Source organism: Sesamum indicum, linkage group LG6 (genome assembly GCF_000512975.1).
Source record: "Sesamum indicum cultivar Zhongzhi No. 13 linkage group LG6, S_indicum_v1.0, whole genome shotgun sequence".
Classification (NCBI taxonomy): Eukaryota; Viridiplantae; Streptophyta; class Magnoliopsida; order Lamiales; family Pedaliaceae; genus Sesamum; species Sesamum indicum.
Window position 1 is genome coordinate 11235463 of NC_026150.1, and position 61046 is coordinate 11296508.

At 33.6% G+C, this 61046-nt stretch overlaps 5 protein-coding genes and 1 long non-coding RNA gene across 9 annotated transcripts in view; 1 reads left to right on the top strand and 5 right to left on the bottom strand.

The window, feature by feature from the left end:
- Positions 547-7034, bottom strand: LOC105164358 (palmitoyl-protein thioesterase 1-like). Its single transcript, XM_011082991.2, has 12 exons — positions 6670-7034; positions 6478-6562; positions 5287-5338; positions 5167-5187; positions 5034-5087; positions 4617-4667; positions 4029-4091; positions 2907-2972; positions 2782-2820; positions 2492-2614; positions 2274-2366; positions 547-1121 (listed from the first exon to the last, which is right to left on the bottom strand). Exons 1-12 carry the CDS (start codon positions 6746-6748, stop codon positions 795-797), a joined length of 1053 nt encoding a protein of 350 aa, XP_011081293.1. The 5' UTR covers positions 6749-7034; the 3' UTR covers positions 547-794.
- LOC105164359 (RING-H2 finger protein ATL22-like) lies at positions 8720-10742 on the bottom strand. Its single transcript, XM_011082992.2, has 2 exons — positions 9969-10742; positions 8720-9276 (listed from the first exon to the last, which is right to left on the bottom strand). The coding sequence occupies exons 1-2, from the start codon at positions 10609-10611 to the stop codon at positions 9155-9157; spliced, it is 765 nt and encodes a 254-aa protein (XP_011081294.1). The 5' UTR covers positions 10612-10742; the 3' UTR covers positions 8720-9154.
- LOC105164360 (deSI-like protein At4g17486) lies at positions 12502-22696 on the bottom strand. Of its 2 annotated transcripts, XM_020694762.1 has the most exons (6): positions 22383-22696; positions 21884-22004; positions 21030-21304; positions 13858-14145; positions 13437-13517; positions 12502-12929 (listed from the first exon to the last, which is right to left on the bottom strand). In XM_020694762.1, the coding sequence occupies exons 3-6, from the start codon at positions 21190-21192 to the stop codon at positions 12793-12795; spliced, it is 669 nt and encodes a 222-aa protein (XP_020550421.1). In that variant the 5' UTR covers positions 21193-21304; positions 21884-22004; positions 22383-22696; the 3' UTR covers positions 12502-12792. The 2 variants fall into 2 exon arrangements, with proteins under 2 accessions (XP_020550421.1, XP_011081298.1); XM_011082996.2 differs by lacking the exon at positions 21884-22004.
- Positions 30738-35818, bottom strand: LOC105164361 (nudix hydrolase 8-like). 3 transcript variants are annotated; one of them, XM_011083000.2, is made up of 10 exons: positions 35463-35818; positions 35216-35362; positions 34327-34589; positions 33870-33935; positions 33615-33752; positions 32874-32951; positions 32740-32790; positions 32591-32625; positions 31988-32096; positions 30738-31038 (listed from the first exon to the last, which is right to left on the bottom strand). In XM_011083000.2, exons 2-10 carry the CDS (start codon positions 35334-35336, stop codon positions 30832-30834), a joined length of 1068 nt encoding a protein of 355 aa, XP_011081302.1. In that variant the 5' UTR covers positions 35337-35362; positions 35463-35818; the 3' UTR covers positions 30738-30831. The 3 variants fall into 3 exon arrangements, with proteins under 3 accessions (XP_011081302.1, XP_020550797.1, XP_011081301.1); XM_020695138.1 differs by having other exon boundaries at positions 34327-34364; positions 34482-34589; positions 35216-35814; XM_011082999.2 differs by having other exon boundaries at positions 35216-35817.
- On the bottom strand, positions 44268-45336 carry LOC110012194. Its single transcript, XR_002287361.1, has 2 exons — positions 45264-45336; positions 44268-44683 (listed from the first exon to the last, which is right to left on the bottom strand). It is a non-coding gene; the product is annotated as an uncharacterized LOC110012194 (long non-coding RNA).
- The window catches only part of LOC105164362 (plasma membrane ATPase 1-like), a 12669-nt gene continuing 11238 nt past the window's right edge, over positions 59616-61046 (top strand). Inside the window, exons 1-5 of the mRNA XM_020694397.1 lie at positions 59616-59809; positions 60346-60465; positions 60574-60672; positions 60774-60911; positions 60984-61046. The exon at positions 60984-61046 is cut by the window's right edge and continues 42 nt beyond it. Coding sequence (XP_020550056.1) covers positions 59750-59809; positions 60346-60465; positions 60574-60672; positions 60774-60911; positions 60984-61046 — 480 coding nt within the window. The 5' untranslated portion in view covers positions 59616-59749. The remainder of the gene's footprint in view (positions 59810-60345; positions 60466-60573; positions 60673-60773; positions 60912-60983) is intronic.

Sequence of the window (61046 nt, forward strand, 5' to 3'; positions counted from 1 at the left end):
ACAGATTCAATGATTATTAAAATAAGAAATAAGATATATGAAGTAAAGGAACGGTCTATTTTGTACAAAAGTTAACACCATTGGTTATATTTAATAGAGAGGGGCGATTGAGCTGCATTAAGAAAACAGAGAGGGATTTTTTTGGTTTTTAGCAGACCTTTTAAAACACTTGAGGGTTTTATGCATTTAAGCCTTTAAATAGGGGAAAAATGCAAGCAACCCCCTTGTGATATCGCAAATGAGCAAATTACCCCATTATGAAAAAACAAATAGCGATATACCTCCCTGTATTATTTAAAATATAACAATTTACCTCCCTATGATTTTTAAAATGAGCAATTTACCTCCCTGTATAAGGAGGTAAATTGCTTCATTTTAAAAAGTATGGGGAGGTAAATTGCTATATTTTTTTTTTATAAGGGGATAATGTACTCATTTTCAATATCACAGGGAGATAAATTGCTATTCACCCCTTCTAATATTGATGGTTTACTTCTTGTGCTGAAGTAAGGAACCATTTCTCTCCAAGTATGCCGACTTGGAAAGTTGCACACGAACATTTTGTATATGCGTAAAGTAGGTGTTAACATCCAGAGATGTATAAATGTAGAATAGTAAGTACCTAATTTTCCACCCTCCGGGTGGATTGTATTACAGTGAATTCCTTACCTCCATTGGTGGTTTGAAGATAGGGCAAATAAACAAGCAGAATTTTCCTACTGTGTTGTGTGGTGGTATGCTGCTTATTCCCATTGGTAGAATTGGAGAGCTTCATAGGACTGAAGCGGAGACGACTAATGATTTTTTCTAAGACCGAGTAATTCTGAAAAGAAGCTCTTGACTGATGATGGCCACTGATAAGATGATGATCCGTCAAATTTTACTTCAACTGATCCCTCAGCATTCGGCTGACCAAACTTTAGCTCCTTCCACTTGCTGTCCGCACTGCGGGGATGAATGTTACCTTCTTTCGACGTGTCATCTTCCAAATAAGGAACAACATACTTCTTCATATCGTCTTTGGAGATTCCAAGGTGATTTCCAGGTACTGTAATGTATTTTACCCTTCCAGCATCATCTAACGTTTTCAACCCTATCCAATCCTCGGTATAAAGCTTAGTCTGGACATGAAAGGAGGAATGAGTACTGAAATTATGTGACTCAGAAGTGCAACAGAACACTTCAATGTGGACAAAGTAGAAATGTAACTATTGAGATAAAATGACACCAAAATTTGTGTCACTTGACTGTACTCATACAGGTATTACGTTTAACAGATAAAGGTAGAGTAATTACTCCGTGAACACTTGTTCAGGTACAGAACTTGAGCCATTCTAATTGATCAAGGTAGAGTAAGTCTTCTAACAACAGTTTTCAGGTAAAGTATTTGACCCTAAAATTGCAGTTGTTCCGAAGGTAACAAAGTGTAGAATATATGGATCATTCTGGGATTTTGGCATACAGATGGAACAACCATATCATAAAGGTTTTGGAGAATTGCCAGAGGTACTCCTGCACATAATACATAGTACTTCTGGCATGTTACCGAAGACATGTTGTTTATACAGTTACATGAGAGTCCAGAGATTCTGATATGAGGTATGATTTGGAAAGATAGAGCGGTTAACTGCATGCTATAAATCTATAGAGAGAAACTCTCTGAGCACGTTATTAAGTTTGAACATCAGTTTTATGTAGCTTGTAAACTCCTTTCAATAGTGAAATTCAAATATATGCCAAGTATCTAAAGAATATTAGACATAACCCTATTTGACATGGTAAAAATTCTTGGACATGCACTTCAATTATGAGCATAAACATATTAAGTCTCAGTAGGACTCACAATAGACCCCTGAGGTTTGTTGGTTAGCCACCTCTACCTTCTCTGCCTCAGGTTTGAGCATAAGGATGAAGATAAAGACAACCGGGTACTTTCTAGTGTGGTGGCAAATGTGTAATAACGAGTTGAGCATCTAAAATTGTCATTAAAGCAAAAAAACTATTGTTTCTCAATTGTGTACTTTGATAAAGCTGAGTTGAGGTGAATTTAGGTTGTACAATCACAAATTTTTGCAGTGTTTGCAGAAAATTGCACCTTGGCTTTGAAATTTTGAAGCTTCAACTTTGGTTTTCTAAAATAAGCAAACTATTGCCAAATTTCTTGAGATGACATATAATGGGGGGACATTTATGATATATGTGCATATATGTATATTGAGATAACACAACAAGCTCAAGTACGATTCTGAAAACTAAAAAAATAGAAACAGTACCCGTTGTGGTGGCACAACTGGAGTGAAGGCCCCATCTGGATAGTATCCAAACAAAGAGGTCTCCTTGGGTATTAGAACAGTATCATGTTCAAACTGCTCATGTAACACCAAGAGGGAGAATCAGATATAAGCCATGTTTCTAAGCAATTTGAAAATCATACAAGAAAAAAATAAACCAAAATAATTTTATAGCCTGAAATGTTAGAGGTTTTAGATACCATTATAAGGACGAGATTTTGTAAGCTAGTGAACCGTTCTTTGTAAGTGGCGTTTCTCTCACCGGGGAGTTCATTGTTGAGTTTGGGGAGAAACCTGCATTTGTTTAAGTAGCCAGCTATATTCTGAAAAAGAATAAATAAGTTAAAAAGTATGGCGTCTTTGAGTAACAATTTCGGAGTCCAGCAGAGGCTTTTCCAAAAAAATGAAAAAACTACTTTAGGTTCAGGATTACATCGACACTCAATTTTATGAATGTACTATTTGTACAAAAATACACACAAATACTTACGTTTGGCAACTTAAGATAGCCACTTGGAGCCAAGTGAGCCTGCATTTCACATATAAGCAATAAGCACAGAGAAATATCATACCTTTTGTTTGGTACTCTAAAAGAAAGAAAGTGAAGATACATACTTGGACATAGTCAGAGTAGATCTCTGATTTGATTAGATTGTCCGCTATAATGCAAAATATTCCAGTCTGGAAAAACAATGCAGTAACATTTGTTCATGTCAGAATCACAAAAGGCCCTAATGAAACATGCATGAGGTAGGATGGTGCAAGGCCCTACAATCTTGTCTGAGGCCACAGCTAATTGAGCTTTTGATCAATCAACTGCTTTTAAGGGCCGCTATTCCCTGCTAAAACTTCTCTACTGATTGCTAGATGCATCATATTTTAGACACTATAGACATTTTCTAGGGCAGAAATTTCGGTACAGTTTTTCTGTGTACCTTCATAAATCTGAAACTTAAATTAGGAGACACTTCCTCTTCTTTATGGAATTATCCTATTATATTTTATCACAATAAGCATATTCAGTAGAATCAATACAGAATCGTCATGGTAGGGACATGAAAAAATCACACTTTTACTTTTCTAAGGTCATAATAGAGAAAGAAATTTTGTTGCCACAATATTCATAATAAACTCTTGATAACATGAATTGCCCTATCCAACCTCAGTTTCCATCTTTAGCTTGATGATAGAGATGGATTCTGATATTGCAGAATGGAATAAGTGGATGAATTTACCCAATACTCTATGGACCGAGGACTTGTTGAATTTGCATTACTGTTGTATGTAAATAAAACATAATTGCAGATGCAATTGTAACTGCTTTCTGAATGGCTCTTTGCCTCCTGGAAATTTCCTCGGACGTGTATGCAGTTCTTGTCAAATTGAGCATTGTTTATAGCAACAGTCCCATTGGAAAAATTCAAATAAAATAATGTAGTGTTGCTGTCAATGATCAAAAGAGATTCATATAACTAATTCTAGATCCACTTTTAGGGACGACCATGAAGTTTTGAAGGTTCAGCAACCTGGGAGTTGTTTCACTTAAGTGGCTAGAAATGCAAGCCTTTTACAAATGTATATTCATAGAAGTGACTTCTTACTGAAAAATAAAGTTTGAGCTTTAACAAGCCTAGCAAGATATTAATCAAATTAGATGAGATATCATAATGGTTTTTCTTGATAAGGATGCATCTCAAAGCAGATACAAGGTGTCCTTACAACACAAGTAGCACTTACACCACATAGAGGCACTGAAGCAGTACCAGCATGAGGTCCTCCGAGAGAGATAAAGTTTCTGACCTGTCACACAGTCATATTCTAAATATCGTGAGTGCAGCAAAACACAGTGTGCACAATGCACACTTGTTGATAATAGTAAGATATGAATATGATTACAGCAGAAAGAAAGTGAAATCATTGGAGCTCAAGAAGGATCAAGAAAAAATACTTGTATTCAGCTAAAAATCCACAAGGATAAATTGACGTGAGAATTTTATTTTGTAAAGTTCCATCACTATCTCTCTGATGAGCCTGTTAGACATCTAAGCTTCTTGGAACATACAACTTTTCACATAAAGCAGAAACAAAGCTCAACATCATGATTTTATAAAAGATTTTGACAATGAGTTAAACAACAGATGTTCAAAAGAGTAATTAGGCTTGTATCATGGAATCTGGCCACATCTGCTTTTGACTTTCTCATACACATATTAAAACAAGATCCATCTAATAAAATTTGTTGTTCATATAAAAAGGATATCTTAAAATAGTCTGGAAAATAATACAGAAAGAAGACTGGCGAAATCCTTTGATACGAGTCCTTACCGGTGGTCCACCATCACAGAACTCCACAACACCTCGTCCTATTAAGTTACCCTGAATGAACAATCAAGATGATTATCAGAATGTTCCAGTCAACTTCCCAAGCATGTAAATCAGATGACATGATCCCCAAGCTCGACAAAATACCAAGATCAAGGAGACTGGTACTTGTGAAGAAATTTGTACTTCTAAGAAAACAGTCTAATACTCGTTCCTTTCTTTACAATGCTAAAACTTAGAAGGAAAAAAAACAGTTTCACCAAAAAATAAATAAATTAATGAAAACGAGAAGGTAGAGCAGAGAGAGAACTCCAGCAATTAGATGAGATGTTCAGTTCCAGTTTTCCATACATTTGCGACTGTACGTGCACTGTAAGATTCAATTTTTAATACAGGAGATTAACCATCTCAGAAAATCACCTGGGAGAGACCAACAATGTTGTAACCATCCTGAAGTTCCTTCATTTGCTTCACCTGAAGTTTAGTTTGAACTAATTAGTGGGTGAACCAATTGATCAACAAATGATAATACAAATATAACTTCATCACCCACCTTATTACATACAATTTCTGTCTGTAGGCCAAACGAAACAAATGACGTTAAAACCAGCTTTCACAAATAAATTAATGAACGATGAACAAAATATGAGATTATCATCTATTTTCTTCTTGCCTGTTCTTGTAGGGGCTTAAACCAGGAGTCCCATGATCCATCTCCAATTTCTCTAGAGGTTTGATAACAGAATAAAAGCATTATTACTATCATAACGCAGAAGTTCAAAGGTTTCTAATATACTAAAAAGAGAATGGAAAATTTGAAACCTGAAAATAGAATCTCTAATAAGATTAAGGCGAAACTATTTCCACTTTTGCCTATATTTTAAAACAGATGGTCTCATGTTTACTCATGTGCCCATATGTGGTTTGAGTTTCTAGGAGTTTATGTCTTACAATACCATGATGATATAAGCCAAGTAGATAGCCATGTTCATGTAAGACAATGTTACAGCCAGCAGACCCAGAAAAGTGGGTTAGGATTGAATGACCTCATTATAGATTTTTGATCCATCCCCCTCCTAATCATTTAGCAATATAAAGTTTCTCAGACCAATGAGACCAAGCATTTCAATCTTTTGTCAGGACCATTTGTTTCCAAAATTATAGTGTTTAACATCAAGGATTGAAATCCAATTAAACTCAAAGACTCCAACCAATCTCAGTATTTCGATGAGACCTCCCACTTCAGTGATTACTGGATTACCAGTCATAGATACATCTCAAATTTTACTACATCCATAGCAAAACATTGGAGGCTGTTGAGCAACATAATTTGTTAAAAAAGATCTAACTATTCCATAATAAAAGAAACTGAAAGAAGTGTAACTGATTGCACTGAAATTTACAAACGATTCATCCTCGCAATTTGAGGAGCGTCAAGGGAATATTTTTTTCTACATACAGTGATCAAGAAGCTGTAGCACATATATTTGCCTTCGTGGTACATTTGTAAGACTTACAGACATATAACAGCTGCAGATTAGAAAATCACAATAAAGCTTCAAAATACATCAAGGAAATGATTCATAAAGCCAATTCTTGATGATAAATCAGGTTGCTTACATAATGCCTGCTACAACTTCTTCCCAACCACATTACATTTCCTCTATGTTTCTTGGCATAACACACTCAACACAAGCATGAAACCCATATGTATCTCTTCAGCTCAACATCAAATACAGCACAGCAAGTTGCTTTATACGCCAACCCCAAAATGGATACACAACAAACCTCAAAATTCAGCGAGGTCTCCAATACCTAGAAAAAACAAACAGAATCACCAAAAGATCAACAACAAAAATCTTACATGCAATATCCTTCGGACTTGGACCAGTCGCTGAGTTCCTGTGTAAAGTGCTTCACTCCTCTGTTGGAACACTGATCTCCAATCCCTACCATAACGACCGAAACCCATATAAAATATTGCAGTCACCAAATGCCGAAAGAAAACAATAATCACAATAGTGGCACAAAAATCAGAGGAAAGACTATAAATTACCATGGAGAACGATGAAAGGAATAGAAACCGAAATTGGGATGAAAGAGAAGGCAATCAAACCGAAGATTAAGGAACGCATTTTCCTATGATGGCAATTATTTTCTTGAGGGGCTTGCCTTCTCTTTCCAGGAACTTTTGCAGGAAATCCGGGTAATCTCTTCAGCAGATTCAGTTTTTTGTACTATACTGTTGGAGTTGAAACAAGTAGTTTGTTGTTGTCGGTAAACAACCTTCACTGATCACCAATCAGCGCTCCCATCAATTTATTACCTCATTTACTTCTCTTTTCTTGCTTTTGCTGCCGAAATCATATCTTTTTATTGTTATGGAAAACCAGAGATTACTTTCTCCTCCCCTCTTTCATTTCTTTCACTTCTATATATGAATATAATATAATAGGATTGAATGCAATTTACCATCACGTCATATTAATATTCTTATAAAAATATAAATAATAACTTATTCTCGGTAATTTTTAAAATAAAGTAATTTATGCTCCTGTTTAAACAGGTAAATTATTTCATTTTAAAAAATACAAGACATAAATAATTGTCTTTTTAAAAATAGAGGTGAACAACTAGTAAACGGCTCGCGAGCTGGTGAACAACCATAATTGAGCTCGAGCTCGAATCGAGCTCAAAATCGAGCTGACTCGACTCATCTGCCATCCCTATTCATATGTATCAGTGTTTTGAACAGTTTATTAAAGTTTTTCATCTTTATTTCAATAGTACTTCTAAATTAATCTTTTTATGAAATTAATTAAAACGCAACTTGATAGTTTAAATTTTTAAAAAATACAAATAAAAATTTGAATAAGTCAAACTTGATTAATCCATGGAATATATAAAATTAGTTTGGAACCAAATTGTGAAATTATTAAATCAAAGTTGAACACAAATTCAAATGAAGAATTGTTTCATTTATATTAAGAACTAAACTTTTATGTTTGATTTTGATGTAAATGAAAGATTTGAATTTTTTTTTTCCAATTCTATTATAAAGAAAAAAAAAAGAAAGAAAGAAAGAAAGAAAATAACACAAAAAATAATGGGTAAGAGCTAGAGCCTGCCCCATCTTTTTTCCTATAATTTGGGTAACACTTGACATGTATTTTTAAAATAGCGTAATAACTGGTACGAAGACTATCATTGATTATGGATACGGTCTTGATTGGGGGTAATACACCCTCGAGCAAGGGTTTTTTAATGCATAAATTATAAAATATGTTTGGGAGAAATATAATTTGGTCCAATTTTTTACGGACAGTGGCAATTTTAGTCCAGGTCCAATTCAAAATTGTAAATCAGGATAGTATTTTTTTAAAAATGATAATTTATGGACTAAATACCCTAATTTTGTCGGGATCGGACACATACTGTGCACGTAACCACATAAATTTGGGAATTTCTCCAAAATTCAGGGAACTAGCTTACGTGGAAGTATTTTTTTCAATGGTGCTTACATGGCAAAGGTGACGTATTTTAAAATTCCACGTAAGCACCGGCTAAAAAAAATACTTCCGCATAAGCTAATTAGCTGAATTTTGGAGAAATCCCAGAATTTATATGGTCAAGTGCGCATCATGTGCACAATTTCAGCAAAATTAGAGCATTTTGTCCTTAAATTGCCATATTTTAAAAATTATTGTCCTGATTCACTATTTTGAATTGGACCTGAACTAAAATTGCCACCGTCCCTAAGGAGCTGGACCAACATTGCATTTTTCCCAATATGTTTAAATATAAATTAAAATTGTAAGTTTTTGTTGTGCCTTCTTGCCCACGTCAAACAGAACAAGAGCCACGTGCTGCATCTCAGGAGTCGGCGCATCTGTATAAAATAAAATAAAAACATTGACGTCATCCATCTAAACGTCATGCTTTCGAAGTACGGATAGCCTCAATGAACTCCATTTTACCACACGTAATTTGAATATTTGTAACATAAACAACTTCTAAAAACATTCTTTCCTTCAAGCTTCCAAATTCTCGTTTTCTGATTTAAATCGTGCACTTTAACCATTGATTTTTCATTCACTCCAAATTGATTTCGAAAAAATTAAATACTAACTTCTTTTCTTCCCCCAACATTTACATATATAGAGCTGCGATGATGCTTCTTTTACTTTGATGTCTGACGACCATACATACAACATCCGGGAAAAATGTATACAATACTTGTGATATTATAAATAAGCAAATTATTCTTTTGTGAAAATAAAATAATAATTTACCTCCCTATATTCTTCAAAATATAGCAATTTACCTCCCTATGCTTTTTAAAATAAAGCAATTTACCTTTTTAGACAGAAAGGTAAATTGTTTAATTTTAAAAAGCACCGGCGATAAATTATAATTTTTTTATATAAGAATAATTACTCATTTATAATATCATAGAAGGTTAAATTGCCTGGCCATATATAATGGGCGTCCAAAGCTTCATATCGGCCATTCTCTCCCCCAGCGATTTGTTGGTCTCCATTTCACCAGACGTTCCGTTTACCTTTCTCTTCATTTAATTTCTTATAATACTTTGAGAGAGTTGCATAAAACAGCACACCAGCCATGAAAGCAAACGCAATTATGCCTGATACCGTATATATATCTGCCACACATGACATTAATCAACAATATCAGATAAAATTTTATCTAAACACCACCTACTGTTACAGTAGAAAGACAACGCCTAGTGTGCAGTAAAACAGCGTCCCATTCGTTAGTTTTGCCATTTCAATTCTTTTGACAACTTCTTTTAGAAAATTGATAGAAAAAAACCTTGTACCATGCCAACTTCTTTAGAAAATTGATAGAAAAAAACCTCGTACCGATTCACATAGCTATTGTCTTTCAGAGTAGAGAGAACCAACCATAGTCTTGTAACCAATAGAGGGTGGTATGTTTGGTCCTCCACCAGTCAATTTTCTCAATTTAGTTATGTAATTTTAAAATTTTGAAAGTTTTAGTTCTCCGGCCAATTTGAGCAAAAAATTACATATGACTGGCACATAAGCAAATTAAATTATAGTTTTAGTCCTACAATTAACTTAAAATCGGTTGGTATTTTTTGGTCTTGCACGAACTGATACATAGGACTATAATTACAATTTAATTGGATCATAGTAAGTCATGTGCAATTTCCAGACAATTGACTAAATTACAAAATTTTAAAGTCATAAAACCAAATTATAAAATTCAATTCGTACATAACCAAAAACGATAATCTCCCTTAATTACAAGATCAAATTGCAATTCCCCCAACACGGAAATAGTAATTTCTAATAGAGGTAAGTGAATTACCTTTGAAATATTTCTCCAAGCGCCTTGTGCTGCATAGGATTCCAAGCATACAACCTGATGTTGCTTCTTCTTCAACTAAGTTCCACGTAAACCCCAAACCAAAACTGCTGTCTGCAGACAGATACTGACTGTAGGAAAACGGTATTGCAACAGTTCTGACACAACTGCAATAAACGGGCACCGGAAAGGAGGATTCTACGATGTAAACATGATGGTTGGAGCCACTCAGACATGGAACTCGTTCCAAAGAGCCCACAAGTTGGGCTGAACAGTTGATGTATTTGTACTGTTTCACAGCATAATAGTAGCTGAATGGGGTGAGAGAAAGATTCAGGTTCAAGAAAACTTGGTAGACACAAGTTTTGGGGTCGAGAAGGCTCAGCCTTCTTGCATCATAGGAGATGGACTTGACGACCAAATCCCCATAGCTAGGTATGTGGATCATTGTGGTGTTTTGTCTGCAGAAAAGATTGAAGTGAGGGACACCACACTGCGGTGGCTGCCGGCCCTGGATGCGGAACGGGAACCGTATGTCGGGAGAGAAGAGGCTGCACTTAGCTGAGGTGCAGTTGTTAGTAGCAGCAGAGGTTGTTGTAAGGAGAACAATACAGCAGAGGAGTCTGAGTGAGATGAAAACATCCATCTGCAGTGAAGAAAAATGAAGGCAGCAGAGATTTGAAGTGTGCAAGACCAAGAGAATGGGGATTCAACAACGAAGGTGAAGTGTTAGACCAGCAAGGAATCAAGCATCTCATTTATAAAATTTGATTAGTATGTAGGGATGAATTTAGATGGGAATTAAATAAAAGTAGGAGTAAAAAAAAAGAAAAACTGAAACAAAGTCTCATTGGATATGAAATATTATTTTCAAAATGTTTTTTTTTTAATTAAATCACCCGAGAGTGGGGGAGCTTTTCGGAGTCCCTGATCCTTCTTTATTAAGATCAGAAAGCGAGCAAATTTACAACGGGGAGTACTGACTCTCTATCATTTCTAAAAAGCTGTAAAAAAAGGAGTACTACTCCCTTACAGATATTTACCAAAAGCATAAACGAGGAGTACTACTCCCCTACAATAAATCACAAAAAGTATAAACAAGAACTACTACTCCATTACAAAAGTGAAACGAGCTAAGATGGGAGATAAAGTTGGAAACAATAATCCAGTGTGTCAAAAAGTTTCTGCCACTATACTCGAATTATCGGTTCCAACTAGCGCTACAAATCAAACTATACAGGCAATCCAACAGTTGCCACCAAAAGTAGCGCACCATTAATAGTGCACCATTTTGAAATGTTAAATTAATTATTAGTTTATAATCTTTTTCTTTTTTTTTGGGAAGTTTTTGTATATTTAATTTTTATAATAAATGTTTCTTTTGTTTACATATTTTAGCATACATATATATTGAAAATACGGTCCAATTACTATTATATACTAGTTTATACTTAATAGTAATACTTGATAAAATACATATATATATATATATATATATATAAAGATGTAACTAACCTTTTATTATATTTAATAAAATATTTAAAATATAATATTCTTTATATTATAGACTTATATATTTTGAAAACACATATTATTAAATACTTCTATATTGATATTCATTATATTTAATGTATTTAAAATATATATAATTTTGTGACCTTATTAAAAGGTATTCTAGAAATATGGGGGAAGGGGGGGGACAATTTAATCTGAATCTATTGGAAATATCTAAAAATGCCTAATCCCATAAACCAACCATATGTTTCTGAATGAATTTAAAAATGCACATCGCATTCCTAACCTAATACTTCATCCCAATTAACCTAACCTATTTGTTTGTGTCTCCATTTTCAGTTTTCAACGGAAAATATGTATTTGTAATTTTGTATAGATTTTCGTTTGAAATGAAAATAAATTTAGATTAATTAATGAGATTATGTTTTTATATTAAACGGTAGTGTTACCAACGCTTTAGAAGACTTGTGTTTGTGGTGTTTGGTCCCATTGCCCACTTATTCCTTACTCCTACGTCATTGACTGAGGTTTACTTGCTTGATAAGATTAAGAAGTCGCAGATAGGGACAGAAACTAAACCATATGCACAGGCATACATACCTAACTCAGACTGCGACGTTTCATATTTTTATTGCATCTCTTTACCCTCTCCAGTCTTTAATAATACCTTTAACCACTAACTTTTTATATTTAGTCATCAGTTTGTACGTAGAGGGTGTTTAGATGAGCTTCTGGGACTTTAATAATATCCTAATAAGATACTTCTGAGAGTGCCACAAATATAAGGGAGATACCTTCAATATCAGGTGACATATTTGCAAATATCGGATGCAATAGATGCGTGTTGTACAACGCACAATGTCAGACATTGCACAGGGTGATTTTTTGAAGTGTCTCAAAAACCATAATTACAAGTATGAGCGTAGACGATTTTATTTTAAAGACAACTAAATGAATTCTTGGTTTGATCGCTATTTATCTACACAAGTTTCTGTATAAACAATTACAAGATAGGTTGGAGTTTTGTCCTTGGAAAATCTCCTCATAGTCAAAAGGCCAAAAGTTTGCCCCAATTCTCAAAACTATCCAATATCAAAATCATGCAGCAAACTTGACACGACCAAAACCAGAACAGAGTAAGCATACAGTTAAATGAATGATACATATGTACTCGACTACCATTCCAAGAACAAAGGTACTCACACAACTTGATGATGCTTACATTCTTAACAAACAGGTTGGTGATATACATATTACAGTACAAACGCCACAACAGATACCGAAAATGATGACTTAAAAATGAATGGAAAAGTCAAAGAACATCCTTTGCCAGTCTCACTGGTTTGTCTTTCAAAAATGCCACATCACTGTTTGGCACGAGAAGCAGATGATGATCATCCTCCACCTCACTCTCTCCCGCTGCAGATGAAGCACCAGAATCACTTCCATCTGCTTCCGCAACAATTTAACAGTCAGTACAAGTTACACGGGCAAGATGAACACCAAGTGAGATTAGTTATTGCAAAATACAGAAACAAGATTGCGATCAAGTAATATTTTGATTTGACCACATTTGTAATTCATTTCTTGGAAAGAGCATTACCAATAAAAAGTCTCTATATACATATAAGCATAGGAAACTTAAGTAAACCAAAGCAGACACCTTTTAGTTCTATTCTTAGAAGCTATGCAAAACATTTAAAAGTAAAAAAAGATATATGTTAAAACTATTAGTAATATAACACTTTTTGCAGATTCATTCTTGGCTGGCACTTATCCTTTTGAAGAATGTCATAGCAAATTCCAATGTTATTAGGCAACATTGACACTCATTATAGGCAGCAGATCTTACAGAACTTAATATATGGCAGGTTTCTGAACTTTTTAATCTCATATTAATAGCATGTGACAAATGGACAAATATAATACCAAAATAGAAAAAAGAAAACTACTTGCCTGAATACATTTGATTTTCAGGAAGATGCCTGACTGATGTTGCCTGGATACTTTCTGGCAGCAGACAATTACAGAAAGAACCTGAATTTATAAATCACTAATGTAAGACAGAAAGGAGTATCAGTGATAATGATAATGCAGACTATTAGATGTCCCACTTAAATTGAATAAAGAACTACTTTTTTCTTCTCTTACCTGCATTCTGCATGCACACAGGTGGTGAGGGTAGAATTCATGCACAGATTAACTATTTGAGCCATATATGGCTCTGAAGTACCAAAAATTGTTTTTAATCAAGATAAGCCTAAAAATAATGTAAGTCACATCTGAATAAAGTTCGTTTATCAGTCTGCCCTAAGTATGCCTTGTACCATACAAATTTTCATCCCAAATGCTTATGCAAGAAAAAGTACCTACTCACCTACTCGGGCCAATCGATTCACCCATCCAGGTATAGGTTTTCCAGTTAGACGCTGACAAACTTCATCGGTAAAATGATTGCAATTCTTAGAAATCAAGTGATACGTGTCCCCATGATATTTGTTGGAGAGATGCTCCATGAATGACCGAAATTCTGAACGAGACATGTCAGTGCTGCCCAAAAGTATAGAGCGTCTAAATATAAAACCGGGGCAGCTTCTAGGTTCAACCTCAAATACTCCACTGGTTGGGTAATCATGAGCTCCAAAGCCATACTCCAACCCATGTACTACATCACGAAAGATACAAATTATAACTACTGGAATATAAGTATCAGAGGATGATAAAACATCTAAATCAAGGCTACATGACATAAAAATGAGAAAAGAACAAATTCAAAAAAGATGCAGAAAGGCTTCCAATGAAAATGCTTTGTAATGGATTATATCCCCAGGAAAAAATTGGTAACCTAGTATATCTACTCAGACTTTACCCTTTCTGGAACCTAATTCTAAATTTTGCTCTCGTCTCAGAGACACCAACAACATTCTTAGTATAGTATGATTAAGGTTTATTATATTTAACCATTAACTCCATGCATGACTTTGACAATGCGGAGATACAATTGCCAGTATGTGTTGTAAATACAGCCAATAAGCAACAACAAGGTCTGGCTGATTCAAAGTTAAATCAAGGGAAGGTAGATGAACGCATTGACTCGCTGGGTTCACCTAGTCTCAATTAAGAAGACAAGACAGATAGGGGCACTAAACTGAAAGATGCAAAATTTCAACAAAACAACATTTCAACAAAAAGAAATTTCTTCAGAATCCTACCAGAACATAAGATTAAAATAAGATGTTTGTTATATAATATGATCAGCATATCTAACAAAAGGTGCAGACATCATCTCAAACGTCCAAGCTTCAATAATCAATTCTACATATAAGACCTCCTAGACTTTGCAGTAAAAAGTTACGACACAAAATATTTAGCTGTCAGTAATTTGCATATCAAGCAGGATAGAGTGATAACTGATGCATAATAAGGATTTTCGCTGAATGTGCAATAAGTGCCGGTTACAGCCCCAAAAATTTTAAAGCTTTACAAATGTAAAAATAAATTTTTACATAAATCTAGTGGACTCGAACAACTTTCATGTCAGCTGGCTTAGCACTCAACTGTGTCGCAGTTAAATGAATGAATCTAGAGTTCTTGGACTCAATACATGCCTTATGTAATGTACTTATTATATCAAAATTGAAACAAATAAGCATATGAATGGAGCCTCAAACAAGCTCTCTCTCTAATGTGGAAATTAAACTTTCAGATCCATAACAAGCTGCAGAGAATAATACACAAGCATTGGCCCACACAGCCATAATTTCTATATGCAGTCATGCATGGAAAGTAGAGTAGAAATACTATTTCTTGAAGTTGACCAGACTTCAGATCAAATGTTCACATGACATTAAAATTCTTTTTTCTTTAACTGTTTCCCTTCGTAAAATTATACTTGTTTCCACAGATAACATCCATAATCATGGAAACAGAATAAGAGAGGGAATCTCAAACAATTGAAGGAAGAAATGCATTTAGAACAAAAGGAAGGTTCTTGGGAAAGGTAAAGAAAATCCACACAGAATATTTTTGCATTACCTAAAAACATACACAAAGATTGGTCTTTGCCAAAATAGGAAAGTTTTAAAGAAAACAGTCTGGTGTTATCTTCTGTAAAAAAATAAAGATAAAAAGTTGAGGGGGACAGATGGCTGAAGAACAAAATCTCATGTTAACCTCCCCCTAGACCTGGAATCTTACCCTCCACCATTCTTTCTTGTCGAAAGAATTATTCTTTAATTTCTACTCATCTTTTCTTACACGTTAAATTTTACATTGGCTGTAAGCCTTAGTTAACAGACTGGAAATTGGCAGCCAAGCAAAAACAAACAGGGAAATGAAATTGTAGGATTTAGGAAAAATCATCTTAAAAAGTTGACGGCCAGTCAAAGCTTGACTTCAGCAAGTCCACAATAAGAATTGGTATATCTATCTTCTGCTCTATTAACAAATGCGGTGAAGTCTCATTGTTGAAGAGAGGAAATGTACAAAGAAAGAGGACATAAAGACAGAGATGAAGGTTTCACCGAATTTGAGGTGGATATATTAGATCAGAGTCTGTGGCAGAAGAGAACATGACAGATATGCAGCAAGAGGGATAAGGTCAATGAGAGGGAACCCGTCCAAGGGTTTCTTTGAAGATTTGCAATTATCATTTAAATCAGTTGCAGATCTTTCAAGGATCCTGACAGGCAGATAATGATCAACTTTATCATATGCATACAATTTACAAACTAAGTTCCAAGTGACAAGCTTAAAATACTAGATGCCTCTGATGCAGATGTGCCAACCTCCATATAGATTTACTATCCAAGATCCTCTATGCGATGACTCACCATCATCATCAGCAGTACCCATAATTCCCCTTCCTAAATTGCAAGATCAGATCCCTTTCCCTTCAAGCATCTATTAGAGACGTGGAAAAAAAAATGATTTAAATAGTATAGTTATTTTTTTCTTTTCAACTGCTGATATGGAAAAACGAACTCCTTTACACCCTTGCTTGGTAGGTCTTGCTTACGAATCGCTATTCTAGCTCAAACCAGACTATCCACGAGAAAATAGAGCTCACGAATAAGGCAGGTTTTCGTTCGACTAGTTTGTAGTTTGAATGTGAGCTATTTACTATCTGTTACTATTTGTGATGAAAGGAAAAAATCAATGCTTTCTCATAGGTCAGCCGAGAACTTCCCCTTTTTATTATATACGAAATTGTTGAGGGGCGCTTTTTCTTAAACTTAATAAATGGATCTAATAGAATTGTCTTTAGCCAACCTGGCTATAGAATCGTGATTTAAAATGGAGCTTCCATGAGTAAAATATTTGTCCATCAGTAATGGAAATTACATTAGTAGGAATCTAAGCCGAAACATCTCTTGATTGAGTTTCAACTATTGGTAAGGCGGTCATACTTCCTTCACCTAAACTAGAACTTTATTTAGCTGCTCTTTTCAAAAGGCGTGAATGCAAATAAAAAACATCCCCTGGATTCGCGGTGTCTTTCGAGATTCTACTGACTACCCTTTCAACCCATGGAATATTTTCATATCTTCCTAAAGACCAACTTCTTCATCGTCGCAGACCTGTGTTAGACTTCTTATGACTTAAATCCAAAACGGAGGTCCCACTATTTATAAAAAACCAACATCATCAAGTCTTAAGGAGGAAAACAAAATGCTTAAGGGCTTGTCAATCCCTGTAACATAAGCGTTGATCCATCCCATGGAACTAGGTAGAAGAAATGATCAGTGAAATTTTAACATGAAAAGTAAATCGACCTCATATAGCAGTCTTACTGAAACCTTGAAATAGCTGAAGATAAGTGCTACGACTTTGCAGGTAGGGCAGGTTTTGCAGGAACACATCGTGTTCTAGCTGATGCAAACAATTAGAAAGTATATTATGGGATCAAAAAGTGTTTAATGTACTTTGAGATTGTTTGAGGGGAATAATTCCTTATTTAGTTATGGGAGATCTCAACGAAATTGCCAATACTTCAGAAAGATGGCGAATGTACCAGTTACTGAAACAAAAGTTTAATACTCAACAAGCTTATGAAGCATTGCCATTTCCATCATCTTGGTTTTCAAGGAACATCCTATGCATACACGGCCAAATGGAGCAGACAGACTTACTCAGACCATTATCCCCTTCTTTCATATTGTGTGGAGTTATTACTCCACAACTTAAATAAGCTTTAGAAGTGAACTAGCTTGGTCCACTCACAAATACTTTAGCATAGTTTCTTAAACATAATTGAACTACAATAATAATATGAGTCACTAAAAACAACTGGCTAATATTTACGAGTGGAACAAGGATTTATTGTGGTATAGTTTAGAAGAAAACAAAAATAGTTTGCTTGGATCAATGGGATTCAGAATTGGTTTCTCATAACCTCCGGAAACTAGAACATAAACTCATACAGAATGTAATAATATCCAGTTGAAGAGCATATTTGCATTTCTGAAAAATTAAAGGTAGAGGAAATCATGCAGTTTTGAAAATCGAAGATAGATAAATCACCTTTGGTCAAGGGAAAATAAAATTGTTGTGGTCAAAGTAGAAACAAATAAACTCTGTTCATACCCTGGAATCCTAAATAATAAAGCACAATTTATGTGCACACTTGTTCCAACATGGGAATTGGCACTACTATGGTGAGACTGACTTTAGCACAATAGCTTATAGTCATTAATTAGAAAAACAAATGGAAAATCAACATTAGTGTCACAAAGAAAAGGTTAGATTTTGAAATCAGTATGAACTAGGGAATGTTAATAGAAGAAGGAAGAAAACAACAATTACTGAGATTAACCTCATTCACGACCAAGCAGGCATCTCTGAATGCAACTTTTTCATTATATATTAATAATAGGTTCAGAGGGCTCTTTTTCAAGCTAGCAATTTATTCTTACGTGGTTATGTTATGATCAATCTTGGCTTCCGTGCTAAACTTGCAAGTTGAAAAATCAAGATAGCAATTAGCAAGGCATTGTAGTGGTACACCAGGAGAAAGAAAATCTATGTGGTTGATGGGATAGTTCACAAGGAGTTCAAATGAAAAAGTCTTGGCTGGAGAAGCAGTAGACTGATCAGATATCAATATTGCTAAGCTGGGGATAGAGTGGTGAAAAAGAACAGGAACTCTGTCCAATATGGGTCGATCTCCTAGCCTTGTAGGGTCAGTAGGCACTAAACAACTGGCAGACATGCTTAAACCCGAACCTAAAATTAAGAACGACCCTAAGCCTATCAACAAGTAAAATTATTCTGGCAAAAACAATGTGGCAGGAGATTGCTAACTCTGGAGGTAAAAATTATATCTCCTCATTTTGTATACATTTCACAGCATAAATGTAGAAACCCACTCCCGACGTCAAGTTCTCATTCTCATCCAAGAGGATAGAACCGCGACGATTGCCCGGGTACAGTGGTGGAAAACTGTGTTGCAAAACCTGGCACGTCCAACATTACTCGGAAATGGCTAACTTCCTCAAAGTGCTTAAACCCATATCAACATGTACAAGCTACTCAACAGTATACAAACAATCAGACAAATGCACCAACTGATGTCGGGTAGGGAGGTATAAACTTTGGGTAATATATCTTTTTCAAAAACTTAAATAGTACTACAAAAATAGGGACTTCAATACAGTTTTTCAGAAACTTCATGTGCCCTATCCAAGCATGATTCTGAATAGTTTTTCTAGAAGTCAAATCTAGATTAGCTAAGCAAGGGGAATGGTATAGATCTTCTTTATTTTCAATGTGGCCATTACCTGAAGTTATTTTGTCATCTAATCGACACCAACCATGGTTGAGAAATTGATCGTGATGTATGTCAGTCATAAAAATAAAATATAGCAGTGGAAATTTTGCACATGATCAAGAACTAAGCTCAACAAAGATTTGATTGTGTTCCTGTTGCAAATGTTTCAACTGTGGAGGAGGTGACGCACTATTAACCACCAGTAATGACAAAATTGACATCAGCTTTGGTTATCCTTGCCATAGTTGTTAAAAGCGCACGGCGCACCATGGCACATGGCGCAGCGAACGCCATTTTAAAGCACGGTGTACATGTACAGAAATAAATTATATATCTCATACATCAATATATATTCACATTAATAGTGCACGAATAATTAAATATAAACACTAGAAATTATTTTAATCGTCGTAACATAAAAGAAATTTGTAAAATAACAAGTCTAAACGAAAAAAAAAAAGAGTTCGATGATTTAATATATCCTACATAATCATTATAAAACAAAAACAAATATAAAAAAAACTTCTCCCCATTACGTTTTTCCTCTACTTTAGTTTACGTTTAGAAAATGTGCAAAAGCCCTAATTTTTCAGCCCCTATTTTGTTTAAATTTTTATTTATTTTCTTTTTTTTTTAATAACTGAATCAAAGGCTGGGCTAAAAGGTCCAGCCTTTCGCCCAGTATTTGAGAAAAACTGGGAGTTTTTCAAGCCCTAACCCAAAAGGGCTGGGGCTTAAGAGAGGCACACCATAGCCGCCTCTCCACCAGGACAAATGGTTCAGAATGGCACCCCATGGCGGTGCCATTTTGTAAGCTCAGCACCATTTTCTGGCGCTGAGGCTGCACAATGGCACGCCATTAATAACTATGATCCTTGCATTCAAACCATTTTTACAATAGGGGCTAGTATATATACTAGAGAATGGAGTGAGAGATTGAAGAACATCAGGACCTAACTGCCATTTTTTCCTGTGACTAGTCGAACAAAAATCACCAGAGAAAGTTGTGGTCTCTGTGATAGTCCTAGGGAGGACATTCACCATTAGCAAAGATATCAATCCCTCAGTAACAGAGAACCACATAAATATGTTAAAAGAAGAAGCGTCAAGCACAAAAGGAGGCATACCAAAGTAAAAACGGAGAATAGAAAGTAAGCATTCACACGTACAAGTGTGCAAACAAGAATGTTTCTAATGCATGTAACAGTAAGAATGAGAATGATTATCACATATTTATTGATGGAAGCAGATTCATCCCTGATTTAAAACCCCGAAAGATCTATGGATTCCACTAAAGATTAATATCAGTAGCTCTACAGTGCTTCTCGTTTCCTTATTTGTCAGATTATAACCTTCATTAACGCCAACTGTACAACGAAGATTTAAGAAACCTAGCAAGATGCATCAAATTCTAAATCTCTAACCACAATATTTAGATCTGATTATAAGCTTAACTTTTCCTGTAAGAACATAACTCTGAAATCATAGACTAATGAATATCAGCATCGAATGTCGATGAAACAATCATGCAATTGTTGCCCATAGCATTAACAGCCAATCAATGGGAGGAAGAAAGCAATGTCAATGGCTAATTTCAAGTTGCCTATGGCATTAACAGCTACTCAATGGGAGGAAAAAAGATGCTATCAAGATCATGTTAAGACAGATTTCAAATGTAAGTAGCATTACACAAGCATAATAAAATATTAGGAAATCTTAACCAATCACAGGCAAAGGGTTCATATTGAGGACTGGATTAGCAAAGAAACAGTTGATTATACCTTCAATACCGGAATGAAAGATTCCGAGGCCAAACCAATAAAGATAGTTGTTTATAGGAGTGAGATCATATACATTTAGGTACAGCATTGCACGACTTTTCTCTGTGTTGCCCTGCTCCATAGGTGAACTATCTGAGCTGGATGAAATTGGAAACAACCGCATCCTATCTAGCACCCCTCGCACACCACCAACCAGTACTCCAAACTATTTGTATATTTGTATGTACTTGCTATATCTCCAGGTCACCATCCAGCACAGAATAACCTGAAAACCCCTAATTAAAAGAAAAAAGGTATTCCATTATTTTTTTGTGCGATGGCAAATCACTTCAAATTTTAGGGCTTTAATGGGTAGGGTGTTTCCCTAACAAAGCAGATGCCAGAGCACACCGCCCAGCTTCACCCATTCGAGTGCGAGGCCAATGGGTTGGGTACACTTGACCAATCTTATATTTTGGAACCAGGTGCTCTAGAAGTTGGTACCCGAAACTTGTTCAGCCAAATTATTATAACTAGCAATTAATACATAGAAGTTGCAAAAATTAATGCAAAAATATAATGTGACCATCCACATCACAAACTTAAAAAATTTGTATGTTAAATAAGATTAGAACAATTTCAAAAATAACATGAAACCATGCAAGAATTTGAGCAAAGTCATTTTCATGATTCTGGATTACAGGAGGAACCAGAAAGGAAGAAAAATTAAGCCAAAATCTAAAAAAGGATGGGAAAAGGAAAAGAATACAATACCATTCCCATATTTCTCCTACATATAACATTACTGATGTCCAAACTTAGAACAATTACTTATTACTCTGCAGACATAGAAACCAGACAAAATGGAAGCTTACATGCACTCCTCTATTTGGAAGAAATAAAAGGAGAAAAGACACGAACTTTGAGTTCGTTATCGTGCAACAAGAACTGTTGAGCCAAGAAACCTTCTTCCTTGGGATTCACAATAGCCCAAACCTTCGATTATGAGAAAATGCATATTAAAAGTTCACGAAAAAAAAGAAAATAATAATAACAAACAAACAAGGACATCACTGAAGAATCTACCTGCTAAATAGAAAGCAAATCCTAAAACCAGTATACTACGGAGATTTCAATTTGGCCAGAAAAAAGAATCTTCCAAATTAATAAGAATGCCTTCAATTTGGCCCGACAAAAATCCCTATATTAACAAGAAATCACTACCAAAACACTAAAAATTGAATTTAATCAAATGATAGAACAAAAAATTAAACAAACAAATCACCGCATATTTAGCGAAACGGTCCGACGGAATAACATGATTTCAAAGCAGTACCATCGTAACCACCAGACCATAGCGAAAATGTATCTTACCGTCGATATCACCGCCTCCTGAAACTGGAGGTGGACGATGGATGGTGGCGGAGGCTACAATGAACTCCGGGAAGAGAAAACCGGCAGTCCGCCTATGGTCCCGTGTGTAATGTGCACGAGGGAAGAGGTATAAAGGGTTGGTTCCCGGTCGCGGCAGCCTTCAGATGCTCCGGAGGTCACACGGTGGGCGGCGATGGAGCCTGGATCGGCGCGCAGGGTGAGGGGACAAGGAAAGAGGGAAATTATACAGATGAGAGGGGGACACGGGAGCGGTGGGTCTTGTTTGGAGCTAAACTAAAACCGTTGTGTCTTATCAGATCCAATAGTCTTTCAGCCTTATTATAAAGTCAACAACGGGTATATAGATTTTAAGCTAATGTTTTAATTCTTTTTCATTATTAATTTTAAATTTTAATTAAATATAAAAAAATATTTTTTAAAAATATAATAATACCATAATTTTTTAAATATAAGATAATCGGGTATATAGATTTTAAGCTAATGTTTTAATTCTTTTTCATTATTAATTTTAAATTTTAATTAAATATAAAAAAATATTTTTTAAAAATATAATACTACCATAATTATTTAAATATAAGATAATAGTACTAGTGAAAATTTATATGTCTATATTTTAGATTTTAGGAAAAATTGCATATTATCCCGGTGAAATGGAAAAATTGTTAAATACTTATATAATTTAATAGTTTAAAAAGATTTTGTGTAATTATGGACCATGCAAGAAGATCTTCTTCATTAAAACATTTCGGAGGATTTATTTTATATTTTATTATTAAAAAAATTATATTATTATAATTTTATTTAATATTATAATAAAAACATGACGAGTCGTTATTTAACGTCAATAAATTAAGTTGGAAAAACTAAAAAGTGGCCAAGTCGTGATTCTGAATCGCGACTTGGCTTTTTTCTCTTTTTTTTAGTTTAAATAAATTTGTATAATTTAATTATATATAATTAATTTTTAACAACATATTAAAATTCAAAAAATTATAAAATTAACATTGCATTAATTTTAAACATTACAATTAAGGGTACAAATGCAATAGTGTATTTATTTTGTACAATTATAAAAAATTTTAATTTTGCATTCGCTCACATTTTGCGCTTCATTTTCATCACCACCGAACCGACAGTTCGCTTACCAGGATACACAAAACCATCAACTACAACAGGAGTAACGGAAAACAAATCGGTCGAGCACTATAAGTTTTTTTCTTCAGGATGGTCTTATCCATCGATCACTCGAGGCCCTAAAACCGTATTCATGGATAGGGCTTGGAGCATGTGGCCATCATACTTGGACGAGTTTCCGCACCGTTGAAGTTGTACTCCTGATATTCAAGAGTACAAGATATTCAAATAATATGAACACTCTCAAAATACACAAAAACTTCAATGCGATAAGAGACCATCCATCGCTGCATAATTCACCACCAAAATGCAAAAAAATTTGAATTCGAGAAAACGAAGTAGACATAGTTAGCAAGAAACTGAGAAATAATGCATGACTGAGTTTGGCGAAGAGTGAATGGGTTGATGCTTGCTATTTATACACGAAGGGATCAACTTTTTTATTTAAAAAAAAAATTAAAGAAGGCTAGCAACAACCTTTAATCAAAGGCTGTTGCACCAGCCTTGTCATCACTAAAAAGGCTGACCGTGTGGTCAGCCTTTTTAGTATACATATATATATATGCATATATATTTGTATAATTTAATTATATATAATTAATTTTTAACAACATATTAAAATTCAAAAAATTATAAAATTAACATTGTATTAATTTAAAAAATTATAATTAAATGTATAAATGTAAAAGTGTATATTTTTGTACAATTGTAAAAAATACAAAAAGTATACAATTAGTCCTGGCAACCCGGTACTGGCACATCTGATTGTGTTGAAGAATTTCTTTGTTGGGCTTGTTGTCGTGCACGCGTTTGCGCCTAATCCATCTCGTTGTGAATACGTGTTGTTTGATTTCGATCAGGGTGCTAAGAGATGCAAATAGTAGGATCGTGGACCAACTCAAATTCCGGTACATCCCAATAATCTTCAGAATGCACATATTCAAATGACTTAGAATATGTATTCTTATAAGCCATTATATTATAATAATTCTTCACCATTGATGCAGCATTAATCATGTATGCAGCGCATACCTTTTGAGCGTGACTGCAAGGAATACCAAATTAAGTCCATTTGCCGCAAGAACATTCTCGGTTTGTAATTTTGACAACATGGGTGTTGACTCCATGTCCACTGTGACGTCTTGTAACAACCGAGGCGGACTGTTGGAACTGATGGTATTTGGTGACGGTATGTTCAACAGAATTTTGATGCCAACGTGTGAACATCTTATGTGCAAAATCCGTCCACAGTTGGTTGTTGGCCAACATTACAGAACTTCTCGCTAACCTCTCACGGAAATAATGGACACTTCGCTGAAACATCAGCAATTGCTGTCAACGGTAGGCGGCGAGCGCCTTTCAATACTCCATTTATGCATTCCGATATATTTGTCGTCAGAATTCCGCATCGCCATCCACCATCATGAGATGCTGTCCATTTTTCCTTGTCGATCCTATAGAACCACTGAAACGCCTCAAGTTTCTGGCTCTTTATCTTCTCCATAATGCGATTGAATTTTCTGATCTGATATTCAGAGCCAGCTTTCCAACAAAGATCCTTCAACACAACATTTTTGTGTTTACTGTTGAAATTAGAACACACATGCCGCAAGCAATACCGGTGCACGCCGTTTGGTCGCATGAAATCCGGACATTCACGTACAGCTCTGGTGATACCAGCATGGCGGTCAGAAATAAGGCAGATACCCCGTCGCCCCCGTATAATGTGTCTGCTCAGTTGTCTAAGAAACCACTTCTAAGATAAATATGATTTTTCATCGATAATTGCAAAAGCAAGAGGGAGTACCTGTTGATTTCCATCCATGGCAGTAGCAATCAACATCTTGTTCTTGTATTTGTGTATAGATGGGTCCTATCTACACTGATAGGTTTGCGATAGTGTTGGAACCCTTCAATACACGGCTTGAACGCCCAGAATACGTATCCTATCACATATGCACCGGTTGATGTGTCGCGGCTTTGTGTTGCCATTCAATAATCGTTCCTGGATTATATTTTTGGAGAGCTCCCAAGTATTTGGATAGCTTTTAAACGGAGCTCTCCCATGTGCCATAAACCATCTCATGTGCTATAGACGTTCAGTTTACGGGCCTCGTGATGGGACTTATTATCTCAACAAGCCGAACATAGGTCCGACGATATTCCTGAATGTGATCTAGATGCCGTACTATAGGCACGACGTGCGGATGGTAGCTTTTGGACTCATTTTTACCAAAATAATATGTTCGAACATGTACAAGAAATCCTACATCAAATAGGATTTTCTGGAGTTTACAGGTGCGGACGCCTTCAATTAAATCAACACCTCATCACTACATTAGTGTAGAGGTGGCGATCGGAGATGCACACTTTTTATTTTCATGTAGGGGAAGCCACAATTACCCTACAAGATATTCAAATAATATGGGCACTCCCCATAGACAGCGAGTCGGTGACTGGAATTGATTTCGACGCATAACACAACAATGGCAGGAATATTGCCTTACTTACTTAGGCTTTAGCCCGGATGCAAATGCGTTGGCGGCGGTCGAGATCACTTATAACACTCCTCACAACCTCGTCATCCAGTACACCCATGCTGTTGATGTGCCCAAATTCCTCAGGTAACTATGTATCATTACTATATCTCTCAAAATTAGAAGATAAAGAAACAACGAGGAACTATAGTTGGGGAGTGTTGTGCTGGCATTTTTATATCGTGAATTATGCAATGCCAGCACAAAAGGCAAAGCGACAATTGGTGGCGCGCTGCAATTGCTACAAGTAAAATTTACTTAATAACTCTTGCACAATTTTTTTGCTATAAATATTCATTAATAACACATATTTGTATTGTTCGTGCAGATTTGGGCATGGTCACGGATTACACCACTTTGTCCTGGACTTGGTGCCCAACGACTATTTATGGACCAAGTCCAAATGGACAACAATCGCTGGCTCCCAGCAGCGCCATATGGTGCTACTTGGAATTGTCAGCACACTTTCACCAGCACAGTACGGGGAACTGTCCGAGTCATACGAGAAATATTGGATGAGATGCAGGCGGATCAGGTAATTTATTTTTAATATTATACGTGTATTTATACAGTGAATTAAATGCGTATTAATTTACATCTTTGTATTTATTACAGTTCATATGGCAACCATATGACATGGACTCGAATGTCATTATGGCTTACGCCGATGGATTGAACCCCCAGTTGTGGAGATCATCATGTCTATTGATATTCTACGCGATAGTTGAAATGCATCGTCCCTAATGGGTTGTTCGCCAATTCGGGATGAGGCAAAATGTACCAGAATCGACGGATACCGGGATATGAGCCCCCATCAGATTTTTCGTAAAAATCATATGGGCGCAGATTGGTACCTGCAACACATACAATATATCACTAGATGGCAAAGACGATATGACACGATTATACAGAGGCCACCCATTTCGAATAGAAGGGAAACAGAACAAGGTTATTGGGAATGGTACTACAACATAACAAAAAATTTCGTGTCGTCATCTACTGATACACGTGTGGAAAGCAGGTACCAACCTGGAGAAGCACCTATGTTGCAAGTTGTGCTACGTTGTTATATAATATTGCATATTTTATGGTAGATTTTTTTTTTAACAACACAAGGCTCATTATTTTTCTACAATTTTCAGGCAAATGAGGTGAATGCCCTTGAAACTTTATGTCGATCTAGACCACCAAATATTGAAGGATATAGTCAATTGATGGATAGATTTGAACATGGATTACATATTATCAAGGAAGCTATAACCCAACAGTCACAACAAATTGCTTCTCCATCCGATAATGCTCCCACAACATCCCACAGGCAAAGAAGAAGTTCTAGCCGAATGTCTATTGGTTCAGTTGAACGTTATGATATTGGGGTGGATATAGCTGGTCCTTCTACAGTATATCCACCTCAACCGCCTCAAGATTATTACATGCCTCAACCGTCTTAAGACGAATGGTTTCAATCGACTCAATATATACCAAACCAAACACAAGATTATTCTCTTGACCTTGGTCTTGGTATTAATCAACCATATACACAAGGATTTAATATTTCACCAATTCCATTTCCATCATTTGGTGCATATCGTGACAATGTGGAGTCAAGTTCCGCAACAACATCAAGTCGGTTCGGTGGTGATGAAAATGAGGCACAAAATGAGCCAGTTCAAAATGTGGGCGAGGAAATAAGAAGACCTCGGCGCCAACACCACAGACGGAATTGTGGAATGGGTGGACATTTTTTACATTTATAATTGTATAGTTCATTGTAATTTTTTACAATTGTACAAAATAAATATAATATTACATTTGTACCCTTAATTGTAATATTTTAAATTAATGCAATGTTAATTTTATAATTTTTTTTTGATTTTAATATGTTGTTAAAAATTAATTATATATAATTAAATTATACAAATTTATTTAAACAAAGAAAAAAAAGAGGAAAAAGCCAAGATCGCGACTTGGCCACTTTTTAGTTTTTCAGGTTAATTTATTGACGAAAATACGACTCATCATGTTTTTATTATAATATTAAATAAAATTATAATAATATAATTTTTTTTAATAATAAAATATTAAATAACTCCATTTCTCAGAGTTGTCTGTACGTGATAGGTATGTGAATGAGATTTTTTTTTTTTTTTTTTGTTTTTTTTTTTTTTTTTTTATGTATTTTAAGTCTTTATTCTCTACGAATAGACAAAATTATCCCTGTCTTTATTGTTTTTGGTTAGTTCGTTTTATTTTTTATATTTTGTTGAAAAAAAAGTATGATAAATAACTACAAAAATAATATTTATAGGTAAAAAAATATTATTGCGTCGAATTAAATTATTATACATATCAAATTTTTAAGATTATTCAATATTATTTATAAGTTTTTAAAATCAAAATACATGATTTAATTTCTGAATATTATAGTTAATTTAAATTTGTGTTGGATATGGTTTGAAATTATATTATTTATATAAATCATAGTAAATAAATTTTAATTTTTAGTATAATATATTCGCCTCGCTTGAGGTGGGTTTGGTATTGGTTATGGCGGGTTCGGGGTAGGTTCGAGTCCATTGGGTTGGGACCCAGCCGAATTCAGTGCGGGATACGAGTTTTTCGAACCTGACCCGATTTATATTTTATATAATTTTTGTTATTCATTATTCATATGTATATGATGAATAAAAAGTTATTGTACTATATCTAAATCCTTAAACAATTTTGCATATATCCAACTTTATATAATAAATACAAAAAATAAAAAATTAGTTGATTGAATTATTTGTAGATCGTAAAATAATATTACTTAATGAGAAAATTAATAATTTAGGTGAACATATATTTTGTCTTTTACAATTCATTTTAACTACTATTATGTACCATGTGCAATGAACATTTTTTTTTGGGGGGAGGGGGGAATTGCATTTTACTCTCCTATATTTTAAAAATAAGCAAAAAACTCTATGTGATTTCTAAAACCCTACGTGAAACCCACCCCTTCCTTTATAAACTAACGAAAGGTAGAGTGCACTTGCGGGTGGTGGGGGTTGGCTTGTTTTTTTTACAGGTTTGGGCCATTTTTTGCTGTTAATTTATAAAAATGCCCCTTGTTATGTTTAAAATTACAATAACCAAATGTACTTGCTTTAACCTTGTTTTTAATGTTCTTCTTTTGCATTTTCGTCCTATCTAAAATATAAATAAATTTATTCTTAAATATATTTATTTAAATTACAAAAAATGTAGGTATTTTTTTATAAAATTATAATTTAAAATAAAAAATTCAATTAAAATCATAATACAAAAAAAATACTAAGTTCATTTTTTAAAATTTAAATATTTATATCAATGTAAATACTAATGAACAATAATAATAATACTTTTTTAATTTATTTAAATTAATACTTAATTTAAATATACTTTAATAAATTATTTACTATAAATAATATTTACATTTAAATTACTATCATATGTATTTACAATGAAAATTTTAGTACTTTCTTTTATTATTTTTAAATTTCAAAAAATCAATTTTTTTGTTTTATCTAAATAATAATTTTAATTTATATTAAAAATAAAAAATAAAAAAAGTAAAAGAGGCAACAACGACGATCACATGGGCGACCACCGCATCACTGTCGCCCTCAGGGATTGGGGTAGGCGGCAGTTGGAGGGGGTGAGGAGGGGGAGGGGAATAGGGTTAATTTATTATTCTTATTTTTTGTAAATAATAATTTAGATTTTATATTTTATAATTATAAATATAATATACATCAAAATTAATTAATCTTGACCTTTAGTAATTTGACATCTAAAGGTTGAGATGGATCCTACGGCTATTATATGATAAATAAGGATCCAATGGCCATGAAAATAAAAAATAATATATAATAGATTAAGGCATAACGGTCTTTTGACAAAAAAATTAACACTGTCAGTTTCAATAAGGGTGAATAGTAAGTGTGCTATATTTAAAAAAATGGATGGATTTTTTTGCCTATTTTCAAAATACAAGAGGATTTTTAACTTAATTTTGAAAACACAGAGAGATAATATGCAATTTGGCTCTTTTTTTTGGGGGGGGGGGAGGGGGAGGGATTGTATTATATTTAATTAGTCACATTGTAATGAGTATCATTCAATTAGGCAATATAATGTATTTGTTTTATTCATGAAAAATAATAAAATTAATAAAATTACGTAGTCCAAACATTAATAATTTATAAAAAAATTACTGTATAAATGAGTGCATTTTAAACAATTCATATTTTGCGAACCATTATAATTTATGATTATCCTAAGGATCCCACCTTAATAACCACATTCTGTTGTTCCTGCTCGTTTGTTGAACTGTACTTGCTTAGAATACAACAGAGAGGATCAAGTCTATCCGAACCCCAGCTGGCTTTCAGGTTGGAGATAGTACTACACAAGTATATATTCATTTACCCGGAAGGGATCAAACATATCTCAATAAGTTGAGATGCATAGGATTATTTTGAATATCTACAACGCAGAACCTGTTTTGATAGTCTTACAAGACATTTACTATACATTGAACGTCGTAATTAGATGGAAAATGGTGAAAAAAAAATGGAAGAAAGGTAGAGTGGTGTTAAAGTTATGGTGAGTTCTCACGCCAGGCCATAAATCAACAGACAGAGAGAAGCAAGGAATGTGCTCCCAAAGAAGTGTTATTTACATTATATATATATGCATCACAATTACATTGTTTTAGCAATTAGAGTCGTCCTTCAGTTGGCTTGACAATCAGAATCCTTATCTTCAACTATGTTGAAGTACAATGAGGATGTTTTGCCGTCAAATTTGGACACCAGCTGGTGCACAGATAATCCGCAGTAACGCTTTCCAAGCCTTGCAATGCAGATTTCAATTATTTTCTTGAACATGCTGTCCCCTTGTATTAACGGTTGGTTCACAAACTCGTCCAAAGGCATCCACTGTGTGCGCATAAAGAGATACCGTAAAAAAGTTAGACAAATTCATCCAAACTGGTAAGTGTCCCTTGAATCTTTAGTCATACTTAAATGCAATTCAAATGTGATCACATAATCCTTTACTGGCGGTTTGTTAGTATCTTTCATATTTTTTGCTTGTGCTTAGTTTATTTTCAATCATAATCCACCTAAATACTCAAACGGGATTCACAAAATGTGTGGATATTTAGGTATAAAAGGGATTTCAGGCAATAGAAACTGGCTAACAGACCATTTTGTAGTTTGAGTATTTGATAATTGTTCATGAAGAAATTCTAAATTGAAAGTAAAATAAGTAAAAGAGAACTCTCATAAAGTCGTTATAAGCCTAAAACTGAAGATAGGGGCTTGATCTAATAAAAGGGCGATAACTACTCCCTCGTTACTCTTGATCCCACATGTGATCAACTATAATTGATTTCTCAATAAGTAGGCAAAAATGACTATGCACCTTTGCTGATGTCGTTTTGTCAGCACCTTTTCAGTAAACAATACAAATGACCTAACCCTCATGATCTGCTCCCTAAACAAGCAACTCCTAGTTTGTGAGATAAGTCTTAGAATCTTGAAAGCATTAAACTGTTATAAGCCCTGTTGACACACTCAGTTTTTGAGCAATTCAAGAACGCTTTTGATAATGTGAGGATAGAATTTCCATGGATTACTAGACCTCTATCAGCATTCCTCTAGTTTCAGTGGCATAGAACCCATTTCCATTTCACAAGCCAAATTGCAAAGTGACCCAGAAAATTTCATGTTGACAGTATTTGTCTTCTCCGTGTAAATGTTCATTCTTTTCAAGTTGCCACTCCAAGAAATTGGTAAGCAAGAAGGATTATCATCAACATTATCACCAAACGGCAATAATGGTAGACATGGATATATATTGTATATTTATAACAAATCATGTTACCTTGGCCGCTTGAATTTCTAGATCATCAACCATGATTTCTGTCGACAAGGGCCTTAAGATGCAGACGAAAAACAGATCTGACTTCTCAAAAGAGACATTCTGGGCGTGCCTGTAGTATATGTTAATTATAAAAACCAGGTTGAATATGCACAAACATTCAACACAAAAATCAGTTTGATCAATGAGTTGTAACCTTAAAAGCAAAACAAATTAATTTTCCATGAATTATATTCCAAACTAGCATGTTCAGAGATTGCATGTTCAAAGGCCATGAAATCACTGTAAGAATTGGAGATTGTAGTGTAATCCAATTTGTCATACTAGATGATCCAAAATTGAGGGTTCTGAAGAACTTTGTTTTTCCTAATTCTTCATGCTAATTTGATATGAAGCTAAATTTTCTTACACAAGTTTTTTCTGTTTCAACCAAGGAAACCCTTAAAGATATGTTTCTCTACAACCAATAGTTGTGGTGTAAGTAGTTTGCAACCATTTCTTTGTCAGAGATGAGAAGATTACAGGCTTATATTTATGGCAGTTAAAAGATGGAACTCTCTAAATACAAATATCGAATTCAAAAGTAAAGGGAAGATTTTCTTGTACCTGAAAGCTACTACTTCCACAAATTCAGTATCAACCTGGAAAAGAAAAGAAATGTTATCCTAAAAGATCTGCAAGTGCGATGTAACAACACCAAGAGAAATTTGAAACTAGAATGCTCAAGCAGAAATTTCACTAAGCAAGTATCATACCCCTGTTTCCTCTTTTACTTCTCTTACAGCTCCTGTGTAGATTTCTTCTGACTGATCAGTAGAATAACATTGTATAAGGTATGGACATTAACAGACATCAGCAAACATATATATTCAGAGGTGTTAAAACATACCTCATGAATGAAACCAGTTGGAATTTTCCAAAGACCAAATAGGCTGGGAGTACTATGTTTTTCTTGCACTACTAGGACCTGTATGGAGTAAATACATCAGAACTACAGAAAAGGTTTTTCTGGATTTTCAAAGCTGAATACTCATGGATATAGATTGGGTGGAGCCAAACAGCATGAAAGGAACACTCGGCAAACGGAAACTACAAAGCCCTAAAAGCAGGAATAAGATTCTGAAACGGATTTCATTGAGGCCTATGACAAACTTGTTTGATATACATAGGGCTATTAGCTACACAAGTCAGTAACCGTAACGAAGCAGAACTAGTATAAGGAAATAGCTTCACGATCTCCATTTAGTAAAGAGATCTGTGAAACTTCTTCAAATGCAAGTATTTCTCTTTCTCATTGATTCATGAGAAAGTAACTAAAAAAACAAGTAAAATGAGATACATGACCCAGCTGGTAAAAGTACCAAAATAACACAAGAACATGCAAATACATTGTCAAAATAGAACCTTCGCCAAAAGGCCAAAAACTAAAAAAATGTACACCAAACAATTTTCACTGAACCATGCTCACAGAATTGATGCTTAACTCTCCCAGAACCAGTAGACCTTAGTTCTGGGTAGAGAAACTTAGGAAGACAAGGGACGCAGGATGTATGTAAAAATATTTCTGGAATTCGAGGATGAAGTTTTCCAAGAACAGAGGATGCATTTGTTTTAGCAGTGGAAAACATACCTCATCTTTATCATTGATTACAAACGAACCAACTCCAACATGATGAGAAGCATTTGATGGAAGCAGGCAAGGTCCGTCAGCAATCCAGTATGTCATCATGACATAAGATCTCTCAGCATGATGATACTGAAATCCTTCCTACATAAAGCCAAACCTTAAGGCACTGCTCACTTACAATGAAAAACTAAGGGGCAGGATACTTGTCATTTATTGTTTGCTATTTTGAAAATAGAATAAGTAGGATATGTATGTCACCTGTACAGCTACAGGAACAAGGTCAGATCTTTCCAGGGGTAGCTTGAGCCAAACACCCTTCTTTCCCTGAAGTCGAGTGGCTTTAGATTATTAATTCCCTGACTTTGAATTTTAGAAACAAGAAAAGAGCTCACCTCTGGTTCATCAATTATAAAGTAATGAAAAATAAGCTAACATAGTATTGTATAATTTATAAACACGTAAAACAGAAACCTACATGGTAAAGTCATATTTTTCTGATAGAATGATATAATGGCGTTGATGATGTGAAAGCTAAGACATAAATAACAACTAAATATTGAAGAAGAACTTATAAGGACGACAATTAAAGAAAAATATCTTGTTGACAGCTGCAAATTACGATAACTCAATTATTTGAACTCTTCAGAAGATTAGCTACAGAGGACCTGCTGCAGCGGTGCCAATAGAGGTAAAGCAAACACATAACAGCAGATACCTTTATTCTCCAATGGCACATAGATGAACGAAGTGCAGCTGCAAATACAGTAGGATTAGAAGGTAGTGTCGTCGGATTTACAACAACTCCATCATACTCATCATCAAATGCATCAAGGACTCTGACACTTTTCAGGAATGGACTTGAACCTGAACCTTTTGTTCCATTGATTCCATATGAATTAGAGTCTAGACGATCCTGTTGGCTAACTGCACTAGTGCCAGTTGGTGAAGTACTTGGGTATGAAGCCCTCGGGACAATGCCTGAAAAAATCCAGCTAAAACATAACTAGGAAAGAAAGGGTACGATGAGATGAAAGCTAGATTCAAAAAGTAGGTTTTGATAATACACAAAAAGAAATTTTCTGGCTTTATGTATATTAACACATTTACATTCAAATCTACTTGTATATACACATACTGACATGCAAGAACGTATAATAATGTATACCTATGTACACATGTAGATATATATATAATAAGGTTTATCTTTGTGATACAGATCATGCCATTGAAAACATTAAACATACTTTATCTGAGCATGTGAGCAAAAGAAGGAATTGATAATACACGGAAGGACCAAAATGTGTGGATCTCACCGATCAAAAAATGGTTCAATTGAAGCTCGTCAGTGCACTCATCTTTAACATTTCTTTCAAGTTCATAACGAATGCATATTGCTCATTAATCAATGACAAAAGAAACTTCACTAACAGGGCGCAGAGCCTCAAACAACAGAACTGTTAGTAAATCATAACACAAGACTTCGCAGTTCGCACTAACCAATAAGCAAGCTTAAAATCAAAGAGACTGAAAACGGACTAATCATCAACGCACATTTTTCTCAAAACCATTCCCTTTCCCAATCAAATAAGGAATCTTAAAGTTACCTCTGCAGGAACAAGAGTGCGGAATCACTTTCATAATCTGTCTCGAGTTCAGGAAAGGGCTTGAAAGCATCATCTCTGAACCGGAAGATAGCGACTTCGAGCCAAACAGTTTCAGCTCCATTAATAAGTAGTAAATTCCTCCCAAATCTAGATTACCCAATAACAAACTTAGTCCGGAACTCCAACTAAGTAATAGACATATATATATGACAACAGATCACAGAATAAAAATATTATCTCATGGTACTCTGAAAATATTCGGAGAATCCCTCGAAATTGCTCCAAAACAAGAAATATTCTTGGGATTCTACACCTTCGGGATAAACTAAGCAAACCAGATAAATGCTCTCAACAAACCACGAAAAGGGTGAGTGGGAGAGACAAAGAATCAGAGAATGCGGTTGGTTTCTCCCTCAGGCGCCAAACCAGGAAGAAGACAAGGAATGTAATCCTAATACCGGATGATTAAAATCATAAACTACCCCAAAACAGGTTATTTGTATTATGAAATGGGTCACCCCATTGCGAATTTGTGGTGAGAAATTGGCTTCGCTGTGAGAACGACAAACAAATCATAAAATCCACTTTAAAATATCTCAAGTGAAAAACAAAAAAAAAAAAGAGAAGAATCCGACATAAGGAGAGAAAGAGAGAGAGAGAGAGAGTTAAAGTGACAGTGAGTGAAAAAGGAGGAACATGTGTTTGAATGCGTGGATAGAGCAACGTCATCAAGGCGCGTGGGCCACAGATGATACTGCCCATGACGCCTCGGTGCTTCAATTATTTTATTTTAAGAAATAATTAATAATTATAGTTTATTTAATACAGACATGTAATGTATATAATCTTTTTTAATAATATAATTTTTATTTTTGGCAATCATATCTTTTTTTCTTATGGTAAAATAATCATAAATTTGGAAAAGGAAAACACATATTTCTAAAATTTTGATGTTACTTTTATTCCTTTCTCGTGGGAATATGCTTATGCAGTGTGTATATATATATATATATGAAAAACAACAAACAACTCTCTCGTCATATTTCAAATAAGCAAATTACTCTCTTATGAAAAAAAATAGTAATTTACATCTCTATATTTTTAAAATACAACAATTTACTCCCCTTATTTATCAAAATGAAGCAATTTATCTCACTGTCTAAAGAGATAAATTGTTTTATATTAAAACATAAAGAGGGTTAAAATCACTATTATTTTTCATAAAGGGATACTTTTGCTCATTTGCAATTTACAAGAATGTAAATTACATTTTGATCAGTTTATCACAAAAATTGAACGGAAAACGAACGGAATGAGCCCGTTGCTAGATGGACGTTAAAATCAGGGGGGTAACTGTGATTTTCAAACAACGAGAAGGTATTTGTAATTATACCAAATCTCAAGAAAAGTGATTGTAATTTATCATTTATATTAAGAAGTTTGTTATCAGTCACAAAACACTGGCTTCCAAACTATAAAAGAGTCAAAAGTCGAGGAAGTTCTGGAAGTACTTCAATGAACTCATCAAAAAACATTACAATCACTATTATGATCAAATTCTATCGAATGGAAACAACAAATTAAAAAATAAATTCAAATATTCAAAAATTAATACAACAATAAAATTTTCTTTCATAATAATAGTATAAATGTGATACATAATTTCAAGTGCTAACTTACACAACATGCACAAATGCACTTGATAATATAATATGGCCAGCAAGTTTGTCAGCACTATTAAGTGCAGTGTGTGTCCCACTAACAAGGCAAGGAGTTTGATTTTGAAGATGAGGACCTCCTAAGATAGGGATAATTTCAAGTTTCGTCCTCCGAGAGCTCGTCAAACTGATGGGATTAAATTGAGATAGATTAATGACGAATAAAATGTAGGATGAGATTAAATTATTACATTATATATTTTATTTTGAAAAAATGTAAGTAATGTCTCTGTGGTATTATATATGAGCAAATTATCCCTTTATGAAATAAAAAATAAATAATAATTTATTTCTCTATATTTTTTTTAAAAAAATAATTTAACTCTTTAGACAGGGAGATAAGTTGTATCATTTTAAGAAACACATGAGAATAAATTGCTATTTTTTTTCATAGGAGGTTTGATCCTTTGCAACGTCATGGGAGGGGGGGGGTGCTAAATTTCATGAAAACCCTATTATCGTATTTATTTGTTTTGACAAAATTTCAGATAAAACAAAATTTGGGAAATAGGTTAAAAAAAGAAATTGGATAATTTTGTATATATATTGAAAGTTTGGATAATCCAAACAAAAATATTTTCATATCTACTTATAAATGTGTAAAATCACATGCAATCTCTCCCAACTTAGGCTGGTGGGGTAATAAATTTCGACAAATTTGATGGGATTTAAATCATCTTCTTATCGTTATATATCATGGGGCTAAGTGTTATTACTCAGACCAGGCTAATGCAAGTAAACAAGGAATTGAGTTGGGTATCTCAAGATATCCAGTCCAATTCCCATAATTAAACAAGGCCCAAATTAGTATCGACCTTCTTATTTTCTTTACCTCTAAAAATGTCTCTATAGTTAATTAATAGAGATTACTGAATTTAATCATTTTAAGAGTGTATTTGGTTGGAGTGGAAAGTGGAAGTGGAAGTGGAAGTAGAAGTAAAAAAGATAATTTGGTGTTTGGTTCGAGGGAAGAGATGGAAGTGAAATAAAACTCGAGGTATATGAAACCCATCCGAAGTCCAATTTTATTTTTGTCCAATATTGGACTGAAAAGTGGAAGTATAAGAGCAAAAAGATAAAAAGTACCGTTTTTATTTTTATTTACTCTATTACCCATATATATATATATATAATTTCTCTCCAATTTTTTTTCTCCTTTCCGTTGATAATACCATATGTAATTACCAAAAAATGATAATAAAACACTGCATCGAAGTCAACAATCTTGTTAGTAATTTTTATTTATTTAAACTAAATAATTTAGAATAAATGAGCAATACTTGTATTTTGATTAAATATTTTTATTAATAAAAAATATTCCTATTCTTTTTTTATAAATATTTTTATTAATAAGATTTTAAAATATTTGATAACTAAAATTACATTAGTATAATATTATTATATTTATTTTCTAATACAAAATGAATAGAAGAGTTATTCAGTAAAATTACAAAAATTAGACTTCTTTTTTCTTTTCTCAATCTATTTTCCTCTACCAAATAAAAGAAAGTGTTTGGAATTTACTTCCCTTCTAATTACATCGAACAATTTAAAAAAAAAACTATTATTCTTTTCCTTTCCCTCCTATTTTATTTTCTCTTTTTTCTTATTTGAACCAAACGAATCTTAAAAGAATTTCAGAATCAAAATTGATGGGTTGGAAACATATAATACTAAAACTCATTTGGTAACTCATCTAATGTAAAAAAAAAAATAAATAAATAAAAATATTCCATGTGAAATATTATGTGTATATGGAAATTACATATATGCACTAAGAAGTGATAAGACTTTCTATAAAATTATTTTAAATATTTTAGTTGGTAAAGATTATGGGATATTATTGATTGATTGATTGATTGATTGATTGATTCCACCCTATCAATATGCATTTGTGCCTAGCGGAAGCATCAACGACAACATTATTATGGCACATGAACTATTGCATGATATGAATAGGAAAGAGACTAGGGAATGTTTTATGGCTATTAAACTAGACTTAGAAAAAACATATAATAAGATAGTTGAGGTAAATTACAACCACATTCATTGAGATTTTACATAATATGAATATTTTTTTATTGTTTGAAATATTATCGATATTTTTCTTATATATGATAAAATTGTGTAATTTTGGATGGAGGTTTGAAATTGTCAACTTTACTTTTATTGTGTTTTTTTATTTTTAAAATAAATAATTGTAAAAAAAGGATAGAAAACTAACGTAAATTAACAATTGGGCTAATTCTTGGATGTCTGTAAAATAAGAGGGTATTGATAATTTGATAAATAATAAAAGAGTATTATAAGTATACTAGATTTTGTAAAAACTCATTATAATTTACTCAAAACAGTCTGGCCATTCCTTGGAGAAACCTTGAAAAACTGTAATCTGCCCTCTAGAAGTTATTCAAAAAAATTATAATTGAGAGACTAATTGGTAACTATTAAGAAAATTTTAATTTAATTATAAATAAATTATAGGTCACGTTTGAAATATAATTAAATGGAGTAACTTGGAGCTCATTATAATATTTGGGAGCAAATTATATTAATAAGAAAATTAGGTAGGACGTAATGGTAATTATTAAAAAGATTAAATAAAATATTATTGTTTACACGTATTGATATTACTGTAGATCCTCTGACGACACCTCACGATGCCACCACGTGGACCAATCGTGTACAGATATTTGGACCTATAAATATTACTGTTTACACGCATTTATGGTACGTTACATTTACTATCTTTTTGACCTCGTTTATTTCTCTAGATCGCATGCGATCATCTAATGACTTATGCTGACTTAAACTTCGAAGAATTTTAGTTGGGGACCTTCTAACTAGCCAAACGACTTATTCTTTTCTCAAGAACAACACTTCTCAGGAAAGCCCAAGTGCATATTTAATTCAATTAAATATTCACAAGCCCAAAATATACTTAGTTAAATATTGTATCCAATCGTCTTAATTAATTAATTCAATTAAACATAATTAGTTCAATTAATTATTTCTAACCCATGTTTTAATTAATGAATCATATCCACTAATAAGACAAGTCCATCTACTAATTAGTTAATGAACCCAATCCACTAATAAATTAGCCCAAGCGTATTTTAAATTAACCAATTAACTTAAAAGTTAGATTCAAAATTTAATTAAATCTAATTAACATGTATTTTGGATCATCCATCTAATGGATGACTCCACATAAATGATCCAATTATTTAAGCTTTCCAAGAATTAATTTACTCTAATTAAATTAATTCTCCTCTTACGGAAGTACTTCCAATTTGATTTCATCACTTTTCAGTAATTTGTATATGACTCTTTAAATTCATCGTCAGTTAAATTTGGGCTTTATGTTGACATAATTAATTAAATATAATTTAATTAATCAATTCTGATTAATCAATAGTTAAAAATAACCTGTTACCATGGATGGCCAGTCTAGCAACAGTTCATGAATAGTGGCGTGAATATTTAGGCTCCAAGTTCCATATTGATATGGTTCTACTGTCAACTATCTCTTGACCTTAGTCTAGATATGAAATTGGGCATCAATTTTCATCCTTGACTAGCCATCTATGCTTCATACTCGAGATGGATTTTACTATATGATCAACATAGGAAATGCCTCCTCACTCAATCAATCGCTATGGCCAAAGACTTAAAGAGTTTAATCATCTCAAAGCGCATAGAAGATTTTACTGTCACAATACTGATAGGGGACAAATTCTTTATTGGAATCCATCGTCCTTGCTATGTTTTGGACTATACTGGATAAGGTTTATAATGGCCATATCTCACAACCTAGTCATCGCTGGATCCAAGATACAGTTTTTGTATGCACGTGACTGCCATGATTCCTCAAATCCGAGAACTAATTCGATATTATCGAAATTGGGAATTCTAGTCATACCGATCAATCTCTCAAGGTTTTCATATGACGATTTTCGCGAGACAGTTCAATTTGTTTACTACCTTGCCAACTAATCCACTAAAATTGCACAAACAATCTACGTCTTTAGTTGATGAAACACGGTGCTGCAATACATAGTGCAAGTTTTTATAAGATTCTCGATACCCCGTCTCAAGGTTCTCGACTTGAAATGTTTCAAACCAATCCTCATAAGTTGGCTTCTTAGTTGCCAACCTATGCATAGCCCAACTCCACAGGTTTAACCTTTATATATGTTGGCATTTGTTGTGATATTGAAACGCTGTTCAATGTAAGTAGTAAGTAGAACAAACGCCTAACGCTTTTGATGAATATTTATTATATTCATCATGACAATATTATTTTTGATAAAGTTTGACGAATAGTTTCTAAAACAATCAGTCTAATTGGCTTTCCAGTCACCTATTCTAAGAAGCCCTCTACCACACAATAATAGAAGAGTGACAACACAAGTCACTACGTAAAATAAATCAAAAGGACACAAGTTGAATATCGATTTCCACATCACCATTTAGAGACTACATATTATTTTTCATTTAATGGGGTATTTATAATTTTACAAGAAAAATATTTATAATTATGTCGAATCTCATAATAGGTATTTGTAATTTGCATATTTTTTATTTCGTCTTCTTCCGCCTCCCTCTACCCTGCCCCTCCCACCTGACCCATTGGTTGCTTCCCCTCCCAAACCCCCGTTGGCAGGCTGCTTCCTCTCTTCCCCTTTCCCCGCCCGCCACCCCATTTCCTCTTACTACACCTACCCCCCTCCCTTGTCCTAGCAGCCCCCAAAAATTCACCTGCTTTCACTTGTGTCTCTCTTCTTCTCCGACCCCCAGCCCTCTTTTGCTCTGTATGCATATATACATATGTTGTACCTAGAAAATATAGTAAGGTTTTTGGATATTTTATGGCGAGTATTTAAGGATTCTACTATACTAATACTTCAAATATGTTCTCAGATTTGGAGTAAATCCTACAAAAGAATACAAGCCAAGCCAGAAGGAGTTTCGATGATGGTTCTCCGACCCTCAACTCATTTGAGTATCCAAGGTCTTTTAAACAAAGAGCGTAAAGAGTTGGGGTAGCAAAAATTGTACTTAATGCGGGACAACCAATATTTATATATGTCGGTAGATTGTACAATTTTCACGTGCACCCTAGATCCAAAACATGATCAAGATTGTGCAGTAGGACGTACATATTCTGTTTCGAACAGTGACAGACTGTGGTCCCAAACGACAAGATGATACTTTTATCAAGAAGAACAACTACTGTTCTCACCAAGTACAAAAGTCCTCGAAATACCTTAGATACTTGGGTATTGCCTTCCAATCTATGAAGGTCTCTTTGACGACTTGAAGGTCTCTAATACATGGCAATATACTTGTACTCATAAAATAGAGTGAAAATCAAACCCAGAATAATAAATCTTCAGTGGTGTAATTTTTTGAAAAATAATAGTTGGTCTCTTAACAATATCCTATATGTTGGTCTAAAAACAAAAGTATTTTGGGGTTTATCTTATGTTTGGAATCGATTTTTCAAGGAAAAATTATATTTTTAGTTGTCAAAGTATACCACTACGTTTTTTTAGTTCTCAAGACTGATAATTTTGTTCCTTAAATAGTGCATTTTTTTTTTATGGAATTGATAATTTTTGTCATCTTGAAAATTTAAAATTAAAATAACCATTTCGTGTCCGAAAAGTTTCGTGGCAAAGAAAGACCTCGCAAAATGAGTTCAATCTCATTATTGTCTAATCAGAGTAAGTGTTATATTTATTAATTTTGGGGAATAAATATTACATTAAAAATCATTTAGAGAGAAAAAGTGTGTTTGACCCAAATAAATATTATTACAATTATTATAGACAACTTCATTTCATCTAATGGAAATTAAGACAAAACATAACAGCACTTTATTGGTAATTTTAAATGTGTAAAAATGTTTATTTTAAATTTGGATATTTAAAACTTTGTACTTTTATTTGATGGATATGTGTTGAATTATCTTTCCTATATTTGCTTTTGATTAAATATTTTGTCATATTTGAATTTTATAAATTATTAATGGCAAATCAAAGATAATTTTGTTTTTAAACATTAAATATCAAAAAATTGAAACAACAATTATTTTAAAACTAAAGTATAAAATTTTATAGTAAAAACTTGCAATAGATTCTAGCAAAAAGATTTCGTCGCAATTTTGCAAACGAGAAAAGTTATAGTTTTCGTTGCAAATTTTGCTAGAAGTTAAAGTTTCAGCAACGGAATTTTACCACAAACAAATACCCCGTGGCAAAAAAATAAATAAAATTGTGACACTATAGCATTAGTACTTACAGGACGAAAAATACTCAGCTACTAGATTTCGTAGAAAATTAAATTTTGCAACCGATTTTATACGAAATTCATGCAAAAACTAGTGGCAATGAGACAATATATATTTAGTGAAATCTTATTCATTATTACACATACATATCTTTCAATTATTATATATTACTTGTTAGCTTTATAATTTAATTATTATATTATTTCTCACTAATTTTTACCATGAAATTCTTGGCACGACATAATTAATTACACCACACTACAACAATAGATAATATTTGTGACAAAATTCTAAATGACAATTTTTAGGCTGCCACTGTAGATGTACATTAAGATTATAATAATTTTAATAACAAGAATTATGATTAAAATGGTCACCATAGGTCAATAGTGACATATCTATAATAACAATTTAATGATAATAAAAATACACTAACAATTGTATACATATGTCGCTTAATTGTTCATAATAAAAACATTATGTACGAATTTTTGTCATTAATTATTTTTAGTGACATTTGTTTCAAAAAGGTCACCATTTCAATAATGCAAATCATTACGGTCGCAAAATAAGAATTGTTGCTATTTAATATGTATAATTAGTAATAATTTCGATGCGATCACTTTTTTTAGGGGTTAATAGCAATTTATCCCCCTGTGATATTGAAAATGAGCACATTACTCCTTATGAGAAAAATATAACAATTTACCCCCTATACTTTTTAAAATGAAGCAATTTACCTTATTATACAGGGAGGTAAATTGCTTCATTTTAAAAATTATGGGGGGTAAACTGTTGTATTTTAAAAAATATAGGAAGGTAAATCGCTATTTATCTTTTCATAAGGGGGGTAATTTGCTCATTTGCGATATCACAAGGGGGTTGCTTACATTTCTCCCCTTTTTTTAGTATTGCTAACCTCTTCAATTCTGTAGCAAAACAAAAATAAATTTAAGAATATCTAAACAACGAGAGAAAAGGAATAACATGACATTTATTGACATCAACATACCTTTAAACATCAATACATGACACGAAATATTGACACCATTTCTTATAAGGGACAAGTTTCTAATTGGTGTACGAAATTTGAACAAAGATGAAACTTGCCGCAATATTTACTGACACACACATTACATAGGAAACATTATTGGCGTCCACAAATAACTTATTAACTGGACAATATTTTAATTTACATCAGATTTATTCAAATCCAAACTAATTATGTGAAATAGTGGGGATTCGACCATCCGTTTGTTTAACCCTAGAAGATCATAGGCACCCTTGAAACGATGCCTTTTTCATCAATGAAAACAAATACTCGATCGCATCTATAATCAAAAGTTGGTATTGCTGGTGGAACAAGAATAGCATTGACCAAAGAGTTTTCTTTCTCAATAGTTTTTACTGCGATTTCTCCACACACTCCAACTAACTCGGGCCACGAGTCCTTACCTGCATGGATCAAAGAATTATTATATTTTGATCGTTATTACACTCCAACTAACTCGGGCCACGAGCCCTTAAGGTTGTAATTTTATTTAGAGTTAATTACATTTTGCCATCCGAATTATGATCGTTATTACACTTTAGCATCTAAACTTTATTTTTTTGTATCAACTTACCATCTCAACTTTATGAAATTTTACACTTTGCCTTATAACTATTCTTTAATCAAGTTTTTTATCGAAAAAACATCACATGCAGTGTACATGTGATACTTAAGGGCTGTATAATGAGATGTTTTCATATATGAAAAGCATGTAGTGTTTTTCCGGCAAAAAAATCAACAAAGCAACAGTCATATATAACAAAGTACAAATTTCGCAAATTTGAGATGGTAAATTGATCAAAAAAAAAATCAATGATAAATTATAAAAACGAGCATTATTCAAAAGCAAAGTGTAATATACCCTTTTATTTTGTAAGTATACTTCTCAATAAAGACCAAAATTTTATAAGTACTCCCAAGAAATTAAGGTGCATGAAGTGAATTGTTTAAACATGTTTGCAATTAACTCAAGTATTCCTGTACCTTGACAAATGGATGCCATCCTTAGCTTTTTGCTCCTTTCCCCTGTTGTACTCTTTGATTGAATAAATCTCTGTGTGCTTTCTCAGAGTTCTGCTGAATGGGTATTTATAGGAGAGTTCTTCTAGTTGTGGTTGTGTGTTCATTCTTGATTGGTGGGTCAGGTGGGGTTAGCTAGCTTGTCTTTACTTTTATTTTTAGGGCATCATTGGTATGTAAGAATGAAATTAAGTGGAAATCGAATGGATTTAGGAATGAAATAAAGAAAGAAAATGAATCGTATTTAAATAGCATTTCTACGATTGGTATACACAATAAGTTAGAAGGTATAGAATTGTTATTCCTTAGTTGCTTAGTTGATTTTATTAAAATAATTGACAATTAAAAAATAATAATTAGTAATCAAATAAAATTATTTTTATGACAAATTTGCTCTTTTGTAATTTTTAAAAAAAATGTTTATTCATATTTTAGTTGTGGGACAGAAATTGGACCAAAATCTCAAAAAATGTAAGTTGTGGAACGAAAATTGCAATTTTTTCATTCTATTGCAATAAAACGTTGGTTAAGTTAGCAGAGCACGTGCATCATTCCATAAAAAATCTAATGAAAGATGTGAGTGAGACGTAAATTGTAATTTTTTTATACTTATGGGACTAAATGTGGTGAGGGGTAAAATAATAGAACCAAAATCGCAAACGATGTATATTGTGAGACGTAAATTGCAATTTTTCCACAACGACGTATTGATTAGGAACAAAAAAATGCATCGCTGCGTCAACCAAAACAACACTGTGGTAAAATAGCATCGACACAAGGGGCCAAACAACAAAAACAACTGCATTTCAGATCGGCTAAGCTCAGAGCGACATTGTTTTATTTAGTTGCGCAGAATAAAAATTTATCGTATCAACCCGTCATGCTAGCGGAAACTGTAGCAGAGGACTATCGCCACAAGACGCAAAACAGTCAGACTAGCCGAACTTAAATTTTTCTATTATCATTTATTAATAATGGAAATATAACTTTTTTTGGAATATTAAATGTGAAAAAAAATATTTACGGTGGTCTAGAATTCATGAGCGCCATATTTAGGAAAAACTGTATCTTTGGTTCATATGTTAGAGCATTTTTCTCTTTAGTCTTGTTATTATGATTTTTTCACATTATATCCAATAAATTAAAATTTTTCTCAATTTTAGCCCTCACGTGTATTTTTAGTAGAATAGTTAATGGAGCCGTTATTAGTCTCACGTGCATTTTAAGTATATTTCTCATTAATTATTTGACAAAAAATTAAAAATGTGATATTTGCATTTATGGGAAAACCAGGTCCTCACACTTATCTATTTTATAGAATTATTGTGTAGAGAAGTCTTTTTCCCAGTGAGAAAAATGTGCCTGTTATTCGAAAAACAAATCTTGAAATTAGGGACCATTTTCATTCAATTCACATGCAAACATTTTGTGTTTTTGCTAAAGTGTGGACCCTTTTGTCTGATTTGTTATGGTCCGAAAACTTTGAGTGATAGCTTTATAGGACCACATCGATTTAGAAACGTGCTATCTGAATTAATTGTCCATAGTTCTCAAAAATAAAAAAATAAAAAATATTCTTATTTTAATTATTGGACGGAAAACGGCCACGAGGGCCAAAGTTTTAGAAAAGTTTAACTTATGACATACAATGTGAAAAAATCGTTGATTTATAAAATTTAATGTGAAAAAAATCGTAGTAAATATGATTAAATTAAAAACGGCCATAACTTTTGGGACTGAAAATGTGATTTTTCCGCAATTTTACCTTCAATCAAGCTTCGCAAAATTTTGATACGGTGTCATGCAGAATCCGTGCACATAATTTTTAATAATATTTTTATTTTATTGAAGTTTATCATTTATTTTTTTATATTAAAGTTTATTATTGCGTTACAGCCCATATTCAAAAAAGTGTCTAGTTTTTTTTTTTGATTTTTTAATTATCACTATATATTTTATTCAAATTAAATTAAATTTGGCACTTTGTACAATATATGTTATATTGATAAACATGCAAAATAAACACTAATATGTCATTTCGATTTCAATTAACAATAAACTTAAATAAAATGAGAGTAAATTAATTTTTGAGTATATGTAATTACATGAAATTAATTTTCTGAAGGAACTTGATTGAGTAGTTAATTTAATATGAGTTGAAAAGTTGAAGGGTATTTTTTATATTAAAATAATTTAATGTAGTGGTATCAAAATTACCACTTTGAGTCTATAAACCCTCTTTTCTTTATAATAGTATAGATATATTATTTAGAAAGTTGTAATTTTGAACCGTAATTATAGGGGTTTGACATTTTAGTCCTGATGGAAATTGATTTGGCAATTCACCCTACAATTTTGAGAAAAATGGTATTTTAAGGACAAAATTCATCAAAAATTGCAAATCTTATCTGAATTTGGCATGTGCGTCTCACGTAAATACAAAATTTTTGGCCAATTTGTTTTTCATAAATTTATCCTTAATGTGCCAATTATTTTAAATATTAAGGCTTACTTTTTGACTTAGATTCCAACAAGACTAGAATTTCCACCCTCTATAGTTATAGAACCAAAATCACGATTTTTCTTGTCAATGAGACTAAGGTATTATATGTATGAAATATTTAGGCAAAATTAGAAAATGGATCATGTATAAGGGGTGATAAAATTAGTCCTCTAAGTATTGAACTGATAATTCTAGCCTTTTTATGAAAAAAGGCTGGAAATTAGTTGGACAAATTGGATTAGGGTTTGGCCTGCCAACCGGACTCGACTAAAACACGCACTAGAAAAAAATAGTTATTAGCTACAGTTTTAATAGTTATGGACTAAAAATTATAATAAATAATTTTTATTGACAACATTTAAATAAAACTGACGCAAAATATAGATTTTTCACTGAGAAAAAGTTATTTGTCATGGCTAAGAGCCATGGTAAAAATATTTGCCATGACTTTTAGCCATGACAAATGTTTTAACCACCATCGCAAACACTACGACCAACTACTATTACATGGTCATGATCAATGAATATTTGCAACAACTTTTATAGTAACGTTGCATCCTATGTGAATGTTGGGTCTTCCAAATGGGCGGGAAATGAAGACACCTCTTCTCACTTCCTTCTCACGAGTTATTTATTTTTTTATTAATAATAAAAAAATATACTAATATAATTTATTAAAATACTATAATATTAATATGTCGAGTCGTGATTCGATAAAAAGAATTTTTCTTTTTTAAAATAATGGCCAAGTCGTGATTTGAGTCACGACTTGGTCCTTTTTTTATTTTTTTTAATTTTATTGAATTAATTTTTGTTATAAGTTAATTATATAAAATTAATTTTTTAACAACATATTAAAATTCAGAAAATCATAATATTAAAATTATATTAATTTTAAAAATTATAATTAAATTTATAAATATAATAGTGTATATTTTTTTTTACAATTGGTGAAAAATACAATGAAGTATACAATTTTAAATGTAAAAAATGTCCACCCGTTCCATAATTGCGTCTGTTGCATTGACGTTGAGGACTTCTTATTTCCTCGCCCACATTTTGTACTGGCTCATTTTGCGCCTCAATATCATCACCACCGAACCGACTAGATGTTGTTGCAGAACTAGACTCCACATTGTCACGATATACACTAAATGATGGAAATGGAATTAGTGAAATATTGTATCCTTGTGCATATGGTTGATTAATACCAAGACCAAGGTCAAGATGTACTTGTAAAGAATAATCTTGTGTTTTGTTTGATATATATGGGTCGTGATCACATCTCGATATATTATTATTAATATATTAAAAATAATTATATTAATATAAATTTTTTTAATAATAAAAAAATAAATAACCCTCCTTCTCACAATGTGCATAAAAGTCGAAATGGCTTTCTCTCTCTCTCTCTTCTTCTACAAATCCGACGATGAAGGTCAAGAAGATAGAATGAACATGTCTTCAATGTCATCAGGGAATTATTTTACTTAAATAAATTGCTTTTCTGGTATTAGGGTTCTATTGAGAACATCTAGATTCATTGAGAATTTCATAATATGTCATAAAAACGATAATTAATATTAGGAAAAAAGTTAGTATTTTTAGTCCTATAAGTTAGGTCTATGTCATTTTTGGTCCATACACTTTGGAATTAGTATTTTTAGTCCCATAATTTATAAAAAATTAGCACTTTTGATACTCATGTAATTATCCATCTACAATTTAACGATATAGGTCACGTACCTAACACGTTGTCGTTAAATACTTTTAGTTGGAGTAAAAATTGGTCCTTTTTTCAATAGTAGTATATGAGTGCTTCATTTGACCTACTTTATTCACTTGTGGAAGACATGATTGTTTGTGTTGCTTCTACTTGGCTTCAACTTATAGAAATATGGGAAGGATAGCATTCAATTTTTTGTGATAGAAGATAGAAATCGCTATATTTTTTGCCCTAATTTCCTTCAAGATTTACTTTTCCGCTCAAATGTAGTTATATTTTTCTCCAAAAATGGTTCTAAGCTGGAAATCAAATGAATTTTCTTTCCAACCAAATTACTTAATGATCATATGCTACTCACGTGCACAATATCGTTAAATTATAGACAAAAAAGTGGATGATAATCAAAAGTACTAATTTTGGTAAGTTACGAAACTAAAAGTGCTAATCCCATAATGAATGAGACCAAAAGTAAAATGGGTCTAACATATGGAACCAAAAATATTATTTCCTCCTAAATATCTAATCAAACGCAGACTATTCTATAAATCATCAGAACATATATTCATATTCTTATGAAAATAAATAATATGTATAAAAATTCATGAACACTACATTATAGTATATTTCTGAAATCATAGTTTATATTCTTAGGGTCTTGCTTATCCTAATTAAAATACACCAATCAATGATTTTGCCGACCGTCATTATCTCAATCGTCATCTTTTACTAGCATATTGAACCCTCTACTCAAGCACTACTTCTCCCTAAACCAATAGTTGATCACCAATCCTTCATCCTTTACTAGTATGTTGGTGGAGAGATTTCATCTTAATGATAAGAACTAGCTTTAGAGGGAGGACATCCTACGTGGACAAAGAAACGAGACTATCTCACTTTACCAAAAAGGAGGGGGCGTCGTTTCCTACTGCTTGCAAGAATGGGGATATTTCTTGAGCACGTTAAAGTATCTACATCAGCAAAAGTGCACCAAAGGTTGGTAATCTAATCCAATTCAATTGACTTATTTTATATGCATAAGATCCACATTATAGTAGCAACGAGATGTGTCATTAGATCGCATAATTTACTATTTAAATTAAATTTTATTTTTCACTATGTTTACCATCTCAGGATCTATACGAAACCAACTTGTACTTGGATATGTTGGCATAACTCGCAAGGTTAGAGGTGTACCCATAAGAAAATCTCAAACACCTCACCCAATCACTTATCCACCTATTCTAGTCCTTGGTGAGGGTATCTGCAGCTTTAGGTATAGCATTCCATCACCATTTGTCCATCTCAAACTTCGGGCAATTGCAAATGTTCTTCAAATCTTTTTGTAAATTCAAATTTTTCTTACTTTTACCTTTGATGTCCGTAATGGTTTAAAGGTAATGTCAAGCACATTCTTCTTAATGTGTATGATATAAAAGTTGTGACATATCAAGTTCATCCACTAGTATGAAAGATCCTAAAATATGCTTTTTTTGGTCCACTTGTGCTCAGCGTCATACCCTGGTGGATTGTTATTGGATCTTCAACCACCATAAAATACCATACCACATGACGGTGGATTTCATCTCTGGTCAACCTCAATCTTGGAATCTTCTTCTCCTGCCTATTTCTAGTAAAGGACTTGTTGTTTTTCCAATATGGATAGTTATAGGAGAGGAACTGTCTGTTGCAGTCAAAGTAGCACGCATTTTTCTTGTGTTGCAGATGGAATATTCATGTATTATCCATATAAATAGAACACCCATGATACTCACAGTACTGCATCAGATACTATCCCATAAGCTGGGTGGTCATTCACAATTCACATCGACACCGCATGCATCATGAATGCCTCATTCGTGGCATAGTCGTGTATTCGACGGTACGTATTTACGATGAAACTTCCCGACAGTCTGATGCATCATGTGTCAACCATTGCAAAAATAAAAAGAGACATTGGCAAAGTTGTCAACAAATTCCCAACAAATCCATTTTCTCTGAAAAATCAGTGGAAATTTTTGACGCATTCAATATTACGACTTATTTTTCTATAGTTATTGATGGAAACGAATCAGGGTCAAATTTCATATGGTTTCTTCGATGGTTTATTAATTTTTGAGGGAATTGATAAGAATATCGGGTTGGCAATTGATATTCATCAGAATCCATTTATATTCGTCAAAATTGCTATAATTTTTTACCATTGGAAATTTTTGTTCCGGCTAAATTACATTTACTGCCCTGTATATTAGGGGGGGTAGCATTTCAAGGACTGTAGTTAAGGGTGTAGCAAACAGCATCCCAGAATTAAATTTTTTTTGGCTATTGAAGGACTCCGGCAACCAGATTTTTCAAATGCACCAGAAAATGCTTACCTGGACACAAATTAGGGTTCGAATTTGGGGCTTTTGCTCATGTGGCGGGGGGTAATAAATTATTGCCATATAAGCTGCTGACGTGGCTGTGGTGTAGATATAATTGCCAACTTTGCCGTTGACGTGGAAAAGAACATAAAACAAAAAGAAAAAAAAACAAAACAAAACGGCAAAAGACTGAAACGCGTACGCCACTTTCTCTCTCAAATCGACAGACAAAGAACCCTAATCCCAAACAATCCCCAACCCTAATCTTTGATCACAGCACCTGAAGAAGACGATTAAGCCACTAAACGACGAATAGAGAGCACCAAAGGCAAGAAAATGGTGATTATACGGAGTAAATGTCACCTAAACCTCCCACCTCCTTTATACCGTAAGTTTTCCTCTTCTTGTCTGTGGTCCCCTATTGCCCCTCTTTGTCTCCCACTGCGTTTTTCATTTTAATACGCATTTTGTGGTCCCTCTTTGTCTCCCACTACGTTTTCATTTTAATACGCATTTTGTGGTCCCTCTTTGTCTCCCACTGCGTTTTCATTTTAATTGTTCGAGGGAAAACATGTGGGGGGATGTTATGAATATTCATATTATATTTCTGTATCTTTCCGTATTAGTATGTGGGGCATGAAGAAATTATTTTTTTTTCTATTTTTAGTATGTTTAGTTGTGAAATGGTATTCATTTTTCAACTTTTATTAATGCTTTAGCCACTTATGTGAATAAGGAGAATAGTAACTGTAAATGTAGTTGCTGCTATTTTTAATGAGTCAGTGACTATGAATTTATTAAATCTGTAAGTAGGGATTGTTCTGTTTGTTTTTTGTTGCTATTCATCAATGAACCGTATTATATTTTTATTTATTTTTGCTTAGTCTGTTGGTGATGGTGATATTTCTAATTTAGTATTATTTTTTTTGTGCTTTTTAATTTACAGATCCTGACAGTAATTCAACTACTGTCACATATTATTATGGGGGGAAATTTATCCCAAGTAATTGTACTATTCCTTATTATATTGGTGGCAAGATTGCTAAGTTTGACTATGTAGACTCAACTCACCTATGTTTTGCAAACCTTAATTTGTTCTGTGATAAATTAGGGTTGGTTGGTGATAAGAGATACTATAAGAAAGTAAAAATTGGTTTTCAGCTCCTAACTACAGATTCACAGTGTTTAGAGTTGGGGAAGGAGTACAGGCATGCTAGGGATGTCCCTGTATATGTTGAGATGTTTGGTGACTTGGGGGTTGGTGTTGATGTAGATGAGGATAGTGAGAGGGGTAGAAGGGAGGAGGCTGTTCATGTAGATGAGGAGGGGGGTAGAAAAGATGATGTTAATGATGAAGATGAGGATGCAGACTTGTTTGATTCTGATTATGATTTATCAACAGAGGTAGATGATGATGACATATTATTTGATGATTATGTGGATGATAAAACAACTATGATGGTCTAAGTGGGTCTAGTGATGATGGTGAAACAGATATTATGGTTGATGAGATTGATCTAAATGAAAATAAAGTCAGTGATGATGAGCAAAGTGAATCTAGCTACCCTATTTTTAATCCTGCTGAAAAATTTGATCCAACATTTACATTGGGGATGATGTTTAGCACAAAGGGTGAGCTTAGAAATGCTATTCAGTCACATGCAATTAAGACAAGAAGACATATAATTTGCACAAAAAGTGACCCAAGCAGATACTATGCTAAATGTGGTGATACAAATTGTGATTGGAGGTTACATGCTCGTAAAGTAAAAGATGAATGCACTTTTCAGATTAGGGATTAAAAATCCTAAAGACAAGTGTGCCAAGACTTTCAATCTAAAAAATGTAAAGTCTAGTTGGCTCTGTGATAAATATTTTGACAAATTCAAATCTGATCCCAAGAGGTCTGTAAAGGGGTTTAGAGTGGATGCTATAAATGAAATTAAATGTCATATCTCCAAATATCAAGCATATAGGGCCAAAAGGAAAGCATTGAAAAAATTTGAGGGCAGTCCTGAGTACCAATACACAAGACTTTGGGATTATGCAGATGAGATTAGAAGAACCAATCCAGGTAGCACTGTCATTGTGGGGACTGAAGATGTGGGAGGGGAAAACAGATTCAGTAAGTTTTATGTTTGTTTTTCAGCAATGAAAATTGATTTCAAAGAGGGGTGTAGAAAGATAATTGGTGTTGATGAGTGCCACTTAAAGGGGCCTCATGGGGGAATTCTTTTAACTGCAGTAGGGGTGGACCCAAACAACAATCTTTACCCAATTGCATATGCTGTTGTAAACACAGAATCAAGGGAAACTTAGGAGTGGTTCTTGATTTTGTTGAAAACTGATTTGGCTATTGAAAATCAGAGTGAATATGTCTTTATGTCTGATAAACAAAAAGAATTAATTCAAGCTTTTTAAGAAGTGTTACCTGCTGCACCTCATAGGTTCTGTGTAAAGCATATGCACAGTAACTTCAAAAATGCAGGTTTTAGAGGGTTGGTATTCAAGCATGCCTTATGGAGAGCTGCAAAGGCATGTACCAAAGGTGAGTTTGAGGCTAGAATGAGGGATATCCAAGTACTTGATCAAACTGCTTTTGATTGGTTTTCTGATAAACCTCTTGAATAGTGGAGTAGGTCACACTTTAGTCCAAATGTAAAGTGTGATATGTTGCTGAACAATTGTTGTGAGACCTTCAATATGATGATATTGGATGCTAGGGAGAAGCCAATACTGACTATGTTAGAGTGGATAAGTGAATTTTTTATGAAGAGATTGCAAGAAAATAGGGACATGGCTGAAGCAAAATGGAAAGATAGAATCTGTCCAAGAATAAGAAAAATACTTGACAAACATATGGAAAAAGTTGGTGACTGTATTCCCATCAAAGCTGATAATTTTCATTATCAGATATCATCCTTTGATGGTGGTCAGTATGCAGTGGACTTGTCAAACCATACTTGCAGTTGTAGGAAGTGGGAACTCAGTGGGATTCCTTGTAAGCATGGCATCTCAGCAATCTTAAATCAGAAAGATGATCCTGAGGATTATATTAATGACTGTTATTTTGTAATTGCTTACAAGAGAATATATGCTAGTGCAATAATGCCAATAAGTGGTGAGAATCAGTGGAATGAGACATGCTTCATACCTCCATTGCCACCAAGGTTTGGCAGAAGGAGTGGAAGACCTTCCAGTGCACGTAAAAGAGATTCAGATGAGCCTATGACAAAGAAGAAAATAGGGAAGAAAGGTAATGGGATGTAGCTGAAAAGACAACAGACAACAGTCAAATGTTCTAAGTGTGGCCAGGAGAAGCATAATGCAAGGACATGCCCAAATAAAGATCTATCTCAATAGTATGAAGAAATTACAGACTTGACAGTTGAAGAAACAACTTTTGATGTATTGGCAGCTGATGAAGCTTTACCAACAAAGCTAAATGTAAGGAAGAGAGGGAGGATTTCAACACAACAATCTCAAATAAAGTGGTTTGTTCCCAATTTTATGAATTTTTTTTTTTTTTGCTTCAGTTGTATTTTGCTAGTTCTGATAGCTTCTTCTGATATTATTTGCAGGTGGCAGACAAAGGAAAAAATAAGGTCACAAATAAGGCTCTAATTATTTTAGCCCCAATTACTGAAGTATTTTTATAGTTTTCTTTTTCTTAAGATTTTGTATGTTTTCTAGTTGTCTTGTCATAGTTTATTTCGATGTTTCTTAGGGGAAAGGCAAAGGAAAAAAGAAGGTGACAAATGAGGCAGAAATGATGCAAGTGGACAATGAGGCAGAAATTATTCTACCCCCAATTACTGTAAGTATTACTTTACATCTTTTTGCAGCTTTCTTTCACAATTTATTTCACACTTTTCCCTTTTCATGCAGAGCCCAGTCACCTCACAATCTGCAGAAAATGAGAATGAGATCTTTACTACACTCCAAGTGCCCAATCTAGTTTCCAACTCTTCCCAATACACTAAGGGACCTTCAATGTACACTCAACTGCAGAGTGTTGGACATCCCAGGAGTGCAACATCAAGGGTAAATATTAGAGCCCCACCTCTTATGCTTGGTAGTCAATACAGTGTCACACAGCATCCAGTCCAAGAACATTTTCCAGTTATCATGCAAGGGGGAAAGAAATTCATCACATTGTCAAACTTGCAGAGATTAAGCTCAAAAAGGCCTCCAGGAAGCAGTAGCAACAACTCATAAGAAACATAGACTTGACTTGTACTTTTGGCATTTTGGATTGTTTTTTTATTTTGACTTGTTTGGCATTTTGGCATGATGTTTTGGCAGGATTTTATACTTTTTGTGAGCCCTTTAGATTGCCATTGTTTGGTAAACTTATTCAAACATCATGTTTTGAGGTGATCAAGTTAATATAATCATCTTTACTGTTGTTTTTAGTATAATCTATTACTTAATGTTTATAACTTATTCACATATTCAAAGGTTATAACTTAAGACAATTTAAACATATAAACAAACAAATGCTTACTAATCCATAAAAATAAAGTTCATGATGCTTACTAATCTAAATTTTACATAGCAAAACAACACCATCACAGCAAAACTCCATCTATTACATAGCAAAACACTATCAATTACATAATCCTTATACAAATTACTCCATTTATGCACGACTTCCTAGCATCCAAACACAAATAAAAAAAAACCATGACAAGACAAGCAACTTGAAGTAAAATTTCATCTTCTTTTCCATCTTTGTCTTCTCTATTTCTAGCTGATTCATCTTCCTCACCAACCCAGGAATTACAGACCTTGCTCTTGAGCACATTGGAGGATCTTCCCACTGGAAGAATCTACACCCATTATTCTACATTTCTCACCAAATTTTTTTTTTTGAGAGTATGAAAAATGAAAAAATAGAAAGAAAAAATGAACTGCTCTCTACATACCTTGTAGTCATGGCATGAATGGAATCGTCTACCTAGGTTTTGGTTAGTCCAAGATGTGCGAATGTAAGCTGGCTTACCACAATAATATTGTGTCCAATTGGGCATGGAAGACATCACGCAATCTTCGCACTGTCGGGCTCGGAGCAGGGGAAATGGTGGCGGGTTGGGCTCGATCGTCTTCTTCTACTTCAGGGATGGGATGGGGAGTGTTGGGGGTTAGGGATTTTTGTCTGAGAGAAGAATACTTCGGTCGATTTTAGCGGGAGAAGATTTCTTCTTTTATTTTGGGTTTTATTTTTTGTTTTCATCTTTTTTTTGTGTTTTTTAGCTTAGTTGGCAATAATTTATTACCCCCCGCCACATCAGCAAAAGCCCCAAATTCGAACCCTAATTTGTGTCTAGGTAAGCATTTTCCGATGCATTTGAAAAATTCAATTGCCGGAGTCCTTCAATAGCCAAAAAAAAATTAATTTTAGGATGCTATTTGCTACACCTTTAACTACAGTCCCTGAAATGCTATCCCCCTAATATACGGGGCAGTAAATGCAATTTAGCTTTTTGTTCCTATTAAACTATGTTTTTGTGATGATTAACTCTAAATTATTTCTTAAAAAATAATCTATTGTTTTATGTATTTATATATATATATATATATATTGTTTTAGAATTTAAGAATCCAACAAATTTTTTTACCAAAAAGTATAAGAATTTATTTGGTTCTTCACTGAGTAACAATTGGTTGAGTCTTTTCGGTGGCAGGATCCCTTGAATAGTTTGTTGGGGTATCTTTTGGCCAAAATACGAATTATCTTAGTTATTGTGATAGTCGTAAAGAACTGATTAAAGATGTCAGACTGTTTTCTTGGCACAGTTCCTTTTGTCTCAAACACAACTGAATGAAATAGGAAACAAGAAACAAGTATAATTTTATCAGCTTTTGCTATCAAACAGTTTGGAGTGTGTTGATCATTTATGCATTATCCTTACGGTAATAACATGGCGTCCAACCAGCTGCTTTGATTCCACACATAGCATTTCTTGTACTCCTTTATGTCCTTTTCTTACGCTACATCCCAAGAAACTTTTGGTCTTAGGACAAAATCTTTTCATTGACAAAAAAAAAAAAAAAATACATGGGCTTCTATGTCTTAATTATGGAGTTAATAATCTTTAAATTTTAAAATTAAATTAAATACCATGTGATATTTTTTTCATTTAATATATTTTTCTAAAATTTTTTTTCACGAATACTGTTAAACGGCCACCTCATCTGAAAATTTAAACTGTTAGGAAGGAGAATCATTTGATATTAATATTGTAGTACATCCTATTTTCAATCCATATACGTAAAACTTTATTTATATATATATAAATAAATGAGCAGTACCAATATTCGAACGAAAAATCTTTTATTTAATTTGACTAATATAGCCTATGAAGCAACTCTCTTTCTGAATTTGATTTAATTAATTAATAATTTTGCTTGGTTTTGCTTTTGTTGCATGATTAGGTGCATTGTAATCATCTCCCATATTCTAAAACATTGTAATTAACTGCTATATATTATTATCAGTCCGTGCAGTATTTGATGCAACACTTATTTATTATTATTTTATATTGTGAAGATTATTTTGACATAGCATCTTACACTTACTAAGATTTTAGAAATAATTTTATATTTTGTTCGGGTTTGTCGGTAATATCATTTGTGGAAAAACATAAGAACTCAGGACATTTGTGGAAAATTTTTGGACAATGATTAAAGTGTTGTGTTTCATTCCAAACTTGAATTAATTCTCTAATTATTAGAGAAGTGCTATATGTATCAGCAATTTCTCCATCTTATTTCTACCTTCTGTCGATTTAAATCTATCCATGTAACAATATAACTGTAATATTGATTTCTCACTAAAATTAGAAAATGTGAAATAGTGGTTAATTCCGAATGGCGAATATAAGGAAGTGGGAATATGTAAGAAGCACCCCCCTCCCCCCCTCTCTCATGTGTCTGTTGAACCCTTCAATGCACTGGCAGCACCTTGCCTATTTGCCGAATAGGGAATAGATATAGTAGGTCTTTTCCCAACTGCATAAGGACAATGCAAATTCCTACTACTAGTACCGGAGTACTTCAGCAAGTGGGTGAAAGCCGAGCCCCTTGCCAAGTTCACGGAAAACGAAGTGCTTAAATTCCTCTAAAAAATATAGTTGTAGGTATAGCTTACCTAGTGAAAAATAGTTGTTAGTTTTACGATTGGAAAATTCAGGATTGGTGTGCCGACTTAGGCATCCAACATTGATTCACCTCAGTGGCCTATGGAGGGGCATAATTCCCGCCTTTGAAATAATGGGAAAATGTAAGAAATATAATGTGATATTGCAAATGAGCAAATTACACCGTGATAAAAAAAACTATAGTAATTTATCAATATCTCATAGGTAAATTGTATTAAGCCCTTGGAAATAATTCCCTACCGAAACATATTACTATATTCCATCAGCCATCACTGGAAACGTTTCCATGTTGATCATGAACAACAGCCTTTTTTAGCTACTATACAAATAAAAGACAAAGCGAATGTTGGAAGATTAAGTAGCCTCGTCAGAAGACAGCCAATGCAAGTACGAAGGGATGCTTTGTTGGCGGAATTTCAGAAGCCATGTCTTCGTCCTCTCTCTTCCATTGTATAGAAATTCCACTCTTCTGTCGTTGCATGGAAGATATAAACTATGTGCAATTCCTATTCTCACATCCACTCTATATATATACTCATCAACACAACAACAACAATTGTCTCCTTTTGCCTGTGAATTTCTACGAGCTTTAACTGTGGAAAAAGTTGTTCAGTTTGATTCTTATATATGCTGAACAAAGTGATTTTTCCAGACTGTTTTCTTTGAAGATAGAGGAGGCCTAGTCTGAGGTAGCAGCAATGGACTCGGACAAAACCAATGTAGCCCTGGAAGCTATTAACAATGAAACTATTGATTTGGTAATTTCTATTTCTTTCTGTTGTTTGTGAGGCACCAGAGTTCAATATCATTACTGATGTACTCTGAGAATTTTTAGACTAATTGTCATCTGTGTGGAAAACATTCACCTAATCCAAGATGGGATTTCGATATCATGAGAGATTAGTTCCCAGGGAATGCTCTGAGGGGTTAAACGCCTAGGCCTGTGTGAAAACACTAGTAGGGAAAAATCCGTCTAAGAAAAGCGAAAGGGCAATGCGACCCGTAAGTTTAAATGAAAAAGGGTAATGTGATCTCCTAACGTGCGAGGCAGTGACTTAGTTGCATTAAGGAGGTTTTTGTGCCTATGAGTGTTTTCATGGGAGGGTAAAATACAAATAAACCCTGTTCTGAGTTCGTTCATATGGCGTCTTAACGCATTTTGCTGTGCTTACTACGTTGCTAAGCTAAAGAAGAAAGGGGTGGCAAGAATTGTTCAATTCGGCATGGAATTCTTGATAGACTAGGAGTTGTTACTGCATGGTGATTAGCATACTGTTCTTATCTGCTCTGTCAGGAGAATATCCCTGTGGAAGAAGTTTTGGAGAAGTTGAAATGTACAACAGAGGGTCTTAGCTCTGATGAGGTTAAGAAACGACTTGAAGTGTTCGGTTATAACAAGCTTGACGAGAAAAAGGTATGTACTTGTTTCAAATTCGAGTCTCTGTTACTGTACTATTATTCCGCTGCTCATTCAAAGTTAACGAAGTTATGCAATTATCAATTAGATTTCATCATTCTGCAGGAGAGTAAGATACTCAAGTTTCTTGGATTTATGTGGAATCCTCTTTCATGGGTTATGGAAGCAGCCGCTATCATGGCTATCACTGTTCCACATGGAAAGGTAAAACCGTAGAGTTTACATATGCATCCCAAAGATGTACATAAGTGATCATACGAGCATGAAATCTGTGCCACTATGCTAATATCAATTTTTTGTTATAGAAAAATAGAGTTGATTACAGTGATTTTGTCGGCATTCTGGCACTTCTTCTTGTCAATTCAACTATTAGTTTTATAGAGGAGAACAACGCCGGTAACGCAGCAGCAGCACTCATGGCTCGATTGGCTCCAAAAGCTAAGGTCAGCTTGCAAAACACTTGTATTTCTACTACTTCTTACTGTTGTTTGAATATTATGAGTCCACACGATCAGGTTTTACGTGATGGAAAATGGAACGAGGAAGATGCATCAGTTTTGGTTCCTGGAGATGTTATT

Coding starts and splice junctions, on each gene's coding strand:
- LOC105164358 (XM_011082991.2), bottom strand. CDS start 6,748: ATGCGTTCCTTAATCTTCGGTTTGATTGCCTTCTCTTTCATCCCAATT. Junction 5,188..5,286: donor TTAAGCCCCTACAAGAACAG/GCAAGAAGAAAA, acceptor TTTGGCCTACAG/ACAGAAATTGTATGTAATAA. Junction 4,092..4,616: donor TCTGTGATGGTGGACCACCG/GTAAGGACTCGT, acceptor ACTGTGTGACAG/GTCAGAAACTTTATCTCTCT.
- LOC105164361 (XM_011083000.2), bottom strand. CDS start 35,336: ATGGAGCTGAAACTGTTTGGCTCGAAGTCGCTATCTTCCGGTTCAGAG. Junction 33,753..33,869: donor TTGTTCCTGTAGCTGTACAG/GTGACATACATA, acceptor GGCTTTATGTAG/GAAGGATTTCAGTATCATCA. Junction 32,097..32,590: donor GTGGAAGTAGTAGCTTTCAG/GTACAAGAAAAT, acceptor CATATACTACAG/GCACGCCCAGAATGTCTCTT.
- LOC105164360 (XM_011082996.2), bottom strand. CDS start 21,192: ATGCGGTTGTTTCCAATTTCATCCAGCTCAGATAGTTCACCTATGGAG. Junction 13,518..13,857: donor GAATCGATTGGCCCGAGTAG/GTGAGTAGGTAC, acceptor TTATAAATTCAG/GTTCTTTCTGTAATTGTCTG. Junction 12,930..13,436: donor TGAAAATCAAATGTATTCAG/GCAAGTAGTTTT, acceptor TTGCGGAAGCAG/ATGGAAGTGATTCTGGTGCT.
- LOC105164359 (XM_011082992.2), bottom strand. CDS start 10,611: ATGGATGTTTTCATCTCACTCAGACTCCTCTGCTGTATTGTTCTCCTT. Junction 9,277..9,968: donor CTTGGAGAAATATTTCAAAG/GTAATTCACTTA, acceptor CATGTGTGGCAG/ATATATATACGGTATCAGGC.